General features: G+C 40.3%; 1 long non-coding RNA gene across 1 annotated transcript; it reads right to left on the bottom strand.

Moving 5' to 3' along the window:
* Positions 1 to 34010: 34010 nt before the first annotated feature.
* Positions 34011 to 67004, bottom strand: LOC141993388 (uncharacterized). The gene is made up of 5 exons (XR_012640838.1): positions 66656 to 67004; positions 45401 to 45466; positions 45134 to 45236; positions 37186 to 37240; positions 34011 to 34801 (listed from the first exon to the last, which is right to left on the bottom strand). It is a non-coding gene; the product is annotated as an uncharacterized LOC141993388 (long non-coding RNA).
* Between the last annotated feature and the right edge of the window lie 5085 nt (positions 67005 to 72089).

Raw genomic sequence — 72089 nt, 5'->3', positions numbered from 1 at the left:
TTGTGCTTGCCCTTAAGTATGGGGGAATCATTGCTCTGTCTGGTGTGAACAATGCTGCCTCTGTTAAGTGTTGCATTTTGCCTTTACAGATGCAACCTTGAGATCTCAGCCGTCCATGTTATCACTGACCGAGAGACTCCAAAGAATCAGAAAGAGGCCATGTAGAAGCAAGGAAGACATGTTGCATGAAGTAATGCAGCATTCAAGTAATGAAAATCAAAAAGTGCAGGAGTGGCGGGACAGTGAAAGGAGGATCCACCAGCAGAATGAGGAGCGCGGTGCTCTGGCAGCAAAGCACGGATCGGTTGATAAGCATAATGGGGCACCAAGCAGACTCTATCCAGGCATCCATAGCCATGCAGGTAGCGCACTACCGCGCCCGCCTCCCTTCTCCCCACAGCACTTGTCCCAAAACTCTTTCCCTTGTGCTCCCATGTCACCTCCAACCCACTTTCCCCAACATCTGGGTTCTTACAGCCACCAGCTACCTCCAACACCTGTAGCTTCACCACCTGGCCCTGAAAACTACGACCCTTACCCTCTGCACTCAACTCCCATCACCATGCAGTATAGCCATCCTGAAGTGCAGAACTCATTGCACAGCACTCCAGACAGGAAGGCTGAGTATGATGACAGGACATACGCAAATCTGTGATTGTACCGTTCCCCACCCCACCCCCTTGCCCTTTCTGTTTCCCAAACAGTTGTGTTTCTTTTCAATAAATGAATTTTCTTTTCAATAAATGGATTTTTTGGCTTTGAAAACATTCTTTATTATTGCACAAAAGTAAAAGATACCTTAGCCCAGGAAAGAAACAGGCACTGCAAACACAGATTCCTACTAACTTTGGAACCACTGCACTTCACTCCCATGCAGGGCACGAGACATTACTGGTGGCTTTCAGCCTCAAATTGCTCCCTCAAGGCATCCCTAATCCTTGCAGCCCTGCGCTGGGCCCCTCTAATAGCCCTGCTCTCTGGCTGTTCAAATTCAGCCTCCAGGTGTTGAACCTCTGAGTTCCATGCCTGAGTGAATCGTTCACCTTTCCCTTCACAAAAGTTATGGAGGGTACAGCATGTGGATATAATCGTGGGGATGCTGTCATTGGCCAGGTCCAGCTTCCCTTACAGAGAGTGCCAGCAGCCCTTTAAACGGCCAAAAGCACACTCCACAGTCATTCTGCACCGGCTCAGCCTGTTGTTGAACTGCTACTTGCTGCTGTCAAGGCTCCCTGTGTAGGGTTTCATGAGCCACAGCATTAAAGGGCAAGGGCAGTCTGCAAGGATCACAGTGGGCATTTCAACTTACCCTACGGTGATCTTCTGGTCTGGGAAAAAAGTCCCGGCTTGCAGCTTCCTGAACAGGCCAGTGTTCCGAAAGATGTGAGCATAATGCACCTTTCTGGACCAGCCTGCGTTAATGTCAATGAAACGCCTACGGTGATCCACAAGCGCCTGGAGAACCATAGAGAAATATCCCTTCCGATTAACGTACTCGGAGGCTAAGTGGGCTGGTGCCAGAATTGGAATGTGTGTGCCATCTATCACCGCTCCGCAGTTAGGGAAACCCATTTGTGCAAAGCCATCCACAATGTCATGCACGTTACCCAGAGTCACAGTTCTTTTGAGCAGGATGCGATTAATGGCCCTGCAAACTTGCATCAATATGATTCCATCGGTCGACTTTTCCACTCCAAACTGGTTAGCAACTGATCAGTAGCTGTCTAGAGTTGCCAGCTTTCAGATTGCAATAGCCACCCGCTTCTTCACCGTCAGGGCAGCTCTCAATCTCATGTCCTTGTGCTGCAAGGTGGGGGTGAGCTCCTTACACAGTCCCATGAAAGTGGCTTTTCTCATCCGAAAGTTCTGCAGCCACTGCTCGTCATCCCAGACGTGCATGACGATGTGATCCCACCACTCAGTGCTTGTTTCCCGAGCCCCAAAGCGGCGTTCCATGGTGGTGAGCATGTCCGTGAATGCCAGAAGCAAACTTGTGTTGTATGAGTTACTTGAGTCGATATCATTGTCGGAGCCCTCACTGTCACTTTGGATCATAAGGAATAACTCGACTGCCAAACGTGATGTGCAGGCGAGTCTCGTCAGCATACTCCTCAGCAGTTCGGGCTCCATTCCCGCAGACCGAAAGGGAAGACAGAGCGCGCAATACAAAAAACGTTGAAAGATGGCACCAAATGTGGACGGAAGCACAGGAATTGCTGGGATGCAAACCGATGCATCACGGGGTGTTGGGACAGGACCCAGAATGCCCCGCACTCCCTGCCGCCCCCTTCCCACGAGCCACAGCGCCAGAACGGGAAGAGGTGTTCTGTGGGATAGCTGCCCATAATGCACCGCTCCCAGTGCCGCTGCAAGTGCCACAAATGTGGCCATGCCAGTGCACTTGCAGCTCTCAGTGTGGACAGACTGCAGCACTTTCCCTACTGCGCTCTCCGAAGGCGGGTTTAACTCAAAGCGCTCTACAGCTGCAAGTGTAGCCATGCCTTGTGTGCATGAGAGACAGAACGCTGCAGAAAGTGCGAGAAGCAGTGGTGAGTGTGGGCCTGGGAGGGAGCTGAGAAACAGAGGTTCTTTTGGGTGCAGTTCTCCCTGGAAAGGCAGACTTGAATTTGTACATTATAAAGATATTCTACCTGCTGTTGTTTGCTTGTACTGTGTTCAGGGAAACAGGGCTTTGTGTGCAGTCATTGTAAATACACAGGATTGCACCAAAGAAATATATAACTCATATCAACAATTAGCATTTCTAAAGGAAACAACTGGCAAGGCCCTAAATATTGGCTAACTGCTCAGGCCAAAAAGAAGTGACATTATTAAGGGACACTAAAAAGGCACAACATCTGAACTACCGAATATTAAAGTTTTGGATGTACATATTTATATAGATCAAATATGCAGAGATAGAAAAGGTATATTCCAAAGAAGTTACAATAACAGTTTTGATCTTTGTGCTAGCTCTGCAACAACTATCAACAAACTATTCCTAGCTGTTTGCTAGCATCATGCTTCTGCACAAAGATATTTTGGCATGATAAAATGATGCATATTGTGAGTCAAGTTGTTTTTTTGAACAAAAACAGCCAGGTTAATTTTAGCTCCAGTGAAAATAGGGAACAGAATCAATGTTTTCCTAAAATAAACGAACAAAAGAATACCATATATGCCATGCTCTTAAGTATTTATTACTAGAGATATGCAGAAGCACAGAATTTTATTCCTGATGGAATGTCACTACATTTTGCAGTTTTCATTTTTGCCTTTCTCTCTCTCATCTACTTTTCACGTGCCTGAATTTCAGGTATATACCACTTAAAATATATATATCTAAACTGCATTCTGGTGTCTGCAGATCAGAAGTAACTTCAGTAAAGTCAATGAATGTAAAACATTGTAGGTGAAATTGAGCCCTGAGCTGAGCGTAAATTCCAGGCTTTTGCATTTAGCACCAGTTAAGTCTGACTTAGGGCCTGATCCTCTGTTGATGTAAATTGGCATAGCTCCACTGATTCCACTGCAACTATCATGATTTACATCAGCCAAGGATTTAGTAGGTTCATTGATATTAATGCCAGAATGGACAATAATATAATCTAGTCTGACTTCCTGACTTTGCCACATTACTAGGTAAGTTGTTCCAAAAATTACTTATCCTCTCTGTTAACAATTTGTTCATTTCCCCAGCCTAAATTAGTCTAGCTTCAGCGTCCAGCACTGGGCCGCAGTATGCCTTTTTTCTGATAGGTTAAAGAGCCATCTGCTTTCATATCTCTTCCTCATGTAAGTACTTGTAGACTATCATCCAGTTATCTTTTAACCATCTCTGAGATAAACTAAATATACTGAGCTTCTTAAGTCTTTCATTGTAAGGCAGGTTTGTCAACTCTCCCCTTCTTTCTGAACCCATTCAAATTTTTCAATATCCATTTTGAAGTGTGAGTGCTAGAACTGGACATAGCAGTCCAGAAATAGTCTCACTAATGCTGTATACAGAGGTGATTTCACCTTCCTACTTTCTTTCTACTTCTCTGCTTATGCCAATGAGGATCACATTTGCCCTCTAAGGTACGGCATTGTACTGGCAGCAGATGTTCAAATGATTGTCTACCACCAATCCAAGTCCTTTTCAGTGTCACAGCATTCCAGGATGCTGTCTCTCATTCTTTGTTCTGAGAAATATGACTTTGCATTTGATTGTATTAAAATGCATGTTGATCAAATGACCCCATCTTATTGGCCAGTACCCATCATTAAGGCTCTGTGTTTGTCATGGAGGTCACGGATTACATGACTTTTCGTGACCTTGTGACTTCTGCAGCAGCCAGTGACCTGGCCTGGGGGTGACCTGAGCAGCTTGGGCCAGGAGCATCAGCCACTGCTGGGGCAGTCTCAGGACCCCTGGCTCCCATCAGGAAGTGTTTGGATGGGGGGGCTCAGGGCTGGGGGTTGGGGTGCGGGGCGGTGCTTACCTGGGAGGGGGGGCTCCCTGGAAGGGTGATAGCAACTCCCCTCCCTCAGCTCCTAGCTCCACATGCTGCCTTGCCCACAGGCACCGCCCCCGCAGTTTCCATTCGCTGCAGTTCCCAGCCAATGGGAGCTGCAGAACTGGGGCTTGGGGTGGAGCAGAGGCAGCATGTGGAGCTAGGAACTGGGGTCCTCTCTTCCCAGGAGCCTGGTAGGACGCCTGCCCTGGGCCCACATCCCCCCTCGAGCAGCCGTGGCACCCCCTCGAGCAGCCGCGGCACCCCCCCGAGCCATTCCCCCTCAGCACCCATGGCACCCCCCAGGACGTCCTCCTGAGGGCCCCCCCAAGTTTTAGTCAGGGGTATATAATAAAAGTCATGGAGACGTCACGGGACATGATTTTTTGTTTACTGCCCGTGAACCTGTCCATGACTTTTACTAAAAATACCCATAACTAAAACGTAGCCTTACCCATCATTACTGACCACTCCACCAATTTTTCTATCATCTTCAAGTATTACCACCAGGGATTTTTTATTTTTTTTGTGGTCATTGATTAACATAAGGAAGAGAATGAGCTGTGACAGATCCTTGCAGGACCCTAAAGGAAATCAGTTTTTAATCCATATAATATGGGCTACATTTGGCATTTAAGCGCTAAAGATAGGGTTTAAGTGTTACATATGCCTATAGATGGTCCTTGGCACAGGGCCAGATTTTATCCATTGTGAATAAAATTCAAGCCCTCTATATCTTTTGAACACACCAATACATACTATAAGCCAAGAAGACCAACATTGTGGAGGAGATCCTCAGGTGCTGTGTATTTTCATGGCTTCATTGAAATCAGATTGTCAAATTTATTTATTTTCAAATATACAAATGTGTATCTGAATTTGAAATTGCCTTCCTCCATGCCTCTCTACCCCCACATTTGCATTTGAACCCAAAGAACTGGAAGCAAAAACAAAATGGGGAAAATGGAACAGTTTATTAATTGTGATCAATTACTCTCCCAGTCATGAATATTAATTTTGTTTTGGAAGAAAAATGAATTGTCAACATTTGTCCTCTGATGATTATTTTAGAGATGCTTTAACTTTTTAGCGTGAATTGCACTGGAATGTTGTTTTATGTAGTCCTGTGGGAGGCTACATAAAGTGGAAAAGTATACTATTTTGGAGTTTCAGAGGAGTTGGAGAAATGATATTTATACAAAAAGAAAAGGAGTACTGTAGCTCACGAAAGCTTATGCTCAAATAAATTTGTTAGTCTCTAAGGTGCCACAAGAACTCCTTTTCTTTTTGCGAATACAGACTAACACGGCCGCTACTCTGAAACCTGATATTTATACAGGTTTCAGAGTATTACCAGCAGGAGATATGCATCCGATGAAGTGAGCTGTAGCTCACGAAAGCTCATGCTCAGATAAATTGGTTAGTCTCTAAGGTGCCACAAGTCCTCCTTTTCTGATATTTATACAGAATACTTAACAGGTTATCTGTGTTCTTGGGGGCTTAGGTACCTAATACCATTTTCTAAAGTGGTTCATTTGATGTTAAGGAAGTATGGCTGTGATCTGCCTAGGTAGAAATATCTACAAGTTTGTAGGGCAATAAATATTTTTTATTAGCTAAAAGGCTAGAGAAGCAACATATATTAAGGAATGTTCAGAGAAGATGATCTGAGATAAAAAAACAAGAAGCCCATGTCATGTGAAATATCAGGATGCATTGGCATGGAAACTGACTGAGTCAGTTCGTTCAAGGCTTATGGTGACAAAACTTCCTCTGCTAATTGGTAAGGTATTGTCCAGCACTAAGTGCAATATGTTCAGTGACATCACACTGGAGTCCTATATAGGGAGACAATTGCTTCCCTGCTTCATTATACCCTCTGCATTTAACACCAATCCAAAGCCTATTAAAGTCAATGGATGTCTACCCATTGACTTAGGGTGACCAGATGTCCCGATTTTATAGGGACAGTCCCAATATATGGGGCTTTTTCTTATATAGGTGTCTATTACCCTCCACCCCCATCCCGATTTTTCACACTTGCTATCTGGTCAACCTACATTGACTTCAAAGGGCACTGGAACCCAAAGTTTCACTGCACTTTTTACCATAATGCATTGCATGCACATGTCTAAACTTCTGTCCACTATCATGCAGTATTCCTAATTCATAGGTTTCTTCTTCCCACAGAAAGTGGGAGTTTTGGGCTGTTTTCCTTCCATTTGCATTAGCATGCTTTCTTCCCTAGCTGAATCTTGTTTGGCCATATTCTGCCCATTTTCCTTATCTATTTATTTATTTTTCTACCCTCACTGGTGTTTCCAAGGTCTTCTGGATTGGTATAATGTGTGTATTTCATTAACATCCTGTTTACACTCTCTTCCAGATAATTAATGAAGATGAAAATGATCCCAGACCTAACACTGACCTCTGTAGTACCCCCACTGGACACATTCCCACCAACTTACTACAACATTGTTTATCATAATTTTTTTCCTGCCTTTCAGCCAATTTTCAGTCCATATGAAAGTGACCCTGACCAAGCCAATTTAAATTAAATTTTCAATTAAGATTTCAGGAGACACAGTATCAAATGCTTTCCTAAAGTCCAAATATTTTCCCGCTACTGCATTTCCGCGCCTCCCCACCTCCACCCCCAATTCAAGACACAATCCTGTAAGTGCTCTGCAGTTAGATCTCCCAGGGATATTATAGCTGTTCCCTAGGTACAGCACTTTATGTATCAGGACTTTGTTTTGCAATAAAGCCCAAACAAACAAAGTAAATCAACACCACAATCAACTGTATTTGTCAATAGATAGAACTGATTGTTCTTTGTGTCTGAGCATGATTTGGTGCAGGGGGTGTGGGGCCTTTCAGGAGGCAATTATGGCTCCCTGATGCCATAGGTGCTGGAACTAGGAGTGCTGAGAGTACTGCAACAGCCCCTGGATTGAAGTGGTTTCCAGGGTTTACAGTTTGGTTCAGTGGCTCTCAGCACCCACACTGGACAAATTGTTCCAGAACCCCTGCCTCATGCTGTACTGGGCAACCCTCCTATGCCCTGGTCTACACTAGGACTTTAGGTCGAATTTAGCAGCATTAAATCGATGTAAACCTGCACCTGTCCACACGATGAAGCCCTTTATTTCGACTTAAAGGGCTCTTAAAATCGATTTCCTTACTCCACCCCGACAAGTGGATTAGCGCTTAAATCGGCCTTGCCGGGTCGAATTTGGGGTACTGTGGACACAATTCGACGGTATTGGCCTCCGGGAGCTATCCCAGAGTGCTCCACTGTGACTGCTCTGGACAGCACTCTCAACTCAGATTCATGATTGTTTGCCGTTGCTCTGACGCTGGGAGGGGCGACTGACGACACGGCTTACAGGGTTGGCTTACAGGGAGCTAAAATCAACAAAGTGGGGGGGCTTTACATCAAGGAGTATTTCAGGCAGGACTTCACGGAGGGTTCCAATAAGAAATGGTGCACCTAAGTTATTGTTCTTATTGGAACAAGGAGGTTAGTCTGGCCTCTGTTTGATACATGGCTAGATTTACCTCACTGCACCTTCTCTGTGAGTGACTGCAGTGTGACCTAGAGGAATGAGTCCCCTAGACAGGGGGCGGGGTGGGTTTGCAAATGAGTACAAAACAAATCTGGTCTATTTCTTGTTTTGATACACTCCATCTATCTTTTACATCTTTGGCTGGCAGCAGACGGTGCAGAAGGACTGCAAGCCATCCACATCTCATGGCTGCTCGGCAGAATATGGTACAATAGGACTGCTAGCCATCCTCATCTCTTGCCTGCTCGGCAGAAGATGATGCAATAGGACTGCTAGCAATCCGTATCACCTGCCTGCTCGCCATAAGATGATTCAATAGGACTGACTGCAGGACTAAAGAGAACGACTTGATCAAGTCACTCCAAATTTAGTCCCTGCGCCCATGTCTACCCAGGCGCTCCTGATCAACCTCACACAGGCAACCAGGAGCACCTCGGACATGACGATGACAGCTACCAGTCCTATTGCACCATCTGCTGCCACAAGACAATGGGTTGCTGCTGCTGTGTAGCAATGCAGTACCACGTCTGCCAGCACCCAGGAGACATACGGTGACGGTTACCTGAGCAGGCTCCATGCTTGCCGTGGTATGGCATCTGCACAGGTAACTCAGGAAAAAAGGCACGAAACAATTGTCTGCCCTTGCTTTCACGGAGGGAGGGAGGGAACGGGGGCCTGACGATATGTACCCAGAACCACCCGCGACAATGTTTTAGCCCCATCAGGCATTGGGATCTCAACCCAGAATTCCAATGGGCAGCAGAGACTGCGGGAACTGTGGGATAGCTACCCACAGTGCAACGCTCCGGAAGTCGACTCTAGCCTCGGTACTGTGGAAGCACTCCGCCGAGTTAATGCACTTAATGCACTTAGAGCATTTTCTGTGGGGACACACACACTCGAATATATAAAACCGATTTCTAAAAAACCGACTTCTATAAATTCGACCTAATTTCGTAGTGTAAACATACCCTATGAGTTAGAGAAGCTTACCTCACTTCCATTTTACCAGGTCCTTAAGTGGCCCTATGCCAGTGAGGGTTGCCAGAGCTCTGGAAACCTGCCCCCCCTTACGCACACCCATATGCCCTCTATGCTGGAGGTAGGAGGTGAAGTTGGCATAATAGTCTGCTCCATTGGTTTTATGTCAATGGGGAGCTCCCCTCCACTTGAAACCATCAAACAGCTACTTTGTAGTGCTTGAGCCTAGAACTGAAAATCTGGCCCACAGGCTTTCTAAACCCATACTTCTCATTATTCATGGTTCCATTACTATTGAAGGCCACTACACTTGCAGATGTAGAGTGCTGGGAGTTAAACCAGCCTTTAGAGACCGCAGCAGGGAAAACGCTGCTGTGTGTTTACACTGTTAGCTGCAAGCACACTGGCATGGCCACATTAGCAGTTTTTGCAACACCACAAAGAGCAGTGTATTGTGGTAGCTATCCCAGTGTGCAAGTGGCTGCAACATGCTTTTCAAATGGGGAGTGGTGGAGTGTGACAGGGAGTGTTTTCTGTGTATGTGGGGGGAGAGACAGTGAGCTGAGAGCGCGTCAGCATGTTTTCTTGTAAGTTCAGACTGCAGCAGTCCCCGCTCCCCACCACACACTCACAACAGCAGCATTCCACAATAATGGTTGCTTTTTCCCGGAGCAGATAAGCATGCCGGCTGTCAGAAACGGAGATTTGAAAGGGGATATCCGCATGCCTCCTGCCGATTTCAAAACAATGAGAAGAGTGGCCACTTGACTTCAGGGGATTATGGGAGGTTTCCGGAGGCCAATCACAGCGCAATAATGCAACAGCTCATCCACACTGACGTCCAGGCGTTTCAGCCAGGGCGCAGTAAGCATTATGCTTCTCGTAGAGGTGGATTACCAGGAGCGCTCCAGCTGCAGAGTTCAGGCGCTCTACATGCCTTGCCAATGTGGACACCTCAGGAGTTAGGGCGCCCAGGGCTGCTTTAATGCGCTCTAACTTGCAAGTGTAGCCAAGCCCTAAGGATTTGATTCTGTCACCCTTATTTACACTGAGTAGTACCTTACTCCCCAAGCATTCCTGTTGATTTAAAGGGAGTTAATCAGACCCATTATATTCAGGGCTGAGAAGCCCCCCCACTCACTGCTGAGAAGCCCCCACCCCCTTCCTTGCAGAACCCCACATAAGGGAAGTACAGAATAGCACAGGGGCTTCTTCTGAGTTTTTTGCCCATACTGGAAGCAACTTGCCACAAAGGAGACAGGAAGGGAGAGGGGAGAAGGCAGGGCCACTGACTTGTGCACCTTCCATGGCTGCACCAGAACCAGGGCCAATCTTTCCTTTTGCTTGAGTAAATCTTTGCATTGATTGGCTGAGTTCTATATTCACAAGTGCAAGTACAGGAATGGTCTTTGCAGATCAGTTACGTTTTATTCCCTCTCATGTGTGTTCATATATGAACTCCTTTTTCACTAATCCTTGATTGATGCTAATAGTCTGATAGTGGGCACTATTAAAAACAACATTTGTCATTTTCTACTGACTCTGGTATCTTCTGTTTTAAATATAGAAAGACACTATTGGTTACTCAGTATCTTGGGCTGTGAATATTTAGATTTAATCATACCCATTGTAACTTCTTTCCAGTCTTTAGTTTTCTTTCATATGGGTCCGATTCTGATCTCAGTTACCCTGGTGTAAACTAAAATTAACCCCTTGAGGTAAATGGTATATTCCACTATAAATCAATGTGAGATTAAAATCAAGTCCCACTGTAGAGTTTCCCTTGTTTCATCAGAGATTACTCCATCTCTGAGGACTAGAAATATATTTCGGACTGTTATGCTAAACATGGTGCTCCTGAATCCTCCTTGTCAGAGGACAGTCTCTCTGCAGTAAAAAGAAAAATACAATGTTCTCGGTTTAAGATCATAAACGTTATACAAACTTCCTACGCTGCACTTGGTAACTTCTCTCTAGTTAGCAGTTGAGTAGTCTCACCAATGAGTTATTGGGATATAATCAAACTCTCCAAAAGAGGGCACCTCAAATATTTTCCCCTGTTCACTTAATCACCTTCATTCCCTGAAAGCAGTTAGGAAGGAGATTGATCCAGGCCGTATTTCTACTTTATCCATCCCAGAATCTCAGACAAAAGCACTTGATGTTTCCAACTGTCCATGTGATTGAAGAGAAAGCAGATGAGCATAAACCAGAATGTGTGTCATTTGTAACCAAGCCAACAATAAAATGAAGGTCTCCGGGCATTAAAATGATTTCCCATTGACTTTGGAAGACATTCACACCCATTGCTGTGGCTATAAGGCATATTTCTCCTCATGGACGGAAATACACTGCCCATGGTTTTACATTCTATTCAAAGTGCTGCCAGGGCATCCAAAACTATGTATTTGAAGGAAATTATGGAATTAAAATCCTTTCTCATTCTCTTATGACTTAAAGTACAATAGGACCATGCTTTTCTATAGTTGCATGAACTGGAAATTTACATTAATTGGTCAAGGTTTATGATAATTTTCACAAATAATCACATTTGAATCTATGAAAGATTTAAAAAGGCCTTTGAATAATGAAGAAAACCATTGACATTAAATAAAGGCAACAGCTTCTTTTTTTATTGCAGACATATTTTAAGGCTCGACAGCAGTTGCAGTGCAGTGTTCCCCTAATTTTTGCTATAAAAGGGAAGTAAAACAACAGTTTATTGTGGCAATACTTCATACTGTCCTACTTCTGTAAATTGTCTTTGAGCTCTAGGGTGAAGACAAGAACATTCATGTTTTTAAATTGGATACAAAAGCATTTTCTATGCTGTAGCATAAATTGCTACACAGAGACTATCAGATATGTCTAAACATATTGCTGCTCAGCAAATTGCAAAAAATTTTTGGCTTGCTTTACCTTCAGTAGTTATAGTTAGTGCTTCTGTTAAATACTTTCAAATGCTTGGAAGGTCCTTTGCAGGCCATTAGGAGGTTTTCTGCTGGTTTAGTAAACTCTACCAGGCTTCATCTACACTGATCCAGAACTCAGGTTATGTGAAACTGTGGAAACATGATTTGAAAGTGTTTTAGGATACTGCAGGGCTTGTGTACATGGAGCACCAATGCACACACTGGGGATATGATTTCTAAAGTATACTAATGGGCTGTGCATTAATTCGTCCATGAAGCCCCTGCTGCTGCACATTAAATGTTAAAGTCCACTAGGGAACTTTGAGTGCACACCAGCAAGGGCTACACAGAGCAATTATTGTGCAACATGTCAGTGCACTTTAGAAATCACACCCCTATAGTGTGCACTACTCCACTGTTAGACAAGTTCTCGTTTTAAAAATGAATTGTGAATGGATCTGAGCCATATCTTTTACTGGAAATTTCAGATAATGGAAAAAAACAAGGCCATGTTAATTTTTCATTAAAGACTAGAGGAAAATCAAGTAGATGGTATACAAATCTGGATTAGATTCATGATTGGGGTTCAAGGTTTGGGTTCTAATCCAAATCAGGACCTCATGCGAGAAGGGTCTCAAAATGGTAGGAATGTCAAGATCAGCAATTTTCATAAAATCCCCCCAGCCATGGGTTTAATCTTTCAAAAATGCTGTATGAGGCTTTGGTTTCAGTCTCCTCCAAAAATAGGCTTCTTTGATTTTGGGATTCAACCAAGACACACACACTCACACCTGAGAAAGAGAGAGGATGAGAGAGAGTCAGTTATATCTGTGAATGAGAGTTAGATGTGGAGTTACATAAGAACATGAGAATGGCCATACTGAGTCAGACCAAAGGTCCATCCAGCCCAGTATCCTGTCTACCAACAGTGGTCAAGGGCAGGTGCCCCAGAGGGAGTGAACCTAACAGGTAATGATCAAGTGATCTCTCTCCTGCCATCCATTTCCACCCTCTGACAAACAGAGGCTAGGGACACCATTCCTTCCCCATCCTGGCTAATAGCCATTAATGGACTTAACCTCCATGAATTTATCCAGTTCTCTTTTAAACCCTGTTATAGGCCTAGCCTTCACAACCTCCTCAGGCAAGGAGTTCTGCAGGTTGACTGTGCGCTGAGTGAAGAAGAACTTTCTTTATATTTGTTTTAAACCTGCTATCCATTCATTTCATTTGGTGGCCCCTAGTTCTTATATTATGGGAACAAGTAAATAACTTTTCCTTATTCACTTTCTCCACACCACTCATGATTTTATATACCTCTATCGTATCCCCTCTTAGTCTCCTCTTTTCCAAGCTGAAAAAGACAATAGCCTCTTTAATCTCTCCTTACATGAGACCCGTTCCAAACCCCTAATCATTTTAGTTGCCCTTTTCTGAACCTTTTCTAATGCCAGTATATCTTTTTTGAGATGAGGGGACCACATCTGTACACAGTATTCAAGTTGTGGGTGTACCATGGATTTATATAAGGGCAATAAGATATTCTCTGTCTTATTCTCTATCCCTTTTTTAATGATTCCTAACATCCCTATTAACCATAGTTAATAGTTCCGCAATTTCACATTTGAGTTCTGCCAGCTGGTCCCGGTGACTTTTTACTATTAAGTTTCTCAATTAATTCCAAAACCTCCCCTAGCGTCACTTCAATCTGTGACAATTCCTCAGATTTGTCACCTACAAAAGACGGCTCAGGTTTGGGAATCTCCCTAACATCCTCAGCCGTGAAGACTGAAGCAAAGAATTCATTTAGTTTCTCCGCGATGACTTTATCGTCTTTAAGTGCTCCTTTTGTTCTGATTATGGCTCATCAGTAAGACCAACCATATACAGTAGCCTACTAAGATCCATTACAGTGGTAGGGATGAGATGGATGAATTAATTTTTATAAAACATGTTATTTTACTTCCATTCTGGATTCTAAATTGCTTTTCACATAATCATTTTTGTGCATTGATGCTGGCTAACTATAGGGTTCTCATTTATAAGTAATGGCAGCATAAACACACCAGAATATTAGGAACCAGTAAGAAAGGGATAGATAAGACAGAAAATATCACAATGCCACCATATTAGTCCATGGTACACCCACATCTTGAATACAGTGTGTAGTTCTGGTTTCCCCATCTCCAAGATACATTGCAAGATACAATCCAAGAATTGCAAAAGGTCAGAGAAGGGCAACAAAAATGATTAGGCGTATGGAACAGTTTCCATATGAGGAGAGATTAAAAAGATTGGGACTGTTCATTTCAGGAAAGAAATAGCCAATGAGGTTGTGATAGAGGTCTATAAAATCATAAGTCATGTGGGGAAAGTGAATAGGGACATTTTACTTACCCCTTCACATAACACGAGAACCAGTGGTCACTCTATGTTTGTTTTAAACCTGCTGTTTATTCATTTCATAAAGAAGAACTTCTTCACAGTCAACCTGTGGAACTTGTTGCCAGGAGATGTGTAAAGGCTAAAAATATAACTGGGCTCAAAAAAGAATTAGATAAGTATGTGGAGGACAGGTGTATCAATGGCTATTAGCCAAGATGGTCAGGGACACAATTGTATACTCTGAGTGTCCTTAAACCTCAGGTTGCCAGAATCTGGGACTGGACGACTGGGGACGGAACACTTGATAATTGCCCTGTTCTGTTAATTCCCTCTGAAGCATTTGGATAGTGTTGGAAGGGAGGATCCTGGGTGAGATGGACCATTGGTCTGACCCAGTATGGCCAGTCTTATGTGCTTATGATGTTCGTTTTGGGGCGGTGTCATTGAAGAAATCAGTGTGCAGAGCATAGCAATGGCTCCACCATCTTTGGACAGAATCAGCATGGTTGAGGGGCAATTGATACCTAAGGATGGGCCAGAAGATAAGCCCAAGACATTCCCCACCCCTAAATATTGTTACAACATTCTGATCTCTTACATGGCTTTGGCTCTTCAACAACATTTTATTTTCATTTATTGTAGAATAGAATTTTTTATTCAGTGTGGAAAAGGAAATACATTTTAAATCCAGTAACTGTTATTGCTTGGGTTCTAGGGCCTGATTGCACTATTCATGTTTTCCCAAACTAAACAGAAGAATAGACAGTGAATAAGAATGATGATGACAGGACCCAGGCCACAATCCTCACTCCCGCAAGGAGTCCCATTGACATCTGTGAGACTACTTGCAGGAGTGAAATTAGAGCTACTGTGCTTGCATGAATAAAGTTGCAAGTAAAAGTTGCTAACAGAGAGATTATCATAACGTGACATTTTATTTAATATTAGATATAAAATTATTGCAAGTAAGTACCTTTCAAAAAAATAACTCCAATGGATGCTGCAGTTAAAAAAAAAAGTTATCAGCTATCCCTTAATGTTACCTAAAAATTACTGTAAAACTTGGAGTAATTACTGTTAAATTAAATTAAGTTTTGTAATAAAAATACATGTTTACAAAGAAAGTAATTTTTCCTCTATTTCCCTGTTTTTCAAATTAGGAAATACAGTGAGGTTTAATCAAGAGCAGCCATTTCCACTTTTATAGTAACAGCAATTTTGAGTGTACTACATCATGTTTTTACTTGGGTAGCTATTTCTCATTTTTTTATTCCTAAACTAATGATATGAAACCCTGAATTTATTGTAATGAGAAAAATAGCAGCCTTCTTTGTTACTATTTTCTTGTTCTAAAAGGAACTGACAAACATGTCTGTCATCCATTTCAATTCAGAAGAAACACTGAAATTTGGATGCAAAGAAAACTCATCATATTTCCTGGGGTAGCAAATGCAGTTGCCATAGGTCCAGATTAAAACATGGCTAAGCTGGTTAAAAAATAAATGTTAACCTGTACACAAAAATGTTCAGATTGTTTTGCAGACCTTGCATAATTGGAGCTGTTGAATCCACTGAAATCAATGGAAACAATGAGGAGTACTTGTGGCACCTTAGAGGCTAACACATTTATTTTGGCATAAGCATTTGTCGGTTAAAACCCACTTCATCAGATGCATGGAGTGGAAAATACAGTAGGAAGATATATAACAGTACATGAAAGATGGGAGTTGCCTTACCAAGTTGGGGGGTTGAGACAATTCAATTTAAAGTGTGCTATTATCAACAGGACGAAAAATCACTTTTGTAGTGGTAATCAGGGTGGCTCATTTCAAACAGTTGACAAGAAGGTGTGAGTAACAGTAGGCGGAAATTAGCATGGGGAAATTAGTTTTTAGTTCTTGTAGTGACCCATCCACTCCCAGTCTTTATTCAGGCCTAATCTGATGGTGTCCAGTGTGCAAATTAATTCCAGTTCTGCAGTTTCTCATTGGAGTCTGTTTTTGAAGTTTTTTTTGTTGAAGAATTGCCACTTTTAAGACTGTTATTGACTGTCCAGGGAGGTTGAAGTGTTCTCCGAATGGTTTTTGAATGTTATAATTCTTGACATCTGATTTGTGTCCATTTATTCTTTTGCATAGAGTCTGTCCAGTTTGGCCAATGTACACAGCAGAGGGGCATTGCTGGCACTTGATGGCATATATCACATTGGTAGATGTGCAGGTGAACGAGCCTCTGATAGTGTGGCTGATGTGGCTAGGTCCTATGATGGTGTCCCTTGAATAGATATGTGGACAGGGTTTGTTGCAGGGATAAGTTCCTGGATTATTGTTTTTGTTGTGTGGTGTGAGTTGCTAGTGAGTATTTGCTTCAGGTTGGGGGATGTCTGTAAGTGAGGACTGGCCTTTCTCCCAAGATCTGTGAGAGTGAGGGATTGTCCTTCAGGACAGGTTGTCGACCACAGGTCGGCAACCTTTCAGAAGTGATGTGCCGAGTCTTCATTTAGTCACTTTAATTCAAGGTTTCACATGCCGGTAATACATTTTAATGTTTTTTAGAAGGTCTCTCTCTCTATAAGTCTATATATTATATAACTAAACTATTGTTGTATTGTAAAATAAAAAAGGTTTTCAAAATGTTTAAGAAGCTTCATTTAAAATTAAATTAAAATGTTGATCTTATGTTGCCGGTCCGCTCAACCCGCTGCTGGTCTAGGGTTCCGTTCACCTAGTCTGGCAGAGGGCTGAGCGGGGCCTGTGGCCGGGACCCAGCCTGGCAAGGGGCCGGCAGACAGAACCCCAGACCGGCAGTGGGCTGAGTGGCTCAGCCCGCTGCCACTCAGGGGTTCCATCCACTGGCTCCTGCCAGCCGGGATCCCGGCTGCTGGAGCCGCTCGGCCCGATGCCGGTCTGCGGTCCTGGCCCTGCCCACATAGAGAGGGTACCTACCTTCTCCCTGGTTCTGGCCCATTCTCTTCCTCTCTCTCTGCACTGAGCTGAGGGTGGGAGTGCACTGAGCACAGGGCTGGGGGTGAAGGAGCAGGCTGGGGGTTGGGGTGTAGAGTCTGGCCAGGAGCTAGAATGAGGGAGGGGGCTCAGGGTTCGGGAAGGAGGTTTGGGTGTGGAGCGCTTACCTGGGCAGCTCCCATTTGGTGGGAGGGGTGCAGGTGGGAATGTGGGTGTGTGTGTGCAGGAGCTCCCGTTTGGTGCTCAGGATGGGGGTGGGGATGTGGGGGGTGAATGGGGCGTGGGGGGGCTCAGTATGTGGGGAGTGGTGCAAGAGTCAGGGCTGGGGTCGTGGGGAGGGGGTGAAGGAGTCAAGCAGAGGGGTGTGTGTGTGTGGGGGTACAGGGCTCAGGGCAGGGGCCTTGGGGGTGTGCGGGGCTGCAGGCTCAGGGCAGAGGGCTCAGTGTGTGTGAGGGGGTTCAGGGCAGAGGGCTGGGGGTGTGGCCTGGGGTCATGGGGTGCTCACGGCAGGGGGCTGGAGGGGATATGCCCCGCTTCCCCAAGGCCCTGCCCCCACTTCTTCTCTGCCTCCGCCGGGAGCAGTGAGCACGCTGACTCCGCTCCTCCCCCACCCTCACCCTCGCAAGGGCTGGCAGGGAGGGAGGGACGAAGAGGAGGAGGAGGGGGACAGGAACCCAGCACACTGCGGGAAGAGGCAGGGGAGCAGGCAGGACCAAGCTTCTGCCCCTTGCCCCCTGCCGGGAGCTGAGAAGAGGGGGCCGGGCCGGGCTGGATTTTTAATGGCATGCTGCTGCCTGCCGGGACCCCGACAGGCAGCAGCGTGCCATTAAAAATGGGCTCGCGTGCCATCTTTGGCACGTGTGCCATAGGTTGCCGACCCCTGTTGTAGAACCTTGATGATGCACTGGAGAGGTTTTAGTTGGGGGCTGAAGGTGACGGCTGGTGGTGTTCTGTTACTTTCTTTGTTGGTCCTTTCCTGTAGTAGGTGACTTCTGGGTACCCTTCTGGCTCTGTCAGTCTGTTTCTTCACTTCACCAGGTGGATATTGTAGTTTTAAGAATGCTTGATAGAGATCCTGTAGGTGTTTGTCTCTGTCTGAGGGATTGGAGCAACTGATGCAGTTGTATCTTAGAGCTTGGCTGTAGATAATGGGTTGTGTGATGTGGTCTGGATGAAAGCTGAAGGCATGTAGGTAAGTATAGTGGTCAGTAGGTTTCTGGTATAAGGTGGTGTTTATGTGACCATTGCTTATTTGCACTGTAGTGTCCAGGAAGTGGATCTCTTGTGTGGACTGGTCCAGGCTGAGGTTGATGGTAGGGTGGAAATTGTTGAAATCCTGGTGGAATTCCTCAAGGGCCTCTTTCATAGAATCATAGAATATCAGGGTTGGAAGGGACCTCAGGAGGTCATCTAGTCCAACCCCCTGCTCAAAGCAGGACCAATCCCCAACTAAATCATCCCAGCCAGGGCTTTGTAAAGCCTGACCTTAAAAACTTCTATGGAAGGAGATTCCACCACCTCCCTAGGTAACGCATTCCAGTGTTTCACCACCCTCGTAGTGAAAAAGTTTTTCCTACTATCCAATCTAAACCTCCCCCACTACAACTTGAGACCATTACTCCTCATTCTGTCATCTGCCACCACTGAGAACAGTCTAGATCCATCCTCTTTGGAACCCCCTTTCAGGTAGTTGAAAGCAGCTATCAAATCCCCCTCTCATTCTTCTCTTCCACAGACTAAACAATCCCAGTTCCCTCAGCCTCTCCTCATAAGTCATGTGTTCCAGTACCCTAATCATTTTTGTTGCCCTCCGCTGGACACTTTCCAATTTTTCCACATCCTTCTTGCAGTATGGGGCCCCAAAACTGGACACAGTACTCCAGATGAGGCCTCACCAATGTCGAATAGAGGGGAACGATCACGTCCCTCGATCTGCTGGCAATGCCCCTACTTATACATCCCAAATGCCATTGGCCATCTTGGCAAGAAGGGCACACTGTTGACTCATATCCAGCTTCTCATCCACTGTAACCCCTAGGTCCTTTTCTGCAGAACTGCTGCCGAGCCATTCGGTCCCTAGTCCGTAGCGGTGCATTCTTCCGTCCTAAGTGCAGGACTCTGCACTTGTCCTTGCTGAACCTCATCAGATTTCTTTTGGCCCAATCCTCTAATTTGTCTAGGTCCCTCTGAATCCTATCCCTACCCTCCAGCATATCTACCTCTCCTCCCAGTTTAGTGTCATCTGCAAACTTGCTGAGGGTGCAATCCACACCATCCTTCAGATCATTAATGAAGATATTGAACAAAACCGGCCCCAGGACCGACCCCTGGGGCACTTCACTTGATACCAGCTGCCAACTAGACGTGGAGCTATTGATCACTACCCATTGAGCCCGACAATCTAGCCAACTTTCTATCCATCTTATAGTCCATTCATCCAGCCCATACTTCTTTAACTTGGTGGCAAGAATACTGTGGAAGACCATGTCAAAAGCTTTGCTAAAGTCAAGGAACAACACGTCCACTGCTTTCCCCTCATCCACAGAGCCAGTTATCTCGTCATAGAAGGTAATTATGTTAGTCAGGCATGACTTGCCCTTGGTAAATCCATGCTGACTGTTCCTGATCACTCTCCTCTCCTCTAAGTGCTTCAGAATTGATTCCTTGAGGACCTGCTCCATGATTTTTCCAGGGACTGAGATGAGGGTGACTGGCCTGTAGTTCCCCAGATCCTCCTTCTTCCCTTTTTTAAAGATGGGCACTACATTAGCCTTTTTCCAGTCGTCCGGGACCTACCCCGATCACCATGAGTTTTCAAAGATAATGGCCAATGGCTCTGCAATCCCATGGGTCCAGATGATGAAGATGACATCAATGTAGTGCAAGTAGGGTAGCCCACTTTAATTGAATTTTTTCGACTCCCCCACTTGGTAAGGCAACTCCCATCTTTTCATGTACTGTTATATATCTTCCTACTCCATGCATCCATGTATTTTCCACTCCATGCATCTGATGAAGTGGGTTTTAGCCCATGAAATCTTATGCCCAAATAAATGTGTTAGTCTCTAAGGTGCCACAAGTACTCCTCTTTGTTTTTGCTGATAACACCGCTACCACTCTGAAACCTGAAATCAATGGGAATTTCAACCTTGTGACTGAGTACAGAATTTGCCCTTTAAAACAAGATTTTGGTAAAACAAACTGCAGCCATCACCAAATTGTTATTTTCCATTCCTGGCTAGCAAGACATCTCCAGCATATTGACCTATGTGTTCATCACCTCACATTGGACTATTGCAACTCACCTATCTGGCCAGCATATGAAGAGCACAAGGAAGTCACACCTGATGCACAGTGCTGTCAACTATCTCCTAAGCAAGACTTGATTTTAATTTAAGCTGAAGTTTTAAAATAAAATTTTGCTCACCTACCTTTATGGGCATGTCCACTAAAGAAATACAATTGAAATGCTTTCAAAACTTGGACAGACCCAACATTCAGATAAAAGAAATCAGGGAAATTACAATTTGAAAATTACATCTGAAAAAAACAAAATTCTGCCCCTTTGCTCTCCTTAACTATTAATTTATTTCCAGTTGAAAGGATGTTGATATGGGAGCTACCCATTGAGCCCGATGGGTAATTATAAGATTAATTATAATAATAATTATAATTATAAGATTAATTATAATAATAATTATAAGATTATTCAATAGGTCGATGAGAAGTGATTGGTTTAAATCCCATTCAAAGCACCGGTGACTGATAGGTGTTTCCAGATGGCAGTTTTTTTGTGAATTGCATGGAATGAATTGGAGAAACTGCCATCTTTCATCTGAATTTGTCATCCAGAATTTGGTTCAGCCCTAACTAATAGTCCTTCAACTCACTGGTAGCATTTAGATAAAAACACCAAGGAGTAAGTATGGGTAGACAGAGTTATTGTGCAGCTGGAAGAGACCTGATAATACAGTATTATGGATCATCTTCTGTATGCTAAAAAAATCAGTCCCTGTTTAACTTTCCTTTAGGATGTTTCCACTCCCACCCAAGAGTGAATCAATTAAGCTTCATATTTCTTTGTACTAGATTTTATGTACTCATTAAGTTTGCTACTTGTGACATGTACCCCTGAGTTTGCCTAGGAGTGCAATTCACACCTCGTGCAGTTCCCCAAACTGTCATTGTGGTTAAATGTGATGGTGGTATCACTATTGTGCTATTGATCTAGTAGTGTCTGGACACCTCACAAACATTAAAGGATTTATTCTCAAAATTTCAGGTATGCATAGTTATTCTGGGATGAACAATCCACAGTCCATTTAAATCCAGAGTTTACTTTGCAGAATTTTACTTCATCTCCTGGTACAGATATTCATCCTGAGCCTGGGTCCAGTATTCCACCCATTCTACCTATACCATTAGATCCCTGAGTCACCCTGGGTCCAGAGGTAAATAAAGTATCACAAATCATTGCTGACCTTCTATTTTTAATATAATTGCAGCATTATATTTGAGCATCACCTGTCAATCGTTTTGGTACATATTAAGCAAGTATGATTTATTTGCAATACCAAACATTCAATTCTGATGCTGTCATCCTGAACTTTCAAACCTCCTGGAATAGGAAATAGAAACAGATTTTTAAACCCCAAAAGATGTTATTATAGTATTTACATGAGCAGTAGTAATAATCAGGGCCGGCTCTGGTGTTTTTTTCCGCCCCAAGCAAAAAATTTGCCACCTCAGGCTCCGAGAGCACAACTGCTCACACAAAAAAAAAAAAAAAAAAAAATGGTGGCCGGAATGCTGCCCTTGGAATGGTGCCACCCCAAGCATGTGCCTGCTTGCTGGTGCCTAGAGCCGGTCCTGGTAGTAATTGTGTTTTAGACCAAAAGGAAAGAGGGCTGTGAGTGTAGGATGTAGTTTAGCATCAATGCAAATATATAGTTACAGCAGAAGTAATGGTTTTTTGCACTGTCTGAGAATTAAAGGGCTATTACTTTATTGTGTCTCTTGAATATATATTAAATTTGTCTTTCCAGATGAAACAACAGTTCTCCTAGTAACCAGTGAGATCTCCAATCTGGTTCTCCAGATCAACAATACATACTATGTATAATAATAATAATAATAATAATAATAATTTCATCTGCATTTGAAAAATCCTAAAATGATGTGATCATCCATGCTACCCATGACAGAAAGTCATATTTTAACATATTCTAATTTCAAATTTTATTAGCATGCATTGTTCCTCATATCCACGATATATTTTGGATTTCCATTCTGATTCTGAAAGAAGTAGCTCTTCATTTACCTAATCCAGGCAAGACCCTTGATCCTGCCAAATTAGAAACCCATCCATTCACTGAAATTCCTTTTTCATTTGATGAAGTATGCAGATGCTCTGACATTTTTCCTGGCCTTTTTGCCATATGCTGTACTTTCGTAGCCAATGGTACTTTAGCCAGAAGCATCTCAGTGAAAGATCTGATGATGATATAGACCTAAAGACTGATTTCCAGAGGCTCAGAGAACTCTCAATTTCAATGTTTTTATTAATATTGACTGTCATAAAAGGGAGCATGGGCAGGAATAAGAACTCTTCTTTTACTCCCACATTGGCTACAGAGATTGGGTTTGTAGGAATAAACTGACATTGCATGGCCACTTACTCTCCCAAGCAACAGGTGAAAGGGGAGTGGGAAGGGAGGGGCAGGGAATGGGTCCAGCAGGGGCACCCATTCTAAGCTTCTGGCTTCCTAGCTGTCATCTTTCTTTCCCTTGCCTGGGGAGACCCATCTCTCTCTCTCCTGACAGGGGTTTTCCAGGCTCCACAGTTCCCTGTCTATACTGTGTTATTACCAGCAAGACAGATAGCCTAAATAGGTCAGCCTCTGTGCTTTGCTCTGTCTTCAGAGCCTATGAACAACATAATTGTCTGCAATTATAAGTTACCACATAGTTCTTTCTAAGAAAACACATCTATTCGTAAGGTGAAAGCCTTACAGAGAAAACATTAAAAACAGTAAAACCTACCCAAATACTAATAAGCTTACCAGAGATCATTCCACAGCCCAACTCCAGCAGGTGCTGTGGTAGGAGTCAGTCTTTCAAACCCTACAAAGGAGTTTTTCTGTGGTAGCAGCTTTAGCTCAGCACAAGCACACCAGCTCGGCAGAGCAGCCTGTTTCTTTATATAGTTTGGACCTATGATAGTTTCCAGGAGAGGTGATCAGTAGACAAAGGCCCCCTCCTCAAGGCATAGTTTCAAAAGGATGAGTTTTCACATAACTGACAGGCTGGGTTTTTGCACCTCCCTCCTAGATATTTCCAGGAATTCCACTTCACATGTATTGTCCCAAAACACATTCTTGTCTGCAACATTGTTCAATAGAGTACTTTGATCATTCAGTCCCAAAAGAACACAAAATCTTTTCATTTAATGCAATGGACTCCCAGGATAATTAATTTAATTCAATAAGGTTTTTTTCCCCCCCAAGGACATTGCTGAAAACTGCCAGATCTTTCACACCTTGCTTCCACCCCCTCCCTGACTCGCTAACTAGCACAGCTAACTGGGCAAATTGAGTAAAGTTCAATTTGCTGTTGGTATAGATCAACAGAAATGTACTGTCTCCTCACAGCAAAGAGGAATTGTGACTCAGGGGCATGTCTCCAAGTCAAAAGACCTCTCAGGGCTACTCTTGGTGTTACACAGTTTATACACCTCCCCATGTTCATGGCTGTGCCTAAAAATGTCACAGTTGAGCCCTCACATTTTTGAGCATTATTCCAACACATAAATCACAGTCTCTGTTCCAAGAGCTTACAGTCTAAAGCGAAATCAGTGGAGACTCTAGGTCCTGGACACCTCTAAAAATCAGGGTCATACTATCCCAATATTGTTTTTTTTTAAATGTTCTATTCTTCATACTAGATGAGAAGTCAGATCTCACCAGGGCAGATTTTCCTATATTTTAATTGCTAATTCACTATGAAATTGTCTAATAAAATAATGTCTCTGAATCTTTAACCTTTCCCCAGAAGAGATTTATGCAGTGAAGAATTACATGTATAAGTACTTCATTTTCTATTTGTACAAGAAAACTCAAATGAAAATAATATATACATTACACCAAACACTTTAATAATTAATAATAGTAATAATATATACATTACACCATTATACATTAATGTATATGTACATTACACCAAACATTTTTTCCCACATTAATAGCACAATTTCCCCTGAATATTGCAAGGATAGGAGGGTATTACTCATTTGACCCTTCCCCTTTCTTTAAAAGTGATTTCACTAGATATCTTTCTTCATATCTTTGTAAAATAAGTACTGTTGACTAAATCTGAGGTACTGGAATGTTGTTATGAGCTGGATGGAATCTTGTTATGGGTTGGGTTAAAACCCTATTGAGGTTGATAGGTTAATTGAAGGATGAGTTCATACCTAATTGTAAACATAAATCCCACCTAAGACAAAAGTGTGTGTGAACCTACCAAAGAGCTTTTGTGCTGAGTATTATTTTGGGTAGGTGTTTGTTGGAATGTGAAAGAACGCACAGACATTTGAGGTCACAGACAAAAAAAGAGAAAGAGGCAGAGTTAAAAGAGACAAGAAAAAGCCAAGCAGAAGCCTGTAAGCACAGTGACACCCTGGAAAAACCAAGAGAGCTTTTGTGTCTGATGTTGACTGAAGCTATATCCACACTACAGCTTATGTTGGCATAATTTATGTCATTTGGGGTGTGAATAAACCATCCCCCTGAGCATCAAAATTACACTGACACAAGCGCCAGATTGATGTGCCTGCTATAGCCATGGCTAAGAGTCATGTGGCTTTTAACTCCTGCAGTAGAGGCTCATGCACTTAGCTCCAGATGTCTCAGGTTCAATCCACCCACCGATGACTGGGATCTGTTGGTGTTACAATTGCTCACTGAAGAGTTATAACATCAAGTCCTAGAAAAGGAAAGTTGAAATTTCATATTGTGTACTATGAGCATTATATTGTCACTGACTTATGGAAATTCCTTATATAGGCAACAAAAGTGTAATTAAAATAGATATATTTAGAGGAATAACATTTTGTAATTTCAATAATAAAAATTAGCATTTAAACATCTCATAAATCACAACAATTAAATATTACATTGTTGAACAGAAATTTGCTATATGGAAAATTATTTTGTGCTAAAATGTTATTCTTTATCAGGTCTATTCTTCCAAGAGGTCAAGTTTACTCTTCACTTTTCATTTTTGATCTGATCTACAGTTGACTCTTAACAGACTTATCCATATATCAACCTTCTTATCAAAATAAGTCCATAGTCCTACCAAAAAAAAACCAAACCCCGAAAGGGTTACTTACATTCCCTCCGCCTTGAATGGGTTGAACATATTTCTCGAAGTTTTGATGTGCCAAATGTTCCTAGTAGTAGGGCTGGATGGGAAATTGTTTTCCAGTCCCACAAAAAATTTTGAGATTTCAGAAAAAAATCCCATTCCAAATGAGGATTAAAAAGTCAAAGTCTCAAAAAATGTTTGAATTGATAAACCAAACATAGTTGGTTCAATCAAAACATTCTGCTTTGATCATTTCAAAATATTTCATGTTAATTTTACAGATACTGGTATGTATCCAGAACAGTTTTATTTTATGACCTGTATCATTCATAATTAGAAGTGATGCCTTTTATATAGCTATTACATACAGCACCACTATTACGTCTATAACATTGCAACATTTTCTACAAAATCAGCTCATAAGTTACTGTCGAATTTGTCTTTTTTCACGTTCCTTTCCTTTTGAGTCAATGCAACACATGATTGATTTGTGAGAACAGAGGCAAAGCATTTTGTTACACTTCATTTTAAGTGGCAGTTCTAATATAACTATATATTCCGCATAATGAGAAAATTAATGCAATACTGCATGGAATGTATGACCAATGCTTAGAAAAGAAACATTAATTTGCACATATTACCCTCTATTTTAGGTGAACGTTCCAGTGCATACTTACATGCTAGATACACTGCAGCAAGGAAAACCGTCAAAGTGCTCCAGAATAGAAGAAAAAGTTGTGAACTTTTTAATCAATAATTTGAATATATTATGTATTTTATACTGACAAACAAATCTATTTATGCAGCTACAGTGGGCACACTTAAAAAGCTCATTCCAATGCTAGTGACCTAGTGGACAGAGACTGGGCCTCAGAAGAACTGATTTCTATTCCTGGCTCCACTACTGGCATGCTGGGTGAGTTTGGGAAAGTCACTTTACTCCCTCATTCCTCAGTTTTCCTATCTGTATAATGAAGATAATGATACTGACCCCTTTTGTAAAACACTTTGAGATCCATTGATGAAAAATGCTGTATAACAGCTAGTTAGTTATTAATGGTATTCTCCATTTTATTTAGAAGGATTTCCCAGTAACTGGCTAGATCTCAAAAATCAGAATGGACATTTTAAACTATGCCCAAAGAAGCATGTCAAAACCTGCAGCATCAGCCATAACCAGGCTACCTACAGTGGGTGACCTTCACCCTGCATATATCATCTACCACTCAGCCAGCATCTGCAGCTGTCCAGGGCTTGTTCACCCCAGCAGTTGATGAATAATTAATTCTGGAGCAGAACGTAAGATTGTTTGAACACCACTGAAAAACAGAGGCAGCTGTTGTACTGCTGCACCACCCGTTGGCCTACGTGTTTTACCAGCATACGACTAGCACAGCTGGATTTCTATAGGAGATATTGGGCTCGATTTGCAGATATTTGAAGGCTGTTTTACACTACTCTAGAAGTATAAAGGAACCTTTAGGCCAGTGACAATGCCCTCCTCTATATTTCGGGCCTCCCTGGCTGGTGCAGAACTGGTGTAAAACAGTCAGAGGACTTGGCCAGAGTGCACTTCACTATGGTTATTCTTTGCTTTCCAGACTCCATAAGGGGCCATGGAAAGCAAAGCATGATTTACAGCAGCTTTGAGGCTGCTCCAAGTTATACCACAAACTAAGCAGGCTCCTTCATAGCCCTAGAATACAGAATTTAAATTCATGTAAACTGTCCTAGCTCAGTTGAAGTCAATGGAGCTGTGACACAGTTATGCCAGGAGAAAGCACAAAGGCAACTTAAGTAAACACTTTTGCCTTTTACCCACCTCTTCCCTGCCCCAAGTGCAGGAATGAGGATAAGTGAGAATCAAGACCCTCAGTTTTTCTTTTTTGACATGCCAGAAGAGATTTCTGATGCAGAAAATGATTCATTTTTAAATGTTTCAGCAAGTTAAATTCTAGACTCTAGAGTGAATGGTAGTACAGAGTAAAACAGATATTAAAGAAAAGAAACAACGTTAAAAACAGAAGAGAATAAAAAAAAAGAGATCTTCAAAAATCTTGTAGACAATTTAGGAACAAAACTTTAGTGAAAAGTCCTTGTGATGAATGTCATGCAAATTGGTGTATTAGAAAAGCTAACCAAATAGAAGCAGCAGGAACACATTTGCTTACTAAATTATGTAGAGAAATCAGCATGATATATAGGTAACCGTAAACACATTTCTTCTCCATTTGGAAGGATATCGATCAACATCCCCTCTATGGTCACCCTCAGAAGTGTGCTCCTGGTGTTTCAATGAGTTTTCCTTCTGACAAAATGAAAGCCTTTTGATCATGTCTTTTAAAGTGTGAAACACTATTAAGGTGTAGCCAGATTTTCCCCTTAAGTTTGCATGTGAATTTTTGAAATTTGGCCCAGGACATATTGAATGGCTGACAGCATATCATGTTTTTCATCTTCCAAAATATATAGTTCTTTAAATTGTCACATCTATCACATTATGGTCAATTGCCAAAATGGTGCATGTTTTGGGCACCTAGGTGACTACTAATATCAATCCATTTCAAGTTGCAGTCCAGATACAGAGCATGGCCAGCTGTATCCTACTCCTGATTAATATTTTCTTCATGCATTTTAAAATTATAAATTTCTGACATCTGATGGAGGATAAATTACATGATATTTTGAACTTTGCTATGGCTGTTTATACATTATGTTTCTTCTTAAATGTGACAAAAATCTTTGTTTGCTCAGTTTGCCCCTAAAGGTCAGTTAATAAATATTGCATGATTTTGTCTTCCAAGTCTATCCAGAGAGATTAAATTAGTTATTAATTTGACTGATTTTTAAAATGGATTGTTAGTGTTACTACAATGTATTGGCTGTTAATAGAAATATAATACTTAGACATTTAAGAATTGAAATTAATTTGTGCTGAATGATCAAGGAAAATAAAAGATTAATATTTTAAAAATCTTCTGATAGAACTGATGCTTCAAATACACTGTCACTATTTTGATCAAACAAATATATATTTGTATTCATGATGAATGAATACAAATATATATCAAGCACTTATTTTGCTGGGAAATTACTAGGAACTATATTGTAGGCTTTAAAGTCAGTGTAGGACAGTGAAGGAGAATCAAAGGAATGCCTCTTAAGGAAAGAAGGTTTGAATCTTAAAACACATGTCCCACCGTCCCCCATGGAGCTTTCTGTCAGTTGACCAATTTCCTGGTTGACATTTACCCTTTGCTGGTAGCTTTTTCTTTTCTGTTTTAGTTTTATATCCTTTCCAGATATGTTTGAGGACACTATCCCCCTTCATGGGATTACTCTCCTCCGCAAAATTTCCTCTTCGGATTAATGCTCCATTCCTCCAACAAAGGTCTATAATTAATAACATTATAGAGTCATAGAAGACACAAGTGGATGTGCCCTTTGAAGATCATCCTCCTGTTATTCATAGACTCATAGATTCCAAGGCCAGAAAGGATGGTTGTGATCATCTAGTCTAATTCAGGCCATAGAATATCCACAAAATAATTCCAAGAATATATCATTCAAAAAAAAAATCCAATCTTGATTTAAAAATTGCCAGTGATGGGGAGTCCACCATGATCCTTGAGAAATTGTTCCAGTGGCTAATTACTCTCACTGTTAAAAATTTACTTTATTTCCAATCTGAATGTGTCTAGGTGCAACTTTCAACCAGTGGATCATGTTACACCTTTCTCTCCTAGACTGAAGAATTCATTATCAAATATTTTTTCACCATGTAGGTGCTTCTCAATTGTAATCAAGTCACTCCTTAACCTTATCTTTATTAAGCTAAATAGATTGAACTTCTTGAGTCTACCATTATGAGGCAGGGTTTCTATCCTTTAATCATTCTCATGGATCTTCTCAGAACCCTCTCCAATTTAACAACGTTCTCATTGAATTGAGAACTGGACATAGTATTCCAGCAGTGGGCATACCAGTGTCAAATACAGTGGTAGAATAACCTCTCTATTTTTGCTCTAGATTGCTCTGTTTATGCATCCAAGGATAGCATTAAACCATATGGTCTCAGTATCTCACTGGGAGCTCATATTCAGCAGATTACTCACCATGACCTCCAGATCTTTTTCAGATTCACTGCTTCCCAGGATAGAGTCCCCAGTCCTGTAAGTTTGGCCTACACTTCTTGTTCCTAGCTGTTCACATGTACATTTAGCCACATTAAAATGCATATTGTTTACTTCTGCCCAGCTTATTGAGTACTCCAGAACACTCTGAGTCAGTGACCTGTGCTTTTCATTATTTATCACTCCCCCAAATTTTGTGTCATCTGCAAAATTTAACGGTGATGATTTTATCTTTTCCTGTATGTCTTTGATAAAAATGTTCAGTAGTTGATTACCTATCCCTGAGGACGACACTAGAACTACATCTACTTGATGAAGAGTCTCCATTTAAAATTATATTTTCAGACTTATCAGTTATCCAGTTTTTAATCCATTCATTGAGTGCTATATTATTTTTATATCATTCTAGTTTTTTAATCAAAAGATCATGTAGTACCAAGTCAAACAACTTACAGAAGTCTAAGTATATTGCTTCAATACCATTACTTTTAGCAGCCAAACTTCTAATCTCATAAAAAAAAGATATCACAATATTAGCTTTCTCCGCGCCCCTCCCCCCCAACCTTTTGGAAATTCCCCTGTGTTTCAAGACTTATTGAAAATAACATTAATGCTCCAGTATGTTCCTAGCCTGCTCTTTTGAAACTCTTGTATGCAAATTATCTGGATTAGCTCAATTAAAAAATGTCTAACTTTAGCAGATGCTCTTTTATATCCTGCTGAGGTACTAATGGAATGGAAAGAATGTTATCATTGTCATATAAGAATGACTACATCATCTGTTTTTTCCCCACAAATACAGAACAGAACTATATATTGAACACTTCTGCCTTTTCTGTATTATTATTGATAATTCTATGATTTCCATCTAGTAATGGACCAAAATCATTGTTAAGTTTTATTTTGTTTCTAATATACTTTTAAAAATTCCTTATTGTCCTTAGCAGTGCTTTCCATAGATTTCTCCTTGTGTCCCTTGGCTTCCCCTATCAATTTTCTAAAATTCTTAGTTTCTTATTTATATTCATTACCATTTCTTGCTGTTGATTTATTACACGCCCACCCACCCACCTACACAATAGATGCCTTCACTAAACCAGATTGGGGTTTTTTTTAGCCAATATGACCTTCTTCCTTGACCTTGGGATCATGGATTTCTGGGCATCTTGTAAAGTGTTCTTAAACAATTTCCACTTATCATTCACATTTTTCTAACTATAATTCTTTCTTTCAGCAGATTTGGTTGAGAATTGTTTTCAGCTTTGTGAAACTGGCCCTTTTAAAGCACCAAGTATGCATGTGTGTGTGTGTGTATGTATGTATGTATATATGGTCTGGACTTTATTCTGTTTGCACATTGCAAATGTGATCAGGAGATGATCATTTGTACCTAAACTACTATTAATTGTTAGTTCTATGATCAGTTCCTCTTTATCTGTCAAGACAATGTGTAATAGAGAATTACCTCTTGTTGGATGCAGCATTTTTATGATGACCGAAGGAAAGAAGTAGGTGTCGAGAATGATTGAGAGAACTAGCACAATTGCTATAAAGATATGCACAGCTTGCTATGGAGGTTTTACAAACTGATCTTTCTTTTCCAAGAGTATAATAAAGCTCTAGGACCAAATGGACACGTATTTGAATAGGGAAAAGAAGTGTTCTGCAACATCTTTAGCAATGTCAGACTTACAAATATAAATAAGCACAAACTAAAAGTAAATGATGATGCACAGTTCAGAGCAATAATATTTTATGCTTTGTACTTTGTACTTCCATTGTCTGAAACTTGAAGAAGTCTATTAGTGCAGTGTCTTAACTAATACCATGTTTCTCCTTGCCAGTTAGCAAATAGTTCTGTACTTCTATTTATAGCAGAATAGGAAATTACCAATTTTCTTTTTATCCTTGTTTGTTCACCAGTGTCACTAATGACAGCAGCAGAAGTCCTGGAGTACAGTTTGCGAGTTAAAAGTGATCATAGAGCAAACAAAATAATTTTGTTTGTCTTTTAATACTTCTGACTAATGTATAAATGGTATCTTCAGGTGGAAATGTATTTTATTTTATTTTAAACAGGCTTTATTATTCCTTTAAAAAAAATGAGAAAGATCAGATCTTCACTTTCCTCTCTTTCCTGGAAGACATCGTGAAGATCTTGGAAGGAAGTCAGTTGTGATATCATACAAGATGTGACTTGCGCTGTAGTTCTCCCTTCCCCCAACCTTGGCGAAAAAGGGGTGTGAGCCATAGGCTATGTAACTCATACTCACACCCATAGTGAGGTTCCATGGGGCAAAGGAGTAAGGGTTTAAAAAACTGGGTCCTATAATTCATGACTTTTCCCCTACATCTGCTCTGTCTGTGAGATCCTTTTGCCATGCTTATTCACTACAGTGAAAGAAAGAAAGAGATAAAGAGAGAAAAAAAAAAGATTCTGCTATTCTAGGGTGACAACACGGAAGTCAATGACATTACTCCAGATTTATTTACAAAATAAAAGTGTTGATCTTGCTCCCATTATGATCACTGGCAAAAATCGCACTGATTCCAGTGGGCTGAAACTAAAAACCATTTCCTTCTTGGTCCTAACCTCCATGCCCTCCATGGGAAATTCATAGCACTGGCTATCAAGACACCAGGATGGATTTCTCCTGAGTTGTGAGTGTGGGATTTCTTTCTCATTGACAATTTCAGCCTTATCCAGTGATCAATGTAGGGGGCACATGGGCTCAAGTGTGCCACCACATGGAAATGCAGTAATTATGTATGTTAATGAGAACATTACATATGTTCCCAATTTTGGATCCAGGGTCCATCTCTAAATAAATTACACAGCATCCAAGCATACAAGCTGAAAGAAGTACAAAAAGGGCAGGACATGTTAAACCTTTCTGTGTCAGTTTAGTAAATAGTTTCAATTCTGTCACCTTCCAGCTGCATCCACATTTCCCACTGATCACTACCATGAGAGACTGGGAATTGTGTTTGGCTCTAATTTAGGCCCAGAGGGTGCCACAGGGGCCACTGAGCCCCCCTTATTCATGGGAGAAGAGAGTGGTGCACATGGAGGGCCCCTCCAGGCGTGACTCTCAGGGGGACAATCTTCCTTGATCTAGACCACATGTTGGGGAAGGGGGTGGAAATCAGATTTGCCAGGGGTGAGCAGCCCTGGGATCTTTTTTTTCCTGAGCTTTCTCTTGGTGATTCTGTAGGAAGCAAATGTCAGGGGGAGTTCTTTGTCGTATGACTCCTGGGGTTCATGTACTGCTTGGGAGCAAGGAGAAATGCTGTGGGGGAACAGAGTTATTGGTGTAATGGGCATGTGTGTGGATGATCTGGCCTATTGTGAATCTATATATATTCTGCGGAATCTACTGGCTTTCAAATCAGGCTCCGTGGACTTTTCTGGAGTTGGAAAAACATCTCCCTTTCTTCTCTCCACCAAACAGGATGATGTGGATGCATCCAAGCAGCAATTTCCTTCACCAGAGTCCCTCCTAAGTGAGTTACTTCAGGAGATGATCTTTTGCTGGAGTATGTTAAGTGGGCTAATAAGAACCACATATTTAGCCTCGTCTTTCAACTTCTACAAAGTCTGGGGCTATCTCACTGGGTTCTGGTGTCTCACTGCTCACATTGCAAGTAATCCCTTTTTTTCAACAACTGCAAAAAAAAATGCTGAACTATAGAGTTTAGTATAGGTCTAAAGTTTACCTCCTGCATATTTATATTGCATCTCTAAATAAACCTTCCTCTGTTGACAAACACTCTTCTTGCATATCAAATATTAATACTTATTTATGCATTCAGATTGTGTACCTAAATAGTTTAGCATTCACATTTATTTAGTATGCACAGGTACACATTTCAACATTCAAGTGACATCTCATCTCCCTTACTGTAAATTCATGTTCAGGCCATCATATTCTTCTGTGCATCTGCAGGTTTATAAAATATTTCATTGCAGAAGGACCACATTTTACCTTCATCTATCCCTGAGCCTCCCTACTGCAGTCCTTGGGATAGTATAGGTATAACCAAGGGTCAAATTTGGCCCACAGTATTCATTATCTTAATCCAGATGATCATAAATTAACATGAGTGTCCCATCACAAACATGTCAGTTTATCCTAATGATTGTAATGTTGTGATGCAGGCAGACACAAGGAGAACTGAGAGACATTTGTGGCAACACAGTGATTTATTAATAATGAACTTGAAGAGACAAAGAATAGTAAGCAATACTCTGCATGTGCAGATGTCTTCTGGATTAACTCTTAAAGAATCTGGCCCAACAACAATCATTTAATGAGAGCACAATCTAGTCACTGTCATGTTATACTTTTTCCTGCAGGACTTGAACGAGAAAAAAAGCTTAATTATTTTCTTAAGTGCATGTTTTTTTATAAGTATTTAAGGAAATCAAAGGGCTTAAAAATAACTTGACTGTGAGTGACTAAAAGTTCCTCACTTGTGCTCTCCCAACACTTGATTTCCTTGTTAAACATCACTTCAAATACTGGTCTAAAGACAAAGCTAGATCACTCAGTTCCTTATATGCTACCGACAAACATGAATACAGAACCAAACAGTGAGCAAAATAAATAAATAACCAACCACCAGGTTTGGAAGTTAACCTAACTTTGACCTTAGACAGCATCTTCCCAATTGTTTTTTGTTCCTTGTGCATAACGTGTTTCTTTTTCCTTCTGCAATGGGATAAGTACGTTATACACATATGGATCTCACAAGTGTGGAAGTTTGTTAAGTGAGATAGTAAGAGCCACACATTCAGCCTCATCTTTCAGCTTCTATGGCGTCTGGGGTTATCTCACTGCATGCTGCTGCCTCATTGATCACATTGCAAATGAATATACTTTCCGCTGAAAAAAGTGCGAGAGAAGTGCCAGCTGTGATGATGATTGTTTTCTGTATTCGGAATCATCTTCACGAGCATTTGTTGTCATCCACTATTTATATATCAGTAAGATCCTATTTAGAAAGAGAAAAATCAGGAGGCAGAAAAGGCAAAAATATTCCATGACACAGGGGCAAACTAAGCAACAACAGGACACAAATAACATAGCTGCTAAGGGCTCTTATCTACTATGCTTCAATGCAGATGTATTTATTCACTTTAAAAATGGGCCATAAACTAATACAACTGATGGAATTCAAAAATTCCTCTCAGATAAACATCGTATTTGGAAACCATGAACCACAATAAAGAAATAGGTTGATAGAATTAGAGATAGAAAGAACCTCATCTCAGTAGAGACATTTTTGGCAAATATATACTTATAATTAACTATAAGGACTCACTATACCCTAGAGCCTACTTAAGAGAATGAAAATGCAGAACTCAATAAAAAGGTATATATTTTAAGCATAGTGAAAGGGGATTTGCCATTTAGCTCTCTTTCATGTTAATGGAACTTATGCAGCTAAATTCCACTGCACTATACTGAAAATTAACTCATAAATATGATACTGAGAAAATATAAAGCCATGATTTGATTTTCCAGTTTAAACATCTTTCATTTCATCCATGGACATTCTACACAACTCAAAAGGATATACTTATTATACCCTATATTTTTCTTTTTAATTTATTGGAAAAAGCAGTGATCAGTGATTGTAGTAGATTCAATTAGATGCCCCAAAGACTGGAATTTCAAATTCAAATATTGATATTCAAGTATGTCATTGTGACAGATGTGGCAATTTCCTGCAATATCCCTGGAAAACCTTACTGAATTAAGTTTAAGTAGCTTTGGAGACTATTGTATTAATGCAAAGGTTATGTATTACTACGGGATGTAATTGTACGTAGCCTTTCTTGAGGTGATGTCTGATGTGAACCCTGTGAAGTGTTATGAACTTGAAAGGACTGTATTGAGCAATGTGCCAGTAAAGAATGGACTTTTGGTACAAAGTGTCAAGTGGTTTGCCTTGGGAATTTCTAAGGGGAGATGAATGACAATTTCCCACTTCTGGTTTTGCAAAGCCCGGCCTTTTCAAGCAACCCCTTGAGAAGGGGATCATTGTCTTCTGATTACCTGTTCCAGGAGTCTCAAGATCAAAGGCTCAAGCTGTATAAAAGAAAGACTGAGCTATTCATGGGGGATGCTAGCTCTAAGACTGTTATGAACTCATAACCACAGAAAAACGTCCAACAGAAGGAGCCAAGTGTGCACACACAAAAGCGATTTAATAACTGAGATGGCTATATGCCGACATAACTTACCGTCGGTTGACATAATTTTGTAGTGTAGAATGGCCTTAGTGGGGTTTGACGGACTGACTCCAGAGCCCTTGTTGGGATTGTGGTGATCTCTGGAAAGCTTTATTAGCATGCACATGGGTTCTTTTAGTCTTTAATACATTTTAACAGTAATGCTTTAACCTTAAATATAAACTTATAACTGTGGGCAATTGCATCTGTTCATAGCATTAGAAGAAAAAGCAAAGTGCAGGCACTGGCCTGTGGATACAACAGTGTAGGCAGGGAAATGTGCAGCCTGGAAAAATCCAATGAGAAGGGAGAGAGAGGTGGGTCACCCCCAAGAAAGGTGACAGCTGAGGAGTCTTGAATGGGTACCCTTGCTGGACCACGGACAGGAATACAGGTGCAGTTGTCTTGCACTGTGACAGTCTTTTCAAGTGGTTAGAAATAAAAAGGTACAAACAGGGCCGCTGCAACAATTTTTATAGTGGGGATGCTGAGAACCATTGACCCAAACTGCAAACCCTGTATATAATGGAAACCACTTCAAGCCAGGGGATGCAGCTGCACCCCCAGCATCTGTAGTTCCAGCACCTATGGGCATGAACTAGAGCTGGCTGGAAATTTTTGAAAATATCAGTGAAAAATAGGCCTTTTTTTCCCCACAATCATTTCTGTGAAAAATATTTTCTGACTCGTGAGAGTGAGCCCCCTAACATTTGCAAAAAAGCCTCAGCCCTCTACCAAATTCAACACTATCTACAGAAGGTAACACTTTACAGAATCCTATTACAATAACAACTAATTTATTTTTTACAAAACAACATGTAATTCCCTGGTCCTGTAAACAAATATGAAAATGCTCATAGGAATAGTCCTAATGATTTCATGGGCATAGGAAAATGCATAACTGAGGGGGGGAAATACATAACTTTACAGCTGTGTATCAATAATTATATATTATCTTGCACTCTGATTGGCCTAGGTGATGGCATATTATGGTAATAAGTGTCCATCAATAATTGTATATCATCCTGCACTCATGCTGATACTACAGCATTTCACTACTACCAATGTCAATCTAATTGCTGTGGTGTCACTATTGAACTATACAGGTAACAAAAAATATTTGCCCTTCTTTCATACACACCTTGGATGCCAATTTGATTCATTCCCCAGCGAGGAATTAGAACATTCAGTGCCATCTGCAAGGAGCAGAGAATATATTTAATAAAGTCAAACTATTTAATGATAATTTGCAGCATCTATCTCATTGAATGTATCCATCAATTTGAATGGCAAAGTTTTATTTCCCTCAGCTATCTGGAACATTTTATTTATGTGTTAATATTATTTTGTTAGGTATAAAACCACAATATATTTTAATCACATATGCAATAAGATTTAAATTATGATTGGAACACCTGGATTACATAAAATTTGAGCATTCAAAGCAAGCAAGCAAAAACAGCCCATTACCCAAAAGTGGTGCTTAAAAGTGAACTTCACTGCAGAAAAATACTTTAACAACCCTAAGGCCCAGCTCTAAAAGTACTTATGTTGTGGTCCATTTACACACTGATTTCATTTCATGTGCTTTACTCAAACAAACATCATCTGGACTTTTTTTCCCCCAAGCACACTGTTGTAATTACAAACTTCCCCTGGTATACTCTCAGGTGTTATAGTTATTATTCTGTTGTTCAAGTGGAGAAAACTTAAAAAGAAGACAGTTGGACAAGGGATGTCTCCAAAAGCTCATAAAAACTTTTGGGTCAGATCCTCAGCTGGTGAATGAACATCAGCATATCTGCACTGAAGTCAGTGGAACTACTCTGATTTGCACCCATTGAGGATCTGGCCCTTTGGGCAAGATATTAAAAAAATCTCAGCTCTATTATCCATCTCCAACCAGCAAGGAGCTGAGAGATGCGTCAGATGGATGTGCCGTCTTCCAAAAATGCAAACCTCATTTATTAAATAAGTAAAACTTCCAATAAAACAAAAATCAGTTCCTGAAAAAATGCACATAAAAGTTATTCTGTCTCTGAAAATCAATTTGAAGAAGCAAACCCAGCACAACAGCTATGCAGTAATTTGTTAAATAGTTAAACTATTATCCAGGGTTATGGACCTGGTCCTGCAGCCTTTACTCATGTGAATAATTCTTCCTCAAGTGAGTAGTTCCACTGTACTTAATGGGAGTTTTGCCTGAGTCGGGATGGCAGAATTGGCCCCCTGGTCAGAGATTATTCTTCTAATTAAAAACAATTGTCTGTTTTTAAAGAAAAATTAAAATACATCAATAGATTCCAGTTAGAGCCTGATGCTTTAATTTGTTGGGCATGTTCAGGATAATGACCTCAGTAGGAATAAGCAGCATTCAATACTTTGCACGAGGCACACAGCACCTTACAGGGTCCTGCCCTTCAACCAAAAGTGTAATTTTTAGTCAACTGGATAAACATACAAAAACTGGTTTCCAAAACCAAACCAATTTCCCATACTTTCTGTGCTATCATGTAAACCAGGTAGAGTCAAGACCCTGCTTAGTTCCCTGATGTGTCCCTAACCCTGAGAAATTCTTCCCAGAAAACCATTTTAGCATGGGTTAAGGTTTATTCAGCCTAAGCAGCAAACCAAATAATTCTGGCCTCTTTATAAATGAGGCTGGACATTTAGCAATAACAGGCTCCCTCATAGGAATTATATCATGTCTCATTTTGATCCAGGCAGGAAATACCTTAAGGACCTAGAAATACAAAGCAGGAAAATAGTTATCTATGTATGGCCTCCAAATGTTTGTTTCTAGCTGGCTTCTAAAAATTATTTAAGATTCCCAGTTGGAAGGTTGTCCTTATTTTAGTTAAACCTGTTCATCCATCTCTATTTGGAACAGCTTTCTCTCTGTATGAAATTCCAAATGACTGTGAATTCCTAAGTAGCCACTAATCTCCCCCTTCTCCCTTACCCCACGCTACTGAGTTACTTGCACCCACTCAAACTTTGTCTACCACCGTTGCAGTCACAAGTGATACCCTTTGCTTCTAAATTTTATTGACTCTACCTTGCATAGATTTCCTCTCTTAACAGTTCATTCACTGGAGGAGGAGGAATGGTCAGTTGGCCCTTGACACTGTACAGCACTGGCTTGATCCAAAGTCCATTGAAGTTAATTAGAATATTTGTTTTGACTTCATTGCACTTTGGATTGGGCCCTTATATTGCATATGCCGAATAATGAACTGGATCAACTGCTGGTAGATGGTTCCCAAACAGGTTTAGATTGTGGAAATCAGCTTTATAATGTTAATTATTATGGTATTGTAAGCAGCCAGTGGTATTTGTGCAGTCCTAAAAGAGAACCGTTCCACACATCAGATGCTGACAACTTTTGGGACCTTTGCCATTATGTGTAGCAGAATATTAGGTGGACCAGGAGGTGAAGCACACATCCCCTATTCATTTTACTCTTGGGATTTAGAATGTTTCCTCCTTTGGAGGGCTTAGCAGCATGTATTTTAGCTTCTCGCCTAGTATCTTTGTGTTATGCAGATTGTTCTGGTTGAAGATATATGCTGTAGATTCAGACTAAGCAAGGCAGCTGTTGCATCGTGTTACACTTGCTATGAGTCTTAGCACTTGTCATGTGTATCGCAACTTCTCTTAGCTTTTTTAAACACTTTGTTCCATAAAAAAAAAAAGAGGAACAGACAGATTGTCAGCTGGCAAACAAAACTCTCTGCTCATACTGAGAAAGAAGGATACAGATATTATTGGGCAATCACTACTATGTTGATCTATTTTGATCTATTTTCTAGGTGCTATCTACAAAGCCATAACATCTCAAATCTATCTTCTCTCTATATATATTTTATATTCATTTTTTTCCTTCTCTTTGATCATTCTTTTCTTCTTAAAACAGCTATGCAGATGCATATATTGAGATGATCGTAAAGGAATCAGTCATGCCATCAAGGCATGCCCTTATGTTGGGAGTGGTCCAGAGTTGCACAATGGATGGGGAACCTGTCATTAGGAAAGTGTACAAAGGCATCCTGTCACCTAGACAACTGGTAGCTCTGGCAGCCATTTTGCCTTCCTTAGTGAAAACTCTAAAGCCCTTCAGAATGCATTAGAAATAACAAATATATATGGTTAAATATACAACCTTTTGTATTAAATGTCATAAAAATGGTTATGGTTTTGGTTGATTTTCTATTCAGTTCTCCTGTCATGATGTAGTTTGTCTGATACAGACAAACTGAACTGTGTCTGAACTTGATCCAAAGCACACTGAAATCAATGGAAAGATTATAATCAGGCTTTTGGTGTAGGGAAGTGGTATCTGATGGAAAAGGAAACATATACTTATATGGTTTGATTTTGTATCCCTTACATAGAATACTCACTAACTCAGATTAATAGTGCTCCTCACTTCATAAGGTATGTTAGTAAAGGTAGCTGATTCTTTACTTCATGTGAAATTCCTTCAGGGCTATTTCAAACTAGTAGTTAGATTTCTGTCTCTAATATCAATAGTAGCTTTTGTAGTACTAGCAGGTTGAGAAATAGATACATTATTTTCTGAACATTCTAACTTTCTTAGATATAAATAGGAAACCAAACCACTTGTCTCACTCCCAAGGTTTAAACCCCATGACATTTTTGATGCTTCTGTTCTGGCTTTGTCAGTGAATTTGTCTTTTCACTGGTTTCAGAGTAGTAGCTGTGTGAGTCTGTATTCGCAAAAAGAAAAGGAGTACTTGTGGCACCTTAGAGACTAACCAATTTATTTGAGCACGAGCTTTCGTGAGCTGAGAACAACGCTTCCTCAGCTCTCGTCCCCTAATGCCCATACTCTACTTGTACTATATTGATGACATCATCATCATCTGGACCCATGGAAAAGAAGCCCTTGAGGAATTCCACCATGATTTCAACAATTTCCATCCCACCATCAACCTCAGCCTGGACCAGTCCACACAAGAGATCCACTTCCTGGACACTACAGTGCTAATAAGTGATGGTCACATAAACACCACTCCATACCGGGAACCTACTGACTGCTATTCCTACCTACATGCCTCCAGCTTTCACCCTGACACACCACACGATCCATTGTCTACAGCCAAGCTCTACGATACAACGCATTTGCTCCAACCCCTCAGACAGAGACAAACACCTACAAGATCTCTATCAAGCATTCTTACAACTACAATACCCACCTGCGGAAGTGAAGAAACAGATTGACAGAGCCAGAAGAGTACCCAGAAGTCACCTACTACAGGACAGGCCCAACAAAGAAAATAACAGAACGCCACTAGCCGTCACCTTCAGCCCCCAACTAATACCTCTCCAACGCATCATCAAGAATCTACAACCTATCCTGAAGGACAACTCATCACTCTCACAGATCTTGGGAATCCTTGCTTACAGACAGTCCCCCAACCTGAAGCAAATACTCACCAGCAACCACACACCACACAACAGAACCACTAACCCAGGAACCTATCCTTGTAACAAAGCCCGTTGCCAACTATGCCTGCATATCTATTCAGGGGACAACATCATAGGGCCTAATCACATCTACCAATGTGATATATGCCATCATGTGCCAGCAGTGCCCCTCTGCCATGTACATTGGTCAAACTGGACAGTCTCTACGTAAAAGAATAAATGGACACAAATCAGATGTCAAGAATTATAACATTCATAAACCAGTCGGAGAACACTTCAACCTCTCTGGTCACTCGATTTCTGATCTCAGAGTGACTATCCTTCAACAAAAAAACTTTGAAAACAGACTCCAACGAGAGACTGATGAATTGGAATTAATTTGCAAATTGGATACAATTAACTTAGGCTTGAATAGAGACTGGGAGTGGTTGAGTCATTATACTAAGTGAAACTATTTCCCCTCGTTTATTCCTCCCCCCCGCCACTATTCCTCAGATGTTCTTGTTAACTCCTGGAAATGTGCTGGAAATGGCCCACCTTGATTATCACTTCAAAAGGTTTTCTCTCCCCCCACCGACTCTCCTGCTGGTAATAGCTCATCTTAAGTGATCACTCTCCTTACAATGTATATTTTTTCATGGTCTGTGTATATATAAAATCTCCTCACTGTACTTTCCACTTTATGCATCCGATGAAGTGAGCTGTAGCTCACGAAAGCTTATGCTCAAATAAATTGGTTTGTCTCTAAGGTGCCACAAGTACTCCTTTTCTTTTTGTCTTTTCACTGTTAACATCATTTTTTCCTCAGTGATATACACAAGCCTCAGTGTTTATTAGAGGGGATTCTAAGTAATGCAGGAGACTACTGCTCTGACCTTTGTCAACCAGGAATGTATTCTACTTAGTGGGAATGAGTTTGATGTACTTATCCCATTCTACATTTATGCACAACTTTAAAATGACCACAGAGTCTGCCACAATTGATCACAATTGGAATTCTCTATTCAAGAGTCCAGAACTGGAATAACAAGTTACAACTGAGGACAGAGGCATATGGAATGGGAATCTTGCACAGTGACCGCCTGGGTTCTGGCCACTGCTGTTAGTTCTTCCCTCCCAATATATACACACAAACATAAACTAAGCATTAAAATACATATAAAAAGTTAGAAGATATGTGGTTGCATCTTTCTTCTTGTTTCTAATGTTAAATTTATCTTCCAAATCTCACAATATTAAGGTATGTATACTGGGCTCAAATGTAACACAAGAAGGGTGTACATTTGAACTAGGAAGGAGTGAATTACTTATGTTGTACAGGAATGTTTTCTCTACCAATGCCTAGGCATGACATAGCATTTATTAAACCTTTTATAGTGAACAGAATACCAAAGTAAGAGATATAACACTTGAGAATCTTTATCAGAATATTGCTTGACACCCTCTATGAGTCTTGGGAGGAAATAAGCCTTCCATAATATTGAACAAACATTTCTATTAAGTGCACTGAGTAGGTAGAACTTGCATTCACCTGCAGAAATTTTGCTTGGATGGTATATTGTATTAAGAGATTTTAATAAATGATGTCTCATTTAATAAGTGATGGCCAGTGCAAATCAATTACACCTGCAATTTTGTGGTCACTCCTGTTTGCAGCTGGCCTAATCACATAATTACATTATTCATCTACCTATTTTGGGGCTTTGTACTGTCACCCATCAGCACAGGATTTGAAAACCTCCCAGTTTATCAGTTAGATTGGAAGAGCCAAGTCTTCAAGTTGATATAGTGGAATTTCATTCTTCTCTGTTCATGCTATAGGAAAAATTACCTGGAGCAGGTTTGTGGGGGGGTTCTTTCTTTCTTTCTTTCTTGTGCAAGAGGCTGATGGTTGTTATCAATGTCATTGTGGTTCTGGTGGAAAAGCTTTGTCTCTTCTTGTGTCTGTTGAGTACTTAGGATAATTATTCCTAAGTTATTCTCTAGGCACTACTGTATTACAAATAATGATAATTATATATATATAATTTATTTGTAATACAGTAATATATATATTATATAGTACAGTAATATATATATATATATATTAGCAGTAACAGAGAAACGTAGGAAGGCTTGTGTTGGTGCTGGGCCGTGCAGAATATTCGAAGGATTCAAAAAAGTAACTGATGCTGAAAATAAAAAAAATAGAGGGAGTGTGAACCCAGAACCAGAGAAGAGCTCTGAGATCACCAAAAGAGTGACCAGTTTCATAACATACATGACTTTTATGGCTACACCAGTGACTGAGAGGGTCAAGGTATGAACAAAACAAGAGATACTACCCTATTGCTCATCATCCATAATTTCCTTGAACATGTTGACTGCAATTTCCAAAGACATAGACTTTAAGCTGCCATCTTCTTGCCATTTATCCAGGATTTTCTACAGATTTCCGAATATGTTATTGGATATTGAGTCTTTAGTGAAGACGGCCACATAATCCAAGGTTCATGGATTCTTTCTGGTAGTGGTACCAATACAAGTCTTAACTAGGAGAGCAATAGTAGAAGAGAGAGCAAGGGAATCGGGGGTCTGAAGAGAAGCAGCAAGTAGTCTGATAGCAGCAGCTCTTGTGGTATGAATGAATTGCAAAAGTCATTTAGACGTGGATGGATCTGTACTGGTTCAGATATCAGTGAAGCATTGAATGATTCCCCATAGAGCTGTCTTGAGCAGTCTGGACAACTTCCTTACAGACTGTCAGAAAAAAAAGGTTGGCTGCAATGATCTTTAAACTACATATGGCAAAAATAGTGGATTTTGCAACATGGTAGCAGTGATTTTCCAAGCACTTACATCCCTTCGTTTGTATTGGATAATCACAGGACAAATTATCCTCTGTGGTCCCTTTAAAATTTTGGACCCCTCTGTACATATTATTGTCTTGAATTTGTATACAAAAACTGCAACCTTAGTGTTAAATCTACCCATGGCTGCCCAGCCAATGAGCCCATTGTATAAATTGGGTCCTTCACTCCATGTATCAGTGCGTGGCCCTACCATTATCTTTCCCATAGCTATAATGGCCAGAACATTGGACAGAACTTGGTTTCACTTGATGCTTACACTCGGAAAGAAGAGTACCTCTGTAATGTAATTATTAAAACCTTTTATGAATCCAAGCCTTGTATTGGCATTTTTACTGCTGGTAAGTACTGTGCCAAAGGCTTTATAATTTTATCCACTATAGCCCTTTTTCTGCTCAGTGTTTTATGGCACATGGCCATTCAGAATGTTATCTTCTTCATGTTTTTTGTCTCAGCCTCATTATCTTTTATTTTCCTACAATGAAATGCATACGCTACTTATCTGTTCATACACTTCGTTAACCTAAGTCATTCAAAAGTTTATTGATTGTACCCGGGATTTTTTTTTTTTTACATCAACAGATTTCACCACCTTATTACATGCTCCTTCATCTAGGACCTTCTGGTGTGTTGCTAGCCAGCTTTTTTCCTGACAAACTGCTTCTGGACTAGGTCTGACTTACTGAGGTAGTTAAACATTTTGTTTATGGAAAGAAATATCCAAGAAATTTAGGACACATGGCCTCCCTTATGCGCATGCATACTAATTGTTCAGAAGTAAATCATAACCTTTTAGGTGTCTCCCAGCCTCCAGCAGAGTGGCATTTTTTCTAGCGCAGGTTTAAGCACCGACGTCCATCTTTTCAGCCTGGATATTCCCAACATTTTCTTTCTTGAGGAAACAAAATAAAACGGAACACCCGCTGTATTACATTAACTTTGCATCTGCTGTTATGTTCTGGGATTCCCAAAAGGTCTGGGGACCTGGTTTTCAAAGGCAACATCCAGTTTTCGTTCACAATTAATTGCAGGCACAAATTATATTTAATTTCCTACCTGACTGCACCATCCATCAGGCATGGTGACTAGATAGCTAGGTCCTATTTTGGTGTCCACAGTCAGCTGCAATATAAAAATGTCAGAGATATTAACCAGAAAAATAATTCACATATTCAAAATCAAGGCCAGATTCTCACACCCATTCTCTTACTGAATAGCTTCTTTATTCTGTAAATAGCATCATTGAACTTAATGGGACTTGGTGCTAAATAAGTCACTACTCAGTATTAGTAAGGGTAGCAGAATTTAGGCCCCATTCAGAAAAGCAACTGTTTTCAATAAAGCACTCGGCACGTGCTTTAGTCTCATTGGAGTCAACAGGTTTAAGCATGTGCTTAAAGTTAAGCATGTTCTTAATGCTGATCTTTAAACTTAAGATTTGTTTAAATCATCTATAGTATTTATTGAATACGTTTGAGGAAGAGGGAGAGAAAAGCAGACATTCAAAATGATGGCTCTTCTCAAATAAATAGCAACAATACAGTAAAAAAATCAGCAAGAAACATTTTCCTTTTAACTTACACATTTAACTTTATAAATGTCAATAAATAAAATGAAACGTTCTAATGTTTCAATTAGACTTTCTAATTCTTTAATTCAAGAAAAATACCTAAGAGTGAAAAGAAAAAATACATTTCGGTACTGACTTAAGTACTCTTTTAATTATGTTGATATTTAACATTCAGCCTCAGTTTTCCTTTGTACAACATGAGAGTTCACTATAATTTAGCTATCTAATTTACACTCCACTACATACTGTTATTTGGCAAATTCTTTTAAACGTATGAGGCCAGAGCCTCAGCTGGTGTTAACCAGCCTAGCTTAATTGAAGATCTGATCCAGGGAAAAGTATCAGGGTCTTTAGCATACAAGGTACTGGGGCATTATTCTAAGTACTTTCAACTCCACTGCTTTCAGTGGGAAATAAGGATACCAGCATCTCTCTAGAGATGCAAGAATGAGTCCCTTTCTTTTAGAGCCTGATCCATGTAGTCCATGCCTAATTCATATGACACTCTTGTCAGCTATTTCCATATATATATACAGCAAGAATTCTTGAGCTGCAAAATGTCAGGGCCCTGACCCATGTAACCCTAAGACATGGGTTCTGACACCACCCTATCCCCAAGCAGGGTCTGTGGGCTTGAGTCCAGAGGGGAGGCTGGCCTGGGTCAGGCTAATTTCTGTGTGGATGGAAAAGGGACTTGGGCTTAAACCTGATTCAGAGCCCAGGCTTAGTGTGCTATGTAGACATATCCTTAGAGGCTCCAATTCAACAAGGCCCTTAAGCACTGATTAGTCCCACTGAACAACTGAGATATACTAGCAGTTCATGTGCTCCTGGGGCATAGAGACTTTTTCTTCCAGGAGTCCCATCGAGTATAATACGCTCCAAATTGGAAAGGAGGAGCCATAAGAAGAAGGGCCCATGGATCTCTCCTCAAAACACAGGCAGATGGAGGTGGCTGGATGTAGTGGGAGAAATGCAGTGCACATCCTGAAGTAGGTAGCAGTGGATGTGCTGGGAAGTTCAAAAAGAAATTTTGAGGCAGAATTCCTCTCAGAGCTCCTCCTAGAGTGCTGTACCCCATAGCACAGCCAGCACAGGGCTCTGGCTGAACTTTGACTTCGTGGGAAAATGGAAATACCCTCAGAGTGGAGGTGATGAACCAACCCTCCTTGAAGTTACTGAAAGAATTTCCTTTGAATTTTATGGAAAGTGAACAAAGTCTTAAATACTTTATAATTAGGAAAAGAGTTAAAACATGTGGCTAAGCTATAAGGTAACTATGGAAGCAATAACAGGCAGCAATTATGGAGGCCCGATTCTCTTCTTACGCCAATGTACTTTAGAGGGTAGCTCCACTACAGTGAATGGAGTTACAGCAGTGTGTGAAAAAGGAATCAGACACCATGTGTCCTTGACTACAACATTTCTAAATCATAAGAATATAAGAACAGCCATACTGGGTCAGACCAAAGGTCCATCTAGCCCAGTATCAATTGATCTATCCTCTGTCGCCCATTCCCAGCTTCTCGCAAACAGAGGCTAGGGACACCATCCCTGCGCATCCTGGCTAATAGCCATTGATGGATCTAGCCTCCATGAACTTATCTAGTACTTTTTTGAACGCTGTTATAGTCTTGGCCTTCACAACATCCTCTGGCAAGGAGTTCCACAGGTTGACTGTGCATGGTATGAAAAAAATACTTTTTGTTTGCTTTAAACTTGCTGCCAATTAATTTCATTTAATTAGTTCTTGTGTTATGAAAAGGAGTAAATAACACTTCCTTATTTACTTTTTCAACACCAGTCATGATTTTGTTGACCTCTATCATATCCCCCCTTAGTAATCTCTTTGTATGAAAAGTCCCAGTCTTATTAGTCTCTCCTCATATGGAAGCCATTTCATACCCCTAATCATTTTTGTTAGGATCATAGAAGATTAGGAATGGAAGAGACCTCAGGAGGTCATCTACTCCAACCCCCGGCTCAAAGCAGGACCAACCCCAACTAAATCATTTCAGCCAGGGCTTTGTCAAGCTGGGCCTTAAAAACCTCTAAGAATGAAGATTCCACCACCTCCCTAGGTAACACATTACAGTGCTTCACCACCCTCCTAGTGAAATAGTTTTTCTGAATATTCAACCTAGACCTCCCCCACTGCAACTTGAGACATTGCTGTCACCGCTGAGAACAGCCTAGATTCATCCTCTTTCGAACCCCCCTTCGGATAGTTGAAGGCTGCTATCAAATCCCCCCTCACTCTTCTCTTTTGTAGATTAAATAAGCCAAATTCCCTCAGCCTCTCCTCATAACTCATGTGCCCCAGCCTGCTAATCATTTTCATTGCCCTCCACTGGACTCTCTCCACTTTGTCCGCATCCTTTCTGTAGTGAGGGGCCCAAAACTGGATGCAGTACTCCAGATGTGGCCTCACCAGTGCCAAATAAAGGGGAATAATCACTTCCCTCAATCTGCTCCTACTATTAACGCAGCCCAATATGCTGTTAGCCTTCTTGGCAACAAGGGCACACTGTTGACTCATATCCACCTTCTTGTCCACTGTAATCCCAAGGTCCTTTTCTGCAGAATGGCTGCTTAGCCAGTTGGTCCCCAAACTGCAGCAGTGCATGGGATTCTTTCGTCCTAAGTGCAGGACTCTGTACTTGACCTTGTTGAGCCTCATCAGATTTCTTTTGGCTCAATCCTCCAATTTGTCTAGGTCCTACCCTCCAGCGTATCTACCTCTGCTTCCATCTTAATGTCATCCATGAATGTGCTGAGGGTGCAATCCATCCCATCTTCCAGACCATTAACAAATATGTTGAACAAAACCAGCCTCAGGACCGACCCCCGGGGCACTCTGCTTGATACCAGCTGCCAACTAGACATCGAGCCGTTGATCACTACTCATTGAGCTCCACAATCTAGCCAGCTTTCTAACCACCTTATAGTCCATTCATCCAATCCATACTACTTTAATTTGCTGGCTAGAATATTGTGGGAGACCATATCAAAAGCTTTACTAAAGTCAAGGTATATCACGTCCACTGCTTTCCCCATATCCACAGAGTCAGTTATCTCATCATAGAAAGAAATAAGGTTGGTCAGGCATGACTTGCCCTTGGTGAATCCATGTTGATTGTTCCTGATCACCTTCCTCTCCTTCAAGTGCTTCAAAATGGATTCCTTGTGGACCTGTTCCATGATTTTTCTGGAGACTGAGGAGAGGCTGACAGGTCTGGAGTTCCCTGGATTCTCCTTCTTCCCTATTTTAAAGATGGGCACTATATTTTCCTTTTTCCAATTATCTGGGACCTCCCCCGATCGCCACGAGTTTTCAAAGGTAATGGCCAATGGCTCTGCAATCACATCAGCCAACTCCATCAGCACCCTTGGATGCATTGCATCTGGCTCCAGGGACTTGTGCATGCCCAGCTTTTGTAAATAGTCCTTAACCTGTTCTTTCACCACTGAGGGCTCCTCACCTCTTCCCCATACTGTGCTACCCAGTGCAGCAGTCTGGGAGCTGACCTTATCTGTGAAGACCAAGGTAAAAAAAGCATTGAGTACTTCAGCTTTTTCCACATCATCTGTCATTAGGTTCTCTCCCCCATTCAGTAAGGGTCCCACACTTTCCCTGACCACCTTCTTGTTGCTAGCATACCTGTAGAAACCCTTCTTGTTAACTTTCACATCCCTTGTAACTCCAATTGTGCTTTGGCCTTCCTGATTACACCCCTGCATGCTCAAGCAATATTTTTATACTCCTCCCTTGTCATCTGTCCAAGTTTCCACTGCTTGTAAGCTTACTTTTTATGTTTAAGATCACCAAAGATTTCTCTGTTAAGCTAAGCTTGTCGCCTCCCATATTTGCTATTCTTTCTGCACATCAGGATGGTTTGTTCCTGCTACCTCAATAAGGCTTCTTTAAAATACAGCCAGCTCTCCTGGACTCCTTTCCTCCACATATTAGCCCCCAGTGGATCCTGCCCATCAGTTCCCTGATGGAGTCAAAGTCTGCTTTTTTGGAGTCCAGGGTCCGTATTCTGCTGCTCAACTCAATTCAACCTGAACTCTACCCTTTTCTACTTCCCCCACCAATTCTTCTCTGTTTGTGAGCAGCAGGTCAAGAGGAGCCCCCAGTTGGTTCCTCCAGCACTTGCACCAGGAAGTTGTCCCCAACACTCTCCAAAAACTTTCTGGATTGTCTGTGCATTGCTATATTGCTATCTCAGCAGATGTCAGGGTGATTGAAGTCCAGCAGGAGAATCAGGGCCTGTGATCTGGAAACTTCTGTTAGTTGTCCGAAGAAAGCCTCATCTACCTCATTCTCCTGGTCTGGTGGTCTATAAGAGACACCCACCATGACATCACCCTTGTTGCTTTCACCTCTAAACTTAACCCAAAGACTCTCAACAGGCTTTTCTCCAGTTTCATACTGGAGCTCTGAGCCATCATACTGCTCACTTGCAACTCCTCCACCTTTTCTCCCCCACCTGTCCTTCTTGAACAGTTTATACCCATCCCTGACAGTGCTCCAGTCATGTGAGGTACCCCACCAACCTCCGTTATTCCAATTACATAATAGTTCCTTGACTGTGCCAGGACTTCCAATTCTTCCTGCTTGTTTCCCAGGCTTCTTGTGTTCATGTACATTCACCTAAGGTAACCAGCCAATTGCCCTACTTTCTCAGTATGAATCAGGAGGCCTCCCCTGTTGCACCCTCCTTGTGTTTCCTCCTGGTATCCCATTTCCCCACTTACGTCAGAGCTTAGGTCTCCATCCCCCGGCCAACCTAGTTTAAAGCCCTGCTCACTAGGTTATCAAGCCTGCCTGCGAAGATGCTCTTCCCTCTCTTCATTAGGTGGATCCCATCTCTTCCTAGCAATCCTTTTTCCTGGAACAACATCCCATGGTCGAAGAATCCAAAGCGCTCTCTCTGACACCACCTGCATAATCACACATTTTGTTCCACAATTTGATGGTTCCTACCTGGGCCTTTTCCTTCAACAGGGAGGATGGATGAGAACACGACTTGCACCTCAAACTCCTTTATCTTTCTTCCCAGAGCCACATAGTCTGTAGTGACCGGCTCAAAGTCATTCTTGGCAGTGTCATTGGTACTCATGTGGAGAAGTAGGAAGGAGTAGCGGTCCAAGGGCTTGATCAGTCTTGGCAGACACTCCATCATGTCCTGAATTCTAGCTCCAGGCAAGCAGCACACTTCTCGAGTTTCCCAATCTGGACAGCAGATGGATGACTCCATCCCCTTTAGTAGGGAGTCCATGACCACCACTACCCATCTCCTCCTCTTGGGAGTGGTGATCGTGGAACCCCCATCCCTAGGATAATGCATCCCCTGTCTTCTGGTCAATGGGGGTCTCCTTCTGAGCCCTTCTCTCAGATAACTCTTCCAAACCATTCTCCGTCATAGCACCTGTGCAGAGAGCCTGAAAATGGCTTCTTACCTTTATCTGCATTGAGGGTACATAGGTTCTCCTCTTTCTTCTTATGGAGGTCACATGCTGCCAATTTTCTTCTCCTTTTGCACTGCCCTCTCTGATACTTCAGCATGCTGTGCCTTCAGTACCAAATACTGCCTTCTATCCAGAAAGTCTTCATATTGCACTTTTCTGAGCCTTTTCCAATTCCACTATATCTTTTTTGAGATGGGGCCACCACCCCTGCATGCAGTATTCAAGATCTGGGCATACCATGGATTTATATAGAGGCAATGTGATATTTTCTGTCTTATTTTCTATCCCTTTCTTAACGATTCCCAACATTCTGTTCACTTTTTTGATTGCCGCTGCACATTGACTGGCTGTTTTCAGAGAACTATCCACAATGACTCCAAGATCTCTTTCTTGAGTGGTAATAGCTAATTTAAACCCCATCATTGTATATGTATAGTTGGGATTATGTTTTCCAATGTGCATTACTTTGCATTTATCAACATTGAAATCAGCTTCCTCTTCTCCCTGCCTGCATCCTTACCACAATAACAGTTGTTATCTCATGTTAATATTAGATATGTATTGTTATTCTAATAACTAATTATAGGACTCATAATGCTAATGATAGCAGTTTAGTTTGTAATCCCATCTGTTCACTTTACCCGAGCTGTTTATTTTCTTTCATGCCTTCAAAATATTCCTGATTTGTAATTAATCAACCATTTTAACTTTTTTTTTTAAATTACAGATTTGTCTTTTTCCCCTAAAATAAAAATATCAGGAGGGAACAAACAGAAGCTGGCACGGCACCCCAAGGCAAGAGCAGCTGGATTTCTAACCCCATGTCACTCAGTAAATAACTGCTACAAAGAAAATCCCAGTAAAAATTACTATTGCAACAGCTGGAACACCTTATTCCAAAGAGAATGACCTAATCCTTTTTTCCTCCTAGAATGCTTTAAAATGGTAATCAGTTGAGAGGATGCTTCTGTCTCTCATCCATTCATTCCTAGGTGAAGTTGTGCACCTGTTGTACATTTAAGTATATGTAGGCAGATCCTCAGCCAGTGGAAAATGGCATAGCATGCTACAATTCAGTGTAACAGAGCTACACAGATTTACACCAGCTGAGGAACTGACCCATTAAGTGTGAGGCTATTTGAAGAGCAGAGCATTTGTAACAAAATTTTGGATAAAAACAGACTATAGAGTAACTGAGAAAAAAACAGAGAGGTGTGTTCTGCCACAAGTAAATATACCATGGGCATATTAAAGATCATACAGAAATCGATGTGCACCCTTGTTAAGAGTAAAGAACCATCTTATCCCATCTACAGCATAGCAAATATGAAAGCTATTTCCCGTGGCAGTAAATTGTGCCACCCCGTGCTTCCCAGTGTTCAGGCAAGACTGGGTTAGCATAGCATAGCTGCCACAGATGAGCATGTATTTTATACAAGCATGTGCTGCTTCACTATTCCATTCTCTATTGCATTGGTTGGACCACAATCATGTCTCCCTTCAAGCAATAGGTTGCAAAGGGTTTGTAATAGCTATCTCACATGAACTAATTTGCTTTGGCTGTAGCTCTGCATGCTTCAGATATGCTTCTCACAAGAGGACCAGCAGGTGCAGCTATGAAACTTTGTTAGCAATGTGGACATGATATATCACCATGCATATTTGAAAAGATTGAGACTAGAGCCTTATAATGCTTTCTTTCTTTCTTTTCCTTCCATATTCTTGCTCATTAGTAGTTTTAGAGCTATTTCAGGAAGAGAAAATGAATGCCTCTTTTAAACAAACTATAAAGTTGCACAGAAGGAAAATGACAGAGGGACAGGTGAAGATGCAACTCTGGGAGAACTGGGCTCCCTATTCATTTTAATAAGAATTTACAACTATTTTTCACTTTACGACTCAATCCTTGACAAAGCCTCTTGATGGACTCTTGAGAAAGCCCTGGTTGGGATGATTTAGTTGGGGTTGGTGCTGCTTTGAGTAGGGGGTTGGAGTAGATGACCTCCTGAGTCTCTTCCAAGCCTAATCTTCTATGATTCTATGATCCTGCAAACTCTTACTCATGTGCAAAGTCTTTACTCAGAGATACTACCCATGCAAATAATAGTTGGAATGATCAGGGCTTAATTGACCTTCTGAAGCATCTGGCACCAACCACTATTGGAAGACAGGATACTAGGCTAGATAGACCATTGTAGTGACCTAGTATGCCATTCTTATGTTCTTAATTTATACTGAAATTATAATTGTGCTAATACTAAAATGCTCTATTTTCACTTACATCTTTTTCAGAAAATTATTGTTGCTTCATCACATGTTCTGAACCACAACCTGGACAATTCTTGCTTTCCTTATCAGTGCTGGGTATAGATTCATAAAAAAAAAAATCACCCTAAGTGAAATCCTGGCCCCTTTGAAATCTGTAGCAGAAATTCCATTGATTTCACACCCAAATTGCAGGGGTTCTTTCAGTACTGAAAACTTGATGATGGATGTATACTCTAGAATTGAATTTCTTTGAACTCTTGATTTTCTTATTCTTGTATCTGATTTTCCCTTCTGCTCAGAAAAAAAGTAGATTCTCCAGTTATCTTTGGTGGCTAAAACAATTAACTATGTTACGGAGGAAATCACCACTGATCTCCCAAATTGAACACTAATTTAATTAGGTCATACTGACTTGGATGCCTTTTGACATTTTCATACAATCATTGAGCTAAATTAGAGAAGACAACAAGTATTTATTCTCCGTCTAACTAGGGTGTTACTTCTTCTCTGTTTTAAGTGCACAGCAAATGCTTTTATCCATCCTTATTTTTATGTTCTTTATTATATATTGCCCCCACACTCAGTATTCAGTAATTGCAATTGCTTACTGCAGCACATGGCTTTATCTTGCTCCTATAGAAATCAGTGCAAAATAAAATAAAATGGGTTCCCTTTTACCTGGTTTCTTTCTGTCAGTGCTTTTCCAATGATAAAAAAGTTGATGCAGACTTTATTAACTGATTTTAGGGTATATTAACTTTGCATTCTAAGGAGTGTACTGTTATTCATAGATTCATAGATATTTAGGTCAGAAGGGACCATTATGATCATCTAGTCTGACCTCCTGCACAACGCAGGCCACAGAATTTCACCCACCACTCCCACAAAAAAAACCTCACACTTATATCTGTGCTATTGAAGTCCTCAAATCGTAGTTTAAAGACTTCAAGGAGCAGAGAATCCTCCAGCAAGTGACCCGTGCCCCATGCTACAGAGGAAGGTGAAAAACCTCCAGGGCCTCTGGATTCTGGAGATCTGGAATGCCACCAAAAGGGAAAGCTTTCAGTGTGTGTTTTCACTTATGTAGAATTCGAAATGTGTCGGTGTTTATATGGTTAAGTCAATTTTGCCATCTGCAGAAGAGAACAGTGAGGGTTTTTTTCTTCCTACCTTCACTCTTTGTTGTGTTGTGTCTAGGCTTGTGTTTGTTTGTTTGATAGACTTCAATTATTTTCTTGACAGTATCATAGACTATCAGGGTTGGAAGGGACCTCAGGAGGTCATCTAGTCCAAACCCCTGCTCAAAGCAGGACTAATCCAGTAGAGAGAAAATGCATTGCTGATTATGGTGCAAGCTAGTAATTTATTCTTGAGAGGAGAACATTCTTTTCTTTACATATTTTATTTAAAGCCAAGATTTAAAAACTTTCTTCAGATTTCAGCTAACGTGATAAAGAAATGTGTTTACCGGTAACTAGGAGTGGGATCAAGACTTTATTCTACATTCATGTGTTTCAATGTGAGAGCAATGTAATGAGATTGTTATTTATCACAGAGCTTTCATCCACGGTGAGAATGTGAAACATCAGATAAATCTCATTTGTTTTCAGCTAACACATACGTAAAGGGGTCCAATCCTGTTGAAATTACATGAATGTAACTCAAATTGAATTCAGTGGGAGTTTTTTCTGTGCAAGTAAAGCAGACTCACACGTGTAATATGCTTGGTTAATGTCCAGTCCTGTGAGCTGCTGAACATCTGTTATAAGCTGTTGAACTTCAGAGCAGTTGAATCTTTTCAGAATTTTACAAGAGTTTCTCAGCAGCTTGTATGTTCAAGCCCCAAGTCACTGAACTAATTGGGTTGTGGCCATTGGTAATCCTGATTTATTTATGTATTTGTCTAAACAAATAAATATGGTCTTAGCCTTCCACAAATTGTCATGTGTGTTGTTCCCCTACTTGGAGTTGCTAATCAGGATTTTCAAATAGTAAGTGTTAAGGTAGAAAGCTTAGATTCAAGAAATTTTGATTGTTATCACCTAGGGATTAAGCACAGATTTATTCAGGTAACTCAGAACAAGCCAGGCATCTAAATTATCTGCTTCCCATGCATAACAAAACAACCTCCATACTTGAAGGGCTCCACTGCCCTTCTGGAGATGCTGTAGGATCTCACTAACTCTTATGAAAGGTACACTCTTATTCTGTATTTGAGTAAAATTGTATACATGGATATGATTTCACTGATACTGAGAATTAGCAATTTTTTCCAAATTAGCAAGCAAGCGAACACACAGGGAGTTATATTGTATCCAGACCCCCTCCATGGTATTGAGGCCTTGGAAAGGATCTGTTTCACACTCAGCAGCAGTCATACAGCTGCTACTTGCCTACTGAACCACTCCCACCTACTCCCCTGGAGGCTAATTCAATGACTATGCCTCTCCTCTTTGTCATAGTGGTGACCAGAGCATGGCGAAGTGTTGTTGAGGAAAAAACAGTACCTCCCGTGACATCCCAGTGTGCAGGCTAGGAGTTTCCCAGCTGTGAGAAAACTGGGGAAATAGCGAGTGACTGAGTGGGCTGCAGAACCAGCTGATAGTTCCAAAACTGAGTTGACATTGGAGAGAACTGATTCCTGAAGGCCAAAGACTTTCTCCCTTCTTTTCCTGGGGAATGAGAAAGACAAAATACAGCCTGCTTCAGCTCCCCCAAGCCTCTCTGCCTTTCCCATCTTTCTCCATGGAATTTCTGTGAGGAGTTATGGAAGTTCAGCATTGCAGTACCTCCTGTTGAGACTCTGCACGGAGAAGAGAGAGCCGGGCTCTTCAGAGTGCCAGTCAAGAAGTGGTCTCGGGTTGCATGACTTCTTCCAGAACTTAGTCATGGAACAGCTATGGAGCTGCCAATGCTTCTTTGCACATGGCCTGGATGAATTTGCTCACTGTGGAGCACTCAGACACGGAAGTAAGAAGCTAATGAGCCCCTTACTTATGTGTAAGATAGGGTCAGCACTTGGCCAAATTTAAAAACAAGGTAGATGGATCACAAAATATATTTAACTCATTTAATTTAGACAACAGCGGTCTATCTTAATTATGTATACTAATACTTCACAATGTGCCACAGTATTTTTGTAAAATTAGATCACACTAATCTGAGAATTTACAGCAACAGCCTGATATTAAATTTTAGCCAAGAAGTCGGGCAGAGAGAGACAGTTATGTGTGTGAATTATAAATTGTAAGGATTAACAAAGTGCATATTAATGAGGATCTACTGCATTCATTAGAAAATGTAGGGTGAACTATTTACTGTTGGTATTACTTGTTCTGGGCTTCTTAGAATTATTACTAGAGATGGCTGAATAATAGAAAAATATATTTGATTACATTAATGCAAAAATTCTCAATTAATGTTATTTGAAATGGCCACTTCTAATTATTACCTGTCAACGAGTGTAACAATGACAAATACTTATTAGCTAAATAGTAGGTTTAGGCTTTATGTGTTAGTCTTGATGAACCTTTTTAGTATACCTCAAGTGTACTTTAATGGTGAAACTCAAAGTTTCCTACATCACTATTAAAACTTGAATTCAGAACATGTCCACTTTTAATGCAGGACAGTGAATGTCAGAGAAAAGATGGGCCTTCTCAACTGTTTAGACAAGTGGGTGTCAATGAGTGGTCCATGGACTCCTGAGAGTCTGCAGTCTACGTTTAAGGGGTCTGTGAAAGACAGACTGAAAACTGACTGAACAGAATTCAATTATATATATATAGACAATATATTTACAAAGGGGTCCACCCCTCCATTTGAAAGTTTCAAAGGGGTCCACCCCTCTATTTGAAATTTATTAGGGATCTGCAAATAAAAAAAAAACAACAAAAACTTGAGAACCACTGGTTTAGATTCCTATGACTCGAAGTAGAAGATGCTGGGACCCAGAGAAATTTGGAACTTACTTTTATTCTTCAAACATGATTTTCTTCTCCTCAGGCTTCTTGGATAATGACTCATCCTTTTCTTCTAGTATCTTTCGCCTACATTGAATATAAACCTGAGGCCTAGCTTCATCTGTGCTGAGCCCCAGTGTTACAGATTCTTGTTAAACTGGTGTGTTCTTCTTCTTACAATCAAATCAGGAAAAGCTACAAATTCTGGAGCATGCAAGACCATGATTGGAGTTCACTAAAATATGGAATAACTCAGAAGATGCTGCACTGGGGTACACCACAACTGTCACTGAAGTATAAGCACATATGTAATGTAGAAAGCAGAGAAAATACAGGGTAATGGAAAACTTAGAAGTGAACTACAGATCCCAGAATAATGACAATGCACAAAAATCTGACAGCAGAGACACCAGTTGGCTATTACTGTTGTACATAAACCTTGGAGGAGAAGGCAGATTTTTCTCTCAGCAAAACTATTGTGGCAAAATATGTGCAACCCCATAGTTCATGGGTAAGCATTTCTGGACCCATTATTTCTTCAATTAATTACTGGGTAAACTTTCCTGAAGCTTGGTTTTCTTTCAATTGTTTTGCTGATGTAGGTGATATCTGTCATCAGAACAGAAATCTCAAACATTCCAAAGGGCAGCTTACACATACTTTTCATTTTGACATGGTTTATGGCATGTCATTACTGGATTGCATTTAAACTTGCAGTGACAGCATGTCATAGGTCAATTAAAGTTTTAGACATCTCTCCTAATTGTAAATATTTCAGCACTTCAGGGTCCTTCATTTCATTCTTTTTTTCTTAATTGTTGTGGAAATCTAGAGCTCAGTAAAATAAGTCTGAGTTCTTTGTACAGAAATATGGAGAAGCCACATTATTGACTAGCTTTTCAGATGTTCTTTTAGAATGTATTTTCTAAAGGTGACCTTCATACTGTACAATACTCATAAAATGTGCAGATGAAAACCTTTATTATTAATCTCAAGGACAGAGTACAATATGGGTGGTAGTAAAATTGCATAAGTGTTTTCATATTTTCCCACTAATATACTGCAACCCTGTTTTGGAGTAATCCCTTTATGGAACAGTGGGTACTTCAAACATTATTCTACTGCACTTCTTGACCTCTACTGAATCTGCTAGCAAGGGTACCAATTTTGAGAGTTGTTTTGGGGATGTCACAACATTAATCCACTAGTAAATGGATTCAGACCTCTAACTCTGCTCTGAATTATCTAGGGCCTGTGAAGGGTTGCTTGAAAACAATTGAAAAAGATTTCTGAAAGAAAGAAAAATGGTGTTTTGACTACATAACTGTTTTGGGTTTTTTTCAGAAAAAAAAATCTGATTTCCAACGAAAAAAAATGAATTTTCATTAAAAAAAATCCCCTAAAACAAAAATCTCTCTCTAGAGTATCTTGGTTACGTTTGTGGCTAAAATATTTTGGTATTCAAATTTCCACCAAAAGAAATCAAAATGTTAGATTAGGTGACGTAAGGCTCAGTGTTCAAAAGGAGATAGGCTACTTTCTTCTTTTTAGGCTCCTGACTTCCAGTAATTTAAAATAGTTAGGAGCCTAACACCTTTTGAGCATTCAGTCCTGGATGTTTCTTTTGGAAAATGTATTGGGGAGGGGAGGGGCTGTTGATGAAAAAAGTGTTTTGTGTTTTATTAAATAATATATATGTAACTGGGTGCATTTTAGAAATCTAAAACCATATTGATAAATATACATTTTCTGTAGGCCATCACATAACCTTTTACCACATAACCACATAACTTGGAGAACTGTTTGATTTTCTTCAGCACCAGAGCTCCACTTGCCACAGAAGACCATGCTGTGGGCATCAGGGAGCTGGTTACTCATCACCCACACCATCCCAGGATATTCTGGCTCTTAATCATTAGCAACTTGGGCTAAAGACCTGATTTTACTCTCATTTATGCAAGTAAGATGGGAATTAGACCTTGTCTCTTACCAGTCCTTGGAGCCACTGAATGCTTTCCTTACAATATCAGTTATTTTTCTATACAGTGTGAAAATTCCTTTAATAAACCTATCCTCTATATGATACATGATATGTTTTATGGAATGAAAATGTTGAACATCGCCTTGAGCAATCTGAGCTCATGCTGCAAAGGAGTGAGTCAAGCTAATATGCATCTGATACCATCTTAGCAGAGTCCTATCAAAACCCTGAGCACCATCATAAGACCTTTTGAGGCAGCCACAAAAATAAATGGTAATAATGAAGCTGGTCTCAAATGGATCATCCCTTTCACTTACCTTATGAAGACAAACAAAGAGCCTTATGCAAAAATACTTTAAGACTGCTAATGATACTGCTATAGCGTATTTGTTGGCCAGCATGCTGAAAATGAATCCTCTCCTAGCGTGTGCACAAAAGGTTTATTTATTTGCTGCACTGTAAGAACCTTGACAGAATATTACCATTATTAATGTTCACCGGAGGGTTAAGACTACCCTCAAGCAAGAGGCATTATTACTAATAAATTCTCAAATAAATAAAGGAGGTAAGAAAAGGAGAAAAAAAAAAAAAAAGGGTTCCTACTGGAATCATTTTGCCAGCCAGTGAAAAGGGTGCTTGTGAAGGGTTGGATCACAGAAACCTCCTTGGGACTGCCAACTGATGTACCACGACTACTTCTGCCCCTGCCAGCTTGAGACTCCAGCACCCTGTCTTGCTGAGCCAGACAAACCAGTCTGCTCCAACACAGACCCAGGGTGTGAACCACATGCCCCAAAGCTGAAGACTTAGCTGAAAGCAACTTAAGAAGTGTTCCTGTCTTTAACACTCAGATGCCCAACTCCCAATGGGGTCCAAACCTCAAATAAATCCATTTTACCCTGTATAAAGTGAACTCATAAATTGTTCGCGCTCTATAACACTGATAGAGAGGTATGCACAGCTGTTTGGCCCCCCCCAGGTATTAATATATACTCTAGGTTCATAAGTAAAAAGTGATTTTATTAAATACAGAAAGTAGGATTCAAGTGGTTCCAAGTAGTAACAGAGAGAACAAAGTGAATTACCAAGTAAAATAAAATAGAAGACGCAAGTCTCTGTCTAATACAGTAAGAAACACAGATAAAAACCTCATTCAGTAAGCTTCCTTTTACAGACTCCTTCTAGTCTGGGTCCAGCACTCACTCACACCCCCTGCAGTTACTGTCCTTTGTTCCAGTTTCTTTCAGATATCCCTGGGGGTGGAGAGACTATCTCCTTAGCCAGCTGAAGACAAAATGGAGGAGTCTCCCATGGGCTTAAATAGACTCTCTCTTCTGGGTGGAGACCCCCTCCACTCTCCTATGCAAAGTCCAGCTCCAAGATGGAGTTTTGGATTCACATGAGCCAGTCACATGTCCCTGCATGACTCAGAACTACAGGTAGCAGCCATGGTTCACATGCTACCTTGAACAACCTCAGGTAGACTTCTTCTGTGGATTGGAGCATTCCAAGATCCATTGTTCCTTAAGTGGTTCTTGATTGGGCACTTAACTCTGCAAATTCCTTTCTAAAGAAGCTGACCAAATGCCTTACAAAGCTTACTTCGAAATCAAGTAAGTATACAGCCAATATTCATAACTTCAAGTACAAAAATGATACATGCATACAAATAGGAGGAATGTATTCAGTAGATCATAACCGTTATAGAGATATGTTACATGACATATGTAGCATAAACATATTCCAGTTATGTCATATATACATTAATAAGCATATTTCCATAAAGCCTTATGGGGGGCATGGTCACAGTGCTATCTCTGGAGTTGAATGCAGCATGTGTTTCACAGCATAAAACAACACTACATAGTAGTTTAAGACAGTGTGAAGGCAGAATATTAACCCCAATTGAATCTAGAAGGAAAACAAAGGGGAGAACAGTCTTTTTCATTACTATTAGCTGTACCTGTGGAGGAGGGAAGTCTCTTGAAGTCTCATTGTGTCCATGAGTTCCCCTAGTATTGCTATTAACAGCCTCCACAGTACTGAATTTTTGAATGATTAGTGTGTTACTGACTGGTGTCAATGGTGGACATTAGAAGAAAAATACCATCTAGCTTTTACTGTTTGCTTTTTTTCCCCGTGTCTAACATGATAATTTCCTAACCTAATCTGAAATTAACATGTGTTTACAGCCTTTTAGTTACACCAGAGATTTACATTCAAAACAAAATAAAACAAATCATATAAAGTATTTTGATTTGCTAGTGGTCTACAGTTGACTCATCAGCAACAGCAAACGTACCAGCTGTCCCATTTGTCTTTGATTTGAGTTAAGGATATCCATTGGTTTGAGGTAATGAAATCAGCAGTCTCTTCTATGACAGTAAATTCAAGCCAGGTTTTTGGAATGTGTGTAGATAAGAAGCTGTAAAGACTATTTACTTAGGCAGTGAGCTCAGAGTTCAGGGTGACCTCAAGGGTCCTATCACAATCCAGCAGTCCGACATCCGAGTCCTGTCTATTCTCTGCCACTAGGGATACTTACATGTTAGTAAAAAGAAAAGGAGTACTTGTGGCACCTTAAAGACTAACAAATTTATTTGAGCATACATGTTAGTGTAGCTCAGCTCTTTGTTCTGTTTGGTTTCATTTTTAGTAACTAATGGTTTAGAGTATGGCCCCAAAACATCCCCCTGGTACCCCCAAATCATTAAACAAATTAAGAAACTTTCCAATTCACTAGAAGTAAGTGATATTATGTGTGATTTTTTTTTATTTTATTTTATTTTTTTTTTTAAAGAGGGTAGAAACTACATGACTAGTTGAAATGTATGGGCAAAACAGTAGCTTTTGAGAAGCTTATATAATAAACAAAGGATGATTTTGCTAAATTTCTGGAGATTTGGAAGTATTTCTTACCAATAACAACAGGATAGATGAGGACAAATTAAAACTGTGTTCATGACTGAGTAGGAGATACGTTCAAGACATTCATTATTTCTCTCTTTTCTTTTCCTCTTTCTATCTCTAATTCTTTTCCTAAATTTCTTTCTTTCTTAATTATGCTCAGACCACATTTTTTTCTTTGTGAAGAATTATTTAATTTTACATATTGGTTCTTGGCCCTATGCTAGTTAACATTTATATCAATGACTTGGAAGAAAACTTGACATAATTACTGATGAATTTGGAGAGGATACAAAAACTGGGGGGATGCTAAATAATGAAGAGGACAGATTACTGATACAGAGCGCCCTGGAGTACTTGGTAAGCTGGGCTCAGGCAAACTTGTGTGTTTTAATATGGTTAAATGTAAACGTATACTTCTATGAAAAAAGACTGTAGGCCATACTTTGAGGATTGGGGACTCTATCCTGGGAAGCAGTGACCCTGAAAAAGGGTGGGGGACAGGTCATGCTGGATAATCAGCTGAACATGAGCTCTCAGTGCAATACTGTGGCAAAAAAGGGATAATGCATAAACAGAGGAATCCTGAATAGGAGAAAAGAGGTTACTCTATCTCTGTATTTGGTACTGGTGCACCCACTGTTGGAATACTGTGTCCAATTCTGGTGTTTACAGTCCTTGAAGGATGTTAAAACATTGGAGAGAGTTTGGAGAAGAGACATAAAAACTATTACAGGAGGAGAAACCTACCTTATAGCGATAGACTCAAGGAGTTTAATCTATTTAGTTTAACAAATAGAAGTTTAAGGGGGTGACTTGGTTACAGTCTATAAATACCAACATGGGGAAAATATTTGATAATGGGATTCTCAATCTAGTGGAGAAATGTTAACATCGTACAAATGCTGGAAACTGAAGTGTAACTTTTTAAACAGTGAGAGTAATTAACTATTGGAACAACTTACTAAGGGCTGTGGTGGATTCTTCATGACTGACAATCTTAAAATCAAGATTGGATTTTTTTTTCCTAAAAGATCTGCTCTAGGCCTAGGAATTATTGTGGGAAAGTTCTATGTTTTGTATTATACAGAATATCAAAGTACAGAATCATAAACCCTTCTGTCTTTGGAATCTGAATTTATATGTCAAGGGTATAATAGAGTTGTGTATTATGAAGTCTGAGTACTCTTTGCTTAACTCTTTTTAAATTTTGGGGCAGATTCTCACCCGTTGTAAATCACTGATGGTCCAGAAACTTCAATGAACCTGTGCCCATTTGGTCCTTTGTGGAGTTTTTGTGTTTTTGTTTTGTTTTTATTTGTTTTTGCTTGCATTCTGTATCCCTTTCTCATACCCCTTATTTTTTTCTGTTCTTACTATGGTGCATGGTCTCTAGAGCAGCAACAATGTCTTCCTGTGTGGTTGGAAAGAGCGTGGCTTGTTCTACTATAATCGAATTGATAATGTTTTCAAATGAGGATTTTCAAAGGAGGCACATAAATCTCATCTTTCAAAAGGGTTCTTGATCTGCTTTTAGAAAGTGATCTTGTCTTAATTTGAATGTGCTTTATTCTTTGTTTTATTTTATGTACCAATGGAAAATGTTCTATATTAATATTGCTTCTATTATTACAGTACTTCAGATATCAATAAGAGAAAAATTGCAAATGTTTACTTAAAATAGCTGAATAGAGTCACAGATCAAATAATAAATGCCATCCTTTGCAAGACAGAATAATATATATAAGGAGGATTACAGACAACAGTCATAGCCACTGACAAAGTGGCAGAGAATATTTCACTAAGAAATCTAGAAAAAGAATATGCATACACATAATCAGAAGACAGAATTGAATAGAAAATGATAAACTTTGTCAGTTTTTAAAACAATCCAATGAAATTTAAGCTAGAAACGAGGAATACATTGCTAACAGTGAGGGTAATTCTCTACTTGAACACTACCTGAGTATGTCATGGATTACCTATCATTTGAAGTCTTTAAATCAATATTGGATGCCTTTCTAACAGCAATGCTGTAAGCCAACCAGAACTGAAGGGCTTGGTGTAGGAACCATCGAATGAAACTCTCTAGCTTGTGTAATGCAGAAGGTCAGATTAGATCATTACAATTGTTTTGCTAGCCTTAAGATCATTCTATTCATTTAATAAAATATATCCATACTTTAGAATTCTGTAGGATGGTGGAGAACAAAACACAACAAACCAAATCAAGCAGTATATCATAATTTATTAAATTCTGTGATTCTATGAGGAAAAGCATCACCAACCAAATCAGGAAATATATTAAGGTGAGGTATGCACATATGGGGTTTTGTGGGGGAGACAGAATCTTTACTAAAATGAGTAAATAGCAAGTGATGATAAAATAACATCTCACATAGTATTAAATACTGACAGGCCCAGTGTTCAGAAAAAAGCATCTAAATGAATATGACAGTTCATCAACGCTTTCCAGATATTTACCATGGGCTAAGAGGAGAGGCAGAGTATTACGCAAATGATTACACAGGCAGTTCTACTGACAAGTCTTGTATGAACATTTTTTGTGTGAATAATATTGGAGTCTATGGATAAATATTTGGTTCTTAATTAGCCCAAGGGCTATCATAGTGATGAATATTATCCTTATCTTGCTACACACAGCACTCCTGGTGATATTACTAAAGTCCATGTCATGAATCAAGAAGAAAATATTTTCTATGCAATTCAACTTTGTCCTTCCTGAGAAGCCAGAAGCAGTGATAACTGTATTGGGGGAGGTATTTGTAATTTATTATTTGTATTATTGTAGCACCTAGGAACTCTAGTCATGGACTAGCACCCCACTGTACTAGATGCTGTGCAACCACAGAGCAAAACAAACAGTCCCTGCCCCAAACAGCTTACAATATAAGTATAAGATAAGATACAACAGAGAGAGATTTCAGAGTAACAGCCGTGTTAGTCTGTATTCGTAAAAAGAAAAAAGAAAAGGAGTACTTGTGGCACCTTAGAGACTAACCAGTTTATTTGAGCATGAGCTTTCGTGAGCTACAGCTCACTTCATCGGATGCATAGATGAAGTGAGCTGTAGCTCACGAAAGCTCATGCTCAAATAAACTGGTTAACAGAGAGAGAGACAGAGTACAAGGAAACTATTACACAATATTGTCGCCAACTTTCCAAAGTGCCGGGGGGTGCTCGACCCCTGCCTCTGCCCCAGGCCCAATCCCTTTCCCCAAGGCCCTACCCTGCCCCACCCCCCACTCCACCCCTTCCTCTTCCTGCCCCTGCTCCATCCCCCCCACACCTCTTCCCGCCCAGTTCCACCCCCTCCCCCGAGCATGCCACATCCCCACTACTTTCCCCCCTCCCAGCAAAACAGCTGATTGTGGCAGGCGGGAGGCGTGGGGAGGAAGGGGGAGGTGCTGTTAAGGGGGCTGTCACTGCCATTTTTTCCCTGTGGGTGCTCCAGCCCCAGAGCACCCATGGAGTTTGCGCCTATGGTCAGCATGATAAACTGTGGTCTCAGCACACCAGCAGGAGTTCACCTTCAGTTAAACATATTTATAATAAATGATGTTTAGAGCATGAAAAGAAGAAAGCACCAGACACAGAGCATATCTAATGGACAAATGATCTGGAAGTAGGTGAAATTCAGCAAACCATTTAAAAAACACTTTCTCATATATTTATAGTACACATCTTAATATGTCCATCTCTTCTATTCATTGATTGAAAGAAAACACACATATTGATAAAGGGACAGGTATTGCATAGCACATTATCTGAAAAAAGCCAAAGATACTAATAATCTGTACAAAAATAAATGAAAGGTTCCAAGATTTGTTTCTGGTGTCATCTAATAAGGAAAAATATCTCATGAAATTACAAATTTAATGTGTTGTTGTTTTGGCATCTCCAGACGGCACATATACTTCATCATGATAAAAGTCAATTTAAAAAATCTTGATATAAATGAATTTTTATCTACAGGAAAAACAGATAGGAAGCAAAAACTGCATATATTAGATGTGATTACTAATTTATGAGGGACAACGTATAAAATAAAACACATTACTTACACAGTGATGCATTAGGCAGGAGCACCATCAAACAAAGCACCATCCAATTCATTAAAACCTTACCATTGTTTGATCCATCCTGCAGTCTTTATCCAGGCAGTACCCCCATTGAATTTTATGGGAGTTTTAAAGTCTTTTCTCAGCCAGGATAGAACCTATCTACAACATAAAGTAGTATTACATTTCACTGTTCATTGAAATGCAACATGTATTTTTTAATTTGCAGTCACATAAAAATCATAATTAAGAGCGTTCTCCAACAGACTTCCCACGTTCTGAAATATCAACTTCCAGTGGTCTCTAGAGTTCACTGAGATCATAAAACTGGAGCAGCATTTCATAGAGTTCCTTTTAGCTCATATTGTGGCATTGAATATGATCTTTCCTGCAAGGGAGAGAAAATTATTGTTCTCTCGCATAAGCTGACTGTGTAAAATGTACTTCAGTAAAATCAAATAAATTAATATTCAATGATTTACTGTAAATCTCCTGAGCACAGGAGATTTGCTCTAGACAGGAAAAGCAAACACTTATGGGGTACATTATTATGATGGCTTATGCTAATTAAATTGTAGCAGAATGCTTAATTTACGTAAAGGGGAAAAAATTCTTTCTTGGTTCAAGCTTTATCTTGTTAAGAGGATTTACCTCTTTATTTCCTGTAATAAAGAACTATTTCTGAGACTATACTAAAAAAAACAAAGGCTAGCAAAGCTTTTCTGCTGGTTGCCATGACACTTTGGATCTCAACCTACAGTTCAATACAGTGGTTGCAATTAGGTTAATTAGAACATTATCTCAAGGTACATAGCTATTGTACGGAAGAAGAAAAAAAAACCCACCTCACTGAATACACTGCTTGCTCACCAATAAATGAATTTTTTAAAATTACAGTTCTAATTATAATGAATAATTTATTTCTCCTAGGGATGCTTGACATTTAAATATTATAACTCGAGAAATAAACACAAGATCCACAATAGTAATATAGGACACAAACCTTTTATTTGACCTTTGGGTAATTTTCATCTGTAAAATAACTGGGGGGAAAGGGGGGGATTCTTCCTTGTTGTGAAGGAACAAAATCAGTTCTATCTTACTGTTTTTTGTTTTGTTTTTTTAATTGAAAAGAAATCGTGAAACAGGGACACATTTTAAAGGGTTAAACTTCTGGGAGGGAAATTCTCTTATGTAAAATACGAGGCCTTTGGGGCGTTGAAATGTTAAGATGCCAGGTAAACAACATTGCACCTATTATTGTTATTATTTATATTGCTGTAGCACCTATGAGCCCAGTCGTGAACTAGAATCCCATTGTGGTAGGTGCTGTACAAAGCCAGAACAAAAAGACAGTCCCTGCCCCAAGAAACTTAAAATATAAAACAAGTGACAACAGATGGATGCAGACAGACAGACATGGGAATACATGAAAACAATGAGCCAATATTGCTCATCATGACAGGCAGTGATCTCAACACACCAGCATCCTTGTCATTGTCAAGTTTTATTAGACATGATAAAAAAGGGAGGGTTCTGATGAGGGTTTTGGAGGAGGATAATGTGTTAGTTTTGAAGATGTTGACATGGTGCTTCATCCAAGGTCAGAAAGTCACAGTGGAGATGCTAGAATTTAGCATCTCCTGACTTTTGGCTCAATCTATAGCTCTTGGTTTTTTTGCTCTGGAGGTCCCCCATTCCATCCCTATTGTGTCAGCCACATAGTAGTGGTCATCACATAAGGTTTGAGCTAGAAGAGGCTTTTTGATTTTTGCATCACATTTTGTTGTTTAAAAAATGCCCCAATTTTGCTTTTCAAAGTGATGTACAGGAATATAATTGTAAAATGTGTCGGGGGGGGGGGGTCAATAGACTTATAAAGATCATTAATGAGATTAATGTTCTACTCTGCATGCTATGGTTTGATTAAGCTCTCACTTTTCATGAAGTTTAAACATAATTCCCCTATTGTTAGAACTTATTAGTGCTACTGTCTAATCCTTATGTTACTGGGACAACAGTAGGTATCAACAGCTGGAGCCAACTGTTCTTTCAAAGGATCCTAGTTCTGCACGCTGAATAGTACCTTACTCCTCAGGTCGTCCCTCTGAAAGGAATGCAGCTACCTGCTGAGTAAGTAGACTCCTCCCTTCTCCCTCCTTTCCATCTTCTGATCTTCCCTATTCTCCTTGCCCCATTCCTTCAGCGTTCCCTCTCCCTGTTTTTATCTTTCCATGTAGCTAATCTTCTTCTCACTAAACCTCACCCAAAGAATTTAAATAATAATAAAAACCACAACAACAAAATTGTCCCCCAACACACACAAATTATGGCACATACATCGTCTTGTTTGTGGAGTGGAATTGGAGAAGGGAGTGCCATAAGGCTGGCATCTCAACTACAGCAGAGCTAAGGTTGGAGTGAATTTTATATAGCGTATGGTTGTTTTAATACTAGAGAGGCGAGCATCTCTAGGCAAATGGGAGGAGGAAATGTACTGTTGGTTATCTTAAATTTTCATTTCCTTGCTTTTCAGGTTGTGTGTCATGTATATTCTATATTCTGTGGCCCATCCTTAACTGACAAATGCCACAGTGTTCTCGCACATGAATACCTTCCTCTGCAAACCTTTCCTCTTTGAAAAAGCCCTTTTCCATCATAAGAATGATGACTGACACCCCTCCCACACCAAATCCCCAACCAATCAAACCCAATAAAGTAAAATACCAAAACCCTGAAACAAAATCAACCTGAACCCAACCAAATGTTCTTTAATAAAATCTAAATAATTGTAAACACAACCTCCCTATCCCAAGCTGAGTTTTCACTCTGAATAGAGAGGAGTGCTAGACTCTTCATACAGTCCACTAGGAACTTGTCTGTTGCTATTGATTTTACATGGAAAGCAATCAGATACTGAAGCGATGACTGGTAGTAATATAACTCGAAGACAGATAGATTCTGGTATATGAGTATATATACTTGCATCTCATATACATACACGTAGTAATGTTGTCAGTCACTTTAGCACACAGCTCTGTGTTTTACTGACAGCGAAGCATAGATTTCATTATCTGATGCATTCTGAGTAAAAAGACTTTGAAATGAGCTCAGTGAATGAAGATGGGGTTAGAAATTGAAAAACTTGGAAGAAATGTTAAAACAATGTAACTATTTTAATGTTTATCCTATAAACAAGCGGAATGTGAGGAGCTATGTAATAGCTTTTCTATGGTAATTATATCAGTTTGTTTTGGTCTTTTACCAGATCATTAAGCTACTGCGGTTGCTGGAGAGAGAGATTTTTTTTTTCTTGAAATGTTTTTAACAGTTCTTATTTGATTGTGTAGGAGTTTTTGTGGTGATAACGAGCTTTAAAGCAGCTGAGCAGGAAGTTATTTTTGAAAAAGCTTGAGTGTCTTCTGAATAAGATTTTTTTCCCTGTGTTACCCAGGGTTCTTTAAGTTGCCAAGAGCTTTGGGTTGAAAGAACCCCGGGTAACACCTCTTGCAAGGATTTTCATCAAACCCTTCTCTATATTAAAGGATATGAAAGTGGCAGAGAAGGAGACATCTAAAATGTTTGGCACTTATTGGTCAAGGGTTTATGAAGAGGAGAAGAGAGGAATGATTATTGCCTGTTGAATTCTGGTCATAAAATGAAAATATATAAGCTCTATTTAAAGTTCTGTATGATGTTTGCCTGCATTGGGGCTTCAGGGTCAGTTTTACAGTGGGAGGGGAAGTGAAATTCAGCTCTCCTTGTCACTCATTCTCCCTCTAAATTTTACCCATGGAATCAATCATGAGCCTGTCTTTGTTCCTGCACAGGGACATAAAGCGGTGTAAAATGTCCCCTTAATCCCCTGTACAGTCTATCCACAATGCAAGTCACAACATGTTGGGAAAGTAACCTTCCTGGTGGCCCTCACTGCCATCAAAGAAGGCAGGGAGTAGCATCTGCCCTTCTCCCCATGAGGGTGCCATCCAGCACAGCTGAGTCAGAGTGAAATGGGAAGTTGCACCATGAGAAAGGTTCATGCATCTTAATTCCCCCACAGAGCAAGGAAGTCGTTTTGGACGAGGTAGTACCATTTACTCAAGTACCAGTCTAGCGCCACGTGTTTATCTTACCAATATGCACAAACGCATATAACGGGCTTGGATTATCTCTTTCCCATGGACACTGACACTTAAGATAATAAAAAGATGGACAGCAAAAGACCAGATTAGCTCTACTTTATTATTATCTGCTCTGTAGTACTGTAAGTGAGGTAGTTGCTTCTTTACTGTAGTTACAGCTATATCATTATAGTTTGTTTAGTTCTCTATGAATATTCTAGTAATGGAAAAATGTTTGCACAAACAGTGAATATTCAAAAAAAGTGAGCTTTAAATTAAGTACACACAAGAATTCAGACCATAAACCTGATTCTAAAAGTTATACTCATCCACTCAGGGAACAAAAATGATACTATGTCCTAGCTAGTCTACACTACATTACCATAACCAGTGATGGATTAATACTAATTGGGACATAGGTCTAATCCATAAAAGATATTTTCATTGTCTCCTCATGATGAACCCTGCCATTCTCCGATATCCCTTCCACAAATACTTTTGTCCAAACTTTGTTTAAACTAACATGTTTAATCCAAACATGATTGCTATCCCAGCCCAACTTCTGAATCCTTGGATATATAGATCCTTCTTTAATCCCCCCCCCCCATTCACAACAAACTACTTCTGGACAAACAAACAGTCTGTGGATCAATTTGGCTGGAATTTTAAAAAAATCACAAACTACTCTCTGAGAAAAACACAGAGAGATGCTAAATATTAAATGGATGCCTACACTTTTAGTGGCCAAAACTGGATTGTTATGGCTTAATTTTTAGAGTTGCTAAGCACCCAACTTTGTAAGTGAGTAAAGTTTGTTGGAGCTGTGGGTGGCCAAAAACCCTGAAAAAATTGCTCACCAATAGTATACATCTGGTTACTCAAGATGAGAGGCCAAGTGAGAAAAAATCTCCATGTGAGAATTTGCTAAGTTCAGAAAGCAACACTGTGACAAAACCAGGAGAAGTAGAAAGGATATTCTGTGGTATTCTTCAATTCAAAAATATTTGTGCCAATCTTGACATAGATTTTATACCACTTACTACTTTAGAGTGGCTGCTTTTAGAAAGTAAACATTTGCCAAATTACAGTGCAGTGGTATCTGAGACACTACAGGTTTCCACTGTGCTTTGGATAGAAATTCCTCTAGTCTCTTGGATATCAAACTGTGAGAAAGCGCCCATGGGATGTCAGGGCAGATGACTTGGGAAGACAGGGAAGCAAGGCACTGGATAAAGAAAGGAAGGACCAAAAGACAAACAAATCTAAAGAGCATCAGCCAGACCCACATCCCAGCACCCAGCTTGAGTAAACAGGTCAGGGACTGTGCTTGAAGAGGCAGCAATGGAAGACTTTCCCCCTGCGGGTTCAGAGCTGGTCAA

The sequence above is a fragment of the Natator depressus genome, chromosome 9, assembly GCF_965152275.1.
Source record: "Natator depressus isolate rNatDep1 chromosome 9, rNatDep2.hap1, whole genome shotgun sequence".
NCBI lineage: Eukaryota > Metazoa > Chordata > Testudines > Cheloniidae > Natator > Natator depressus.
This window is presented reverse-complemented; position numbering and strand designations above follow the sequence as displayed.